Source organism: Schistocerca nitens, chromosome 8 (genome assembly GCF_023898315.1).
Source record: "Schistocerca nitens isolate TAMUIC-IGC-003100 chromosome 8, iqSchNite1.1, whole genome shotgun sequence".
Classification (NCBI taxonomy): domain Eukaryota; kingdom Metazoa; phylum Arthropoda; class Insecta; order Orthoptera; family Acrididae; genus Schistocerca; species Schistocerca nitens.
This window is the reverse complement of record NC_064621.1, coordinates 612,506,223-612,578,311: the sequence shown is the minus strand read 5'-3', so window position 1 is coordinate 612,578,311 and position 72,089 is coordinate 612,506,223.

Genomic DNA, 72,089 nt, shown 5'->3' with positions numbered 1-72,089 from the left:
TTATGAAATGTGGAAGTGTGACTTGGAAAACAAAACTCTTCATTTTTGAGTTTCAACTACCAAAATGGCCTATCCGTATCCAGTAAGAAAATAAATTGTAACAACCAATCGTCATCCTCTGTCCCAACAGTAATAGAATAAATTCCCGGACCATGGTATGATTCTGATACAGTATGATAGGGACAATGTATAAATAACCTTTCTTCTTCAATACGATAACATTTTTGTAATCTAACATAGCATAAATATCAGATGCACCTTTCATGTGTCTAGTGTTACAACAGCTGTACTGCGTACTGTAATCGAAGGAACTGAATTGGTCGATGCCAGTATCCAGTGGAGGAAGGAAGGCTGAGAAAAAAATTTTTTTCGATAAACTTTATCATTTTGTTGCTGCTTGCTGTAGATTGTACATAGTAATAAGAGCTAATAAAACATATTTGAGGACATAAACTGAAGTCTAAGACTGGGCTACATTTAATTTCGTTAGTTAGCGTCTTCTGTCTATATGGGTCGTTGTTGGAGCATGTCGAGCGAACATCTATATTAAGGCTCTGTAACAAAAACCCCACTTTTGCTCAGAGCTATTTTAATCACTTGAACCCGTGGTTGCCTGTCTGTCAGTGCAAAGGAGAGTGACTTGAACGAAAGGAAGGGCATCTATTATAGTGAAACAGGGGAGAGGGTTCCACGGATATGATAGATGAGATTCCATGGCTGTCACGTATACCATAGCCTTCTTTGAACGCACGTAAAATGGGTGACTTTCGTAAATTTTTCTCAGATAAAAGGAAAAGTAATGCTAATTCTTGTATTATAGTTTTGTTCTTTACAGTTGTATCTTTAAGAAAATATTTTTGTGTCCACGCCGGACGCTCCTTGTAACCGCTGCACCAGGTGCTAGGGCCCGTTGGAGTCTGAACAGCGCTCGTCGGTGGGAATTCCCGAAGCCCTCGTACTGGGCCTATAACACTCTTTCTATCAGCATAGCATACAGAGGATACTGAAATATATTAAGTTCTAAGAAAAAGGTGACGTGATGAAACCGATGTCATTTACTTCGCCCAAAACATCGACACAAAAGCATGCGCTGAAAATAAACCTTTAAAGATATCGCGAAATGGCTACATACGCTGACATAAAAGTCAATATAAAATTCTGGCAGCAAATTCTGATCAAAATCATATGTAGAATTTTCACATTACGTTTCCCGCAAATTTGAAAATACGGTTGAAAGTTTAGGATTTCTAGTCAGTGATCGCTGGACCACGTGGACTTCCTCATAGATCTAAAACGAAGTTGTCTTTCATCTTCTTCGTGGCCACGATGGTACTGCGAGCCCCTTTGACAGCTTCTGTCATCCGCTGCTCTGCTGTCTTATTTTCCTGTTCCTCCGCTTTTGTGCAAAAGTTGTAACAGCTTTGTCCGATATGAGTTCGAGCACGTACGTAATTTTCAGGATGGCTGTCATGCAGTCGTTGTAATTAGACACTTCCACACTGGCTTCGATATTAACTGTTTTTCGTTTCACGCTGTGAATGGTTTTTGGAAACACTTGTTCGCAAATCACCCTGTATTTCGATAATGTTCTTTCTGTCGATTTTGGGAAGAACACAATAACAAAGTAGGCATACCAGAAAACATATCCAGAAAAGAAACCTATTTTCTGAAATTTTTGAAGAAGACTACCACCTGAACACCCAGGCGTTTTACTTTGCTGCGCTATCTTTTCAGGATATTTCAAATATCAACTTTCTTCTCAGAATGTCAGATTTCTTGTTAAGTCCCACCTAGAAACGGAGGGGTGGCCATCGTAAAGATCTAAAAATTTAAACGTTCATGTTTGCCAGTGCAGTTCGAGGACGGGACGGTGGCGAAATAAGTGAGAATTGCAAAATATCCATGTAGATGCGGGTGTAGGAAGCGGATAGCTGGGAGCATCTCCGTATTAGGGTCGGGTGGGCCAAAAGTAGAGTTCGTTCCGGCAAACAGGATCTGACAACCCCAGGTCGCCAGAGAACGGTACGTTCCTTCCGGTCGTCCGGATAATGGTGGACTCACCAGACAGACCCTCCCTCCGTCTGGGGCGCGGGGGCCAATCGAGTTCCGTTTAGCCTCGTTTCGAAACGCGCCCTGAATGAAGATCAGGAGTAGTTACGAGTCTCGTCGAGGGTTTGGTAGGTGGGAGGGGGTGGAGGGGAGAAAAACCCCAATTACTCGGCTAATAACCCTTCGGCCCGGCCGGTGCCACAGTCGGAAACGGTTAGGGGAATGGTGAGGCGATTTTCGTTTGGCTCGTTACAGGAACAACAGCGGCCGCCTTCATTTATATTCGTCCGCAAGACGCGGGGTGGATGTCTGGGGCGGCCGGCCGTCGGGCCGCGTCCTTCCATTCATTAGTCAGCCACACCGCACAGTGGGGGTGGGCTGCCTCCGCCGCCGCCTCCGCCGCCCACAAATTGCCTTGTTAAGCGGGGCGGCCAGCCCCTGGCAGCTAGGCCGCACTGCAGCGCTCTGCTACCTGCAGGACGCAGGCTGTGCCAACACGTCTGCGGGGTGCTTTTTAGCCCCACACTAGTCACTGGTTACTGTGCGAAAGCTGATTTAGGTCGACTACCAAGAATACGAGTGATTCGAAAGCGGAACAATGGCATCTGCTGCTACCTGCCAACTTCTGGTGGCCATCTCCTGTATTTGTTTTCAGACTAGCGCACATTCTGGCATTTGGTGGCTATGAATTACAACAATGCCTCTTGCTCCTCGTATGCTACACCGTCATTTGTTTTATACAGTTAGGAGAACTTCGGATTTTGATCATGGTAAGTACTGGTACGTCTTCAAAATTATTTCTTATATGCCGCAAGTACACTCATGTAGAAGCATGAGACCATTATGCAAACATTTAACTGTTTACTTCATTGTTCAGAAGTGATTTATTGACACTCATCAAAGTATCAAAATTAAGAACAAACACTTTGCGATGCCCTGGTAAATCCGCAAGGCAGGACAAGTAGTAGGAATTGTGGAAGGGGGCCAGAATGAGCGGCTGTCAGTTACACTCCAAACATAACACATTAGTTAGTTGTCCAAACATTACAGCGCAACTTCTAAGCTTGACTATCGACAGAAAAGTCTTTAATTCTAAAACTGCTGAAGGCCCATGAATTAAATATAACTGCTATAATTTATTTATTTATTTATTTTTGAGACAGAAGGCTCTAGGCTTTAACCTCAAATAGTATTTAAGGCCAAACGATGTAAGACTTGACTAGTCAGATAGATTAAGTTTTTAAAAGCAGCTGAAGGCCCATAAATTTAAAATAACATAACTACAATAACCTTCCAATAGGCAGAAGGCCCAAGCCTTATGACCAATGAGTAAGCTTACCTGAAACGGCTGAAGGTCTTTATTTAAAAAAAAAAAAAAACTGCAACCTATTTTCCAAGGCAGAAGGCCCAAGGCTTTTAACCTTAAGTAGTATGTAAGCCCAAGTGATGTACGACTTGATAAGTAAGAATCCAAAATTTTAAAGCGGCTGAAGATCCATCATTTTAATAACAACACAACTACAATAAATTTTCAACAGGCATAAGACCCACAGTTTGATCTTGAAATAATGTAATACTTGATTAATAAGAACCTTAAAACTTAAAGCGGCTAAAGGCCCATGCCTTTTAAAGACAATACAACGACAGTAAATATTCAACAGTCTGAAAGCCCACAGCTTTATGGTCAAATGTCTAATACTTGATAAGTAGGATCCTTAAAACTGAAAGCGGCTGCAGACTGATGCTTTCAAAAACAATACAATAAATTTTCAGCAGGTAGAAGGCCCATGCTTTGTCTTCAGACAACGTAATAATTGCCCAATTTAGAAAAACTTACTTTTAAAACGCCTGAAGGCCTTTGTTTCTAAAAACAGAACTACAAGCATACAAATTCCAACCATCGGCTATGAGCGATTGAAAATACACAATTAAACGCTAATAAGAAGGCGGTATAGGCAACGGCACTAAGAATTTTGCAGGGGGCTCGGTCTGCCCTTGAAATCTTAACGTTTGCTTAGGTGAGACAAAAAGTCGGCCCAACTATACTCGATGCTCTGGCAACACAACCAAAAGACAGTCAGGGACCCACCGACAAGACGACTTGCTAACCATGGAGCATATATGAGAATTCCAAAGCCAAAACGTTACAGACATAGCCGACCCCAACCAAAATTACATTAAGCTGTGAAAAACTACACACCATGTTGGACAGCGACAACAGGTGAGGAAAGGACACTGCCTGAATTTACGTCAGCGACCAGGGAAGGTAACTGGAACACTAACGGCCACAAGGCAGAAAATTCCATTGGTTCACTTGAATTTCAAACCGACAAATATAGTCACTTCCACAACGTGGCGGATAAATCTTCATCAACTCGAACACCCGCTGTTGCTCCCAGGAATACCGCCAACAGCCAACCACCAAACAAGGGGACAACGTGAACGGACGTGGCTTCGGTAATTAAAGCACCGCTAAACTTTCATGTCCTGGGTCGGTGAGCCACGAACCTCGTAGCACTCGGAACAGCCCTCACACGCTCCGACAGTGTGTAGAGACCACCAGCGGGCCCGGCTGAATGCGCCGCGCGGAGACATGCTTGCTGATCCGCCCCAACCAACCGACTAACTGCACACCGCCAAGCCGGAACTATAAGCACCAGACCAAAGATGGTATATGGTGCAAATATTGACACACACCACTGCTGCCACACGTAGAAAGAGAAAGAACCACGGCATAACCGCAATAACCGCGGGAAATCAAACACAGAGTAACAGCCAAGTTTTAAAGCAACGCATAATCTGGGGTCGGCGCGGCTCACACTTCATACAGTGTATGGATTCACATCACATGACTCCATGTTCTGTATCAACTCTACGTTCTTCATTTTTATATTTCTGATGAGCCTGAGAATTGTCAATAAATCACTTCTGAACAACACAGTGAATAGTTGCAAGTCTGCGTGATGGTCCCATGCCTCGTAGCAGTTGCAGCACAAACGACGTAATTTTAAAGACAATCATGATATTCAGCAGTGGATAAAGATTAAAGTTATTATTATGATACAGCTTTCGCACTAATCAACATAATCAAGTTCTCTAATCGAAAGTGTCGGACACCCCTATGTAATTTGGAATCGACAATTTGGGAGTGATTCGCTCAGGAGATGTCGGTGCCTTCAAATGTGGACTACTAATAGGATGTCACCGGAGTAATAATGTCATCAGGGATATTTCATCGCTTCTAAAGCTGTCCATCTCGACTGTTGGTGACGTGACTGTGGTGATGGTGAAGTCGAAATGCGAAAGAGCAATCACACGAAAACAGACAGGTGCCGCCAACATTTCAGAGCTTTGTTGTAAAAAAAATTCCACGAAAACGGTGGAAGGAAACGCTCCTGAATTCCAAAGTGCTACCAGAAGCCCAGTTAGCGCAGATAGCGAGCGAATGGGGTTAAAAAGAATGTGATACAGTGGTGCAGCAGCTCTTTCCCAGCAGAATTCAAGCCGACATAGAGGCTAACGATGGACACAGCGCATTAAATGTCCACTAACAGGTGTCCAGATGCCTTAGACCAGCTAATGCACGTCACAGCCTCTGGCAAGTAAGAGTCGAGTCATATCCTCAACCATGCCATCATGAAATCTTTTGCTGCTTACCTGACCAGTGACATGCTATATACGTTATTTGAAGAATTACTAACCGATCACAAATCAGTAACCTTCGACAGTGACAAAGGTTATGAAACGGTGGCAGCATAAAACAGAATGAGGTTGAATGAGTTTAGAGTTGCCGTCGGTTCAGGCCATGTGTACACATCAAAGTGTTCGCTATCAGTAAGAGCAAATAAGACGTTATGCAGCAACTGTTATAAATTATACAGTCAATAAGCTAAATGGGTAAATGAAGCACGGCATGTCTGCAATGATTACATAAAGAAGGCGTGCATTGACTACCATAGTGAAGCACACGTAATGCACCAGGTGGATACGTCAGCACATGGTGTTGTAGACAGCATATGTAATATAAATTGTTTAACAGAGCGTGAAGAAAGGCGAACAAACTCTTGTTTAACAGTGGTTTCACTGCGACATCCAATACAAATGTGCTCGTCTAAAATTATTTTTTCCTATAACTATATGTACTTACTTTGATTTCAAGTGTACTTGCTTGTATCTACAGGGTGTTTCAAAAATGACCGGTATATTTGAAACGGCAATAAAAACTAAACGAGCAGCGATAGAAATACACCGTTGGTTGCAATATGCTTGGGACAACAGTACATTTTCAGGCGGACAAACTTTCGAAATTACAGTAGTTACAATTTTCAACAACAGATGGCGCTGCAAGTGATGTGAAAGATATAGAAGACAACGCAGTCTGTGGGTGCGCCATTCTGTACGTCGTCTTTCTGCTGTAAGCGTGTGCTGTTCACAACGTGCAAGTGTGCTGTAGACAACATGGTTGATTCCTTAGAACAGAGGATTTTTCTGGTGTTGGAATTCCACCGCCTAGAACACAGTGTTGTTGCAACAAGACGAAGTTTTCAACGGAGGTTTAATGTAACCAAAGGACCGAAAAGCGATACAATAAAGGATCTGTTTGCAAAATTTCAACGGACTGGGAACGTGACGGATGAACGTGCTGGAAAGGTAGGGCGACCGCGTACGGCAACCACAGAGGGCAACGTGCAGCTAGTGCAGCAGGTGATCCAACAGCGGCCTCGGGTTTCCGTTCGCCGTGTTGCAGCTGCGGTCCAAATGACGCCAACGTCCACGTATCGTCTCATGCGCCAGAGTTTACACCTCTATCCATACAAAATTCAAACGCGGCAACCCCTCAGCGCCGCTACCATTGCTGCACGAGAGACATTCGCTAACGATATAGTGCACAGGATTGATGACGGCGATATGCATGTGGGCAGCATTTGGTTTACTGACGAAGCTTATTTTTACCTGGACGGCTTCGTCAATAAACAGAACTGGCGCATATGGGGAACCGAAAAGCCCCATGTGGCAGTCCCATCGTCCCTGCATCCTCAAAAAGTACTGGTCTGGGCCGCCATTTCTTCCAAAGGAATCATTGGCCCATTTTTCAGATCCGAAACGATTACTGCATCACGCTATCTGGACATTCTTCGTGAATTTGTGGCGGTACAAACTGCCTTAGACGACACTGCGAACACCTCGTGGTTTATGCAAGATGGTGCCCGGCCACATCGCACGGCCGACGTCTTTAATTTCCTGAATGAATATTTCGATGATCGTGTGATTGCTTTGGGCTATCCGAAACATACAGGAGGCGGCGTGGATTGGCCTCCCTATTCGCCAGACATGAACCCCTGTGACTTCTTTCTGTGGGGACACTTGAAAGACCAGGTGTACCGCCAGAATCCAGAAACAATTGAACAGCTGAAGCAGTACATCTCATCTGCATGTGAAGCCATTCCGCCAGACACGTTGTCAAAAGTTTCGGGTAATTTCATTCAGAGACTACGCCATATTATTGCTACGCATGGTGGATATGTGGAAAATATCGTACTATAGAGTTTCCCAGACCGCAGCGCCATCTGTTGTTGACAATTGTAACTACTGTAATTTCGAAAGTTTGTCTGCCTGAAAATGTACTTTTGTCCCAAGCATATTGCAACAAACGGTGTATTTCTATCGCTGATCGTTTAGTTTTTATTGCCGTTTCAAATATACCGGTCATTTTTGAAACACCCTGTATATTAAGAAGGTAAAAATTCTGTCAAAGAATTTACTGCTAATAAACAATAGGCTGAGGGGCCCATACGTTTACATTTTTCCGTGAGCGTTTACGAGCTTGACGGGACTTGTCTTCTGCAACTTTCTTGGAAGGACTCTCTAGAAGTGGAGAGTGTGTGGACGAAAGGCGGGAAGACAAACCAAAGGAAACGCCTGCCCCAAGAATTCTTGCCACTTGTCAGCCTTTCGGGTGTTTCGAGTGATGTGTCTGGAGTTTTCTGACCCGCATGCGCACTGCTCGCTCAAACGTCACTAAATCAGAACTGGTGTGTCAGTAACCTTACTGGCTCACCTCCTGTGCCATTATCGGCCATTGCATTATTCGGGTATTCCGAACTGACACTCGGCACAGTGGCTGATCTCAGTGACAGTAAACACATTTCATACTTACAGTCGCCTCCATCAGTCAACGCACGGAGTGTCAGGTTGGATTCCGCGAGTATTAATAGTCTTCATTTATGATGGGGCATCATTTTTGGATAGAACATTTGACCGTTTCTGTTTCCAATTCATCCTTACGGAAACTAAGTTACGATCAGACTACCATAGAGAAGAAATTTCAAGTGGACTTTCTAAGGAAATCATGGATTCGATGTATTTGGAATAAGTGTTGTGTCCCAAGTGCATGACTGTCAAGTACGAATAATGCGTACCACTCCATGGTGGGGAGATTGACATCGGACGCTACAATTCAAGGACCACTGTAGTTTGTTTATTTGACAGTGGCATTAAACTTGCAGTATAAGTTAAATAAGTTTCCGTTGCAAGGTTTTGAGTTAACTTATATTCCATGGTGCACGTACAGCGGGAAGAATCTACTGAAAACCGAATAATTCAGTAGATTCAACGAAAGTGAAATATTGAGCTGAACTGGCAGAATTTTGTGAAGCGCAGAGCACTATTTTCCGAGAAACAAAAAATTATGTGTGAAATCGTATGGGACTTAACTGCCAAGGTCATCAGTCACTAAGCTTACACACTACTTAACCTAAATTATCCTAAGGACAAACACACACACCCATGCCCGAGGGAGGACTCGAACCTAAGCCGGGACAAGCCCCACAGTCCATGACTGTAACGCCTTACCGCTCGGCTAATCCCGCGTTCCAGGAAACAATTCCCTCGTGTCTTAACCCTTCCAATCCGTCGAGAAGTTCCTGAAAATATTTTAACAGGTTTTCTATGTTATAATCCTGACTGTGCAAAATATATATTCAGCAACTTTTCCTCATAAAATTCGTATAAACATTTATTTTATTTATTATTGACTTTTCTGATGTTAATGTTATGTAATGACTCGTTCCAAGGCCATGGAGATTTGCTCCTCAGTTTCGTCCTATGGAGGTAGACGTATAAATTGAAAAAAACGAAAACAACAGAATGATAATTTATTTGCGTAGGAAACACGCTAGTCTTTATGCACTGCCCATTACTAGGTCCGTGTGAATAGTCGTAAGAAAATACGCTATTGCTGCTGAAACTATACACGTAACATCGACTTATTTATCAGACTGGTTCATATAAGTCCCTTTCAAGTATACACCACATGTGCCACTCCATTCACATATTGAGCGAGTGAAGAGTGGCTGTGGGTTCGCCCCTGCATGCCCCTCTTACCGATCTCAAACCGTTCCCGCTGGAAATATACGGTAGTGGCAACAGAAGAATGTTACAGTCTTCTTCAAATACAGACTGTCAGTTTTCTTACCAGTGGACGGCCAGTTTCGTTCTAAAAGTAACGACGCAGTTCTTCTGGGTTCTCCGTGTGGTTGCAGCTCTAACCAGAAGCACTCAAGATCAATCCCAAAGTGCTTTATTACAGGAGTAAGTTACGCTGATGTGCGATGTTTTCTTTGTGTGAGACTTTTCACACATCTGCACCTCAACACACAGGTTGTACCAAATAAAATTTACACTAATTTTATTCTGCAAACGTTTGAAATTTAACGACAAGACTTTGAGGCAAGTATTCATTTTTAAATGCAGCGATATATGTACTTGGGTTTGAGGAGGATATAGTAATACAATACTTTGCAAGAACCTGCATTAGTAACGGCTTGAGCTCCGAAATAAAAACCTGCGCGGGCAACCGACTCATCGTCCCGATAAGCAACTTGACATGTTACACAACATTACATTAATATTTGTCTTATACACACATTGGAGTAACCATCTCAGTGAAAGAATACCTAAGTGGATTCCTGATTATCTCTGTTAAACAAGGCTCACCTAATCATAGGAGCTGTAGGAAGCAGGGTTCATAAATGGAAGTCACTTTCACAAATTACTACAAGTTATTCAGATTTAACAAATACATGGGCTCTTACTCCAATTCTACTCTTGAGAAACAAATACACAGAAAACTGCCGTGAAACAACTGATACGATTTAGTGGGACTTTTAGTGGCCTCGTTAGGAAAGGTGAAAGAAGAACAACTAAGAGTTTTTAACTCGTATTATTAAAGAAATAGTACAAATAACAATATTAATTCCATTCTGAAGCCGGCCGGAGTGGCCGAGCGCTTCTAGGCGCTACAGTCTGGAGCTGCGCGACCGCTCCGGTCGCAGGTTCGAATCCTGCCTCGGGCATGGATGTGTGTGATGTCCTTAGGTTAGTTAGGTTTAAGTAGTTCCAAGTTCTAGGGGAATGATGACCTCAGAAGTTAAGTCCCATAGTGTTCAGAGCCATTTTGATCCACTCTGAAGGCGCAAAAAAGAAGAACAGGTGACCGTGAACTGATTAGAGTACAGACTATCAGATGTGAAACTAACATTTCATGCTATAGCAAAAAGCGACACTTACATCCTCAAACTGAACGTCAGTACGGGATCCAGCAGGGAAGCTAATGGTGGTTGGCACACGACGATTCCTAGCAAACAAATGAATGACAAGGATACCAAGTTCTCTGTACTCAGCCCAGACTCTCTATGGAGGGGCAGCAGAAAGCTTGCAGCCAATGACACGATCGTCAATGCGTCTCAAATCATGAAAATAGAGGCAAGGCTGCATAACAGCCCCTGATATGGATTACAAATAAGCGTAGACAATTTATATAGTTGGTAATGGGTTTCAAGGCCGTTTCACTGTTGGATGACGAAGCTGGCAGTGTTCAGAAAGGGAATCAATACTCAGAACTGTTCGAACACAAAACACTGCTGAGATGGAGCCACATTTCCAACGTGTAATAGAACTGGAAAGACGGGCTATTTCTCGACATCTATGCTGAGTAGGTACTTGCTACATTTCGACTGGGCACCTGGGGGCTGAGGCACCACCGCAGCCGATGAAAGTCCTGTCAGCCACCCAGGACACCACCACTTTTCTGTCAGACATCACAGTGAGCACGCCTAGTCCCGGCGTCCAATTCCCTCCGTGAGAACGTTTCAGCCTTCATCGAACAGTCTGAACAGCCCACTTTATTGTAAGAAATAAATATAGGTAAAATGATACAAAATCGTAAAGCGATTTGTACCAGTGATGTCAGATATTAATAATGTTGGTATTTAAACTTGCTGCGAAATTACTCAAAAAATTAGCAAAACTTCAAAGCCAAGGCAGCTGGATTCGGCAGTTGCGATGTAAACACTACCCTGTAGACCTTTCTACTGTTTACAGTTTCCACGAAGGCTGCTCATTTTGTAAGTAGGCTGTTTAGGTTTTTTATTGGTAACGCCACCTCTGTATGAAAATCACTGGCTGTGCTGTGTGCAGTCTGTGGCTGCTTTGCATTGTTGTAATACTCGCCATTGTAGTGTTACGCAGGTGGCTGTGAACAGCGCGTAGCGTTGCGCAGTTGGAGGTGAGCCGCCAGCAGTGGTGGATGTGGGGATAGAGATGGCGGAGTTTTGAAATTTGTCATGAACTGCTATATTTATATATGATGATATCAAGGTAAATACTTTGTTTGTTCTCTATTAATATCTTTCATTTGCTAACTATCCCTATCAGTAGTTAGTGCCTTCAGTAGTTTGAATCTTTTATTTAGCTGGCAGTAGTGGCGCTCGCTGTATTGCAGTAGCTTGAGTAGCGAAGATTTTTGTGAGGTAAGTGATTTGTGAAAGGTATAGTTTAATGTTAGGGCCATTCTTTTGTAGGGAATTTTGAAAGTCAGATTGCGTTGCGCTAAAAAATATTGTGTGTCAGTTTAAGCACAGTCCTGTATAAATTTTTCAAAGGGTCGTTTCATATGTCGACCCTTAGCCGAGGATACCTCACTGGAATCTTCTGATTTTTTTTCTTGTAGTTTGTGTAAATAGTGTAGTTTTTGTTTATTGCCAGCGCGTAATTATAGAGAGAATTTCCATTGTAGTTGTAGTTTTTCATTGTTGTACAGTAAAACACTTGTGGCATGCATGTAGATTTGCACCAAGTATTTCGCAGCTGCAATTAACTAGATATTATTTTCAGTGCTATGTTAATGTGTTCCCCTATTTTTGCTCTTCAAATTGTGTTTTTCTGTGTTGTCGTGTGAAATATTGTGACAATAATGGCGTGTGAAAAACGTAACACTAGGCTCCAAAGTAAATTGAGAAATGACAGCGAAGACGAAAGCAGTGTGTTAGCGCCACCGTGTAATGAATTAACTAATATTCAAAGTAGTAATTTGGTAACTGTGCATAGGGAAATGGAGCGGGCGGCAAACAATGGCGTGGACAGTGAAACAATTAGTGAAGAGGAAAGCATTATCGATCCATCGGTCGGCAACAGCTCGCCTCAGGAATCCGAAATGACAGGACACAATTTTGCAAATACTGTAGATTCAGGTTTTGGGTCCTCACAGTTTTCTCAAATAAGTCAAGACACATTTTCTGCTTGTCAAAATGTGAATGTTGCCGGTGCAACTTCACTGCCGAAAAGCACTGAGGAACGTGTTTCAGACACCAGTGCATTGTTATTACAGTTAATGCAACAAATGGGACAAAGACTACAAAAGTTAGACATAACGCTTGAACAAAATCAGAAACAAATGGAACAAAATCAGAGTCAAACACAGCAAAAGCTACAAAAGTTAGACACAACGGAACAAAATCTTCAAAAGTTAGACACAGTGGAACAAAATCTTCAAAAGTTTGACACAATGGAACAACACCAGAGACAAACACAGCAACAGTTAGACGCAATGGAACAAAATCTTCACACCACACTTGAACAAACACGTGAAGATTTAACTACTGAGTTACATAAAATCGAATCGAAATGTCAAAAAGTCTGTAACGACGTAAAAACACAAATTTGTGAGCATTTTCTACCTATTTTTTCGCGGCATGAAAATGCATTACAGAATCACGTAGCAGCCATAAAAGAACTGCAAACTATTGTTCATGAAAATCATGAGACCTTGCAAGCTAAATTTGACTCAGTTGCATCTACCGATTCGGTTACACAACATGCAAAATCTCAGGAAAACTTAAAGGCCACAGTAGATACTCTGAAACTTGGTTCAGAAAAACACACTGAGGAAATAAGTACACTATCGGAGAAAGTAGCCGAACTTTCGGATCAGTTCACTAATTTATCTACGAAGATAGATGATAATCTGAATGACACAAAACCGGTAGTCTTTAATGACACAGAAGAGAGCGAACAAATTAGGAAACTGAAACAAAATCTGAATCAACACCAAAGAGAAATCCGGGAAGTACAAGATCAGCTGACACAGATAATACAAGAATTACGTATTTCAGAGGACACTCGCGCCCCAATACGGGATGAGGGACTTAGAAATACGGAAAAGCCGCAAAATAATAACACAGCGCATTTCGGAAATTATGAAAGAAATTGGCAAGGCGCATTGGATTTTGAGATGGAACCGCCGACACGACGTAACAATGACCGATATGCTACTCGCCGACACGATGATTTTGACTATAAGCTGTTCATTACTACACGTAAATTCAAAACATTTAAGAATTCTGGCAACGACATTCATCCACAAGCATGGCTCCATCAATTCTCTCATTGTTTTCCTCCCAACTGGTCATTAGAACACAGATTAGAATTTATGTGTGGCTACTTAGAGAATGAACCAGCTGTAAGAATGCGATCGGTCATTCACGATTGCCACAGTGAAGGAGAATTTTACCATGCCTTCCTCTCAGCATATTGGTCTCAAGCCACACAAGACCGAGTAAAACATGGCATCATAATGATGAAACATTTCGAACAATCTGAATTCTCCAGTCTTGTGAAATATTTTGAAGACATGTTGCACAAGAATCAGTACCTGTCAAACCCATACAGCCCCCATGCTCCCCACAAAAAAATTTCACAAATTTTTTTGGGCACTGGCCAATACATATTTGTTAAAATTTTTCATAATCGTAATTACAATAACAAAGAATTTTGAAGACATGTTGCACAAGAATCAGTACCTGTCAAACCCATACAGCCCCTCAGAACTCATCCGCATTTGCTTAATCAAATTACCTGAACATTTACGACATATTATTTTAGCAGGACGTTGCAAAGAAGACATTGAGGCTTTCCAGGGACTGTTACAAGAACTGGAAATTGACACTGACAATCGGGGAACGCGGGAACAGGAGCACAACAATTACAGGTCACATCTGTCACAATTCCGCGATGACAGAAATAATACACGACAAGGCTATTCTTATAACGTAAATCGCGACCAAAACAGACACCACCCATATGACAACCGTTGGCAGAGTAGTAATAATTACAGGGAAAGATCACCTCTCCGCGGTAATGACTATCACAGAGACAATCAGAGAAACAGACAATTTGGGAACCAAAATAATTATTATCAAGGGAGACAGAATAACTTTAGACGCAACGGTCCAGCGCGCAGTTACGATTCAGGGAGAAATTCTCCACCACGTGACGGACAAGGAAGAAACTACGGAATCTACCGACATGACGACAGACGATATATTCGTAACGACAGACCTGAATTGCATCAGAACTGGCGGGATTCAAACAGGGCAGGGCCTTCTCGTCAGAGTGAATTTGTAGAAGTTAGGTCTCCTAATCCCAATAACGGCGCGCGCCAACAAAGAGACAGACAATGACTCGCACAGCAGGCAGCCGCGTGCGCCCGCTGGCTCCGAGAAAAATAACATAAGACGCTAGCCTTGAGAAAAATTTTAGCATTCTTTACCGACGTATACCGCATGATAATTACGTTCAAGTTGAAACTCTGAGTACTGTGAAGAGCAAAGGTTTACACCACATTTCGCATGTAATACCGTTTATTGAAAGATAATCTGCTTTATAACTTAGTCTTTGCCATAAAATTTTTCACTTCACGTTACTAGTATGCTTTGTCAGACTTAGAATCTGTTAATATGCAACAATGTTTGAAGTTAAATATCCAGTCAAGAACCAAGAGAACTTATTTAAACAGAAATTACGAATGCATTGTTATTGTGAACAGACGACACAGTGTTATTGTGTGTGTACATTCTTGCCTGTTAGTTGCACGATTACGTACCGACTATAAGGCTCACATTCTTAGAACATTTACCAGTACTGCTAATGAAATTTTAATGCAACATTTTGGTTTACTTGAAAATACATTCTGGATTTAAAGTACTTTCTATGAGATACCAGATGACACAGTGGTTAGTTTATGTGACAGCTACACGATTTTTATCACGACGCTACTAATGAGTGACAGTTTACAATGTTGCTTTTGCGGTATATCTGTTTTATATCTGCACAGTTTTCTGAATTCTTCTGGAAAGAAAAACATGTTTTAGTAGTAACTTTTGTGGTATAGCAACAATGAGACAGCCTTTTTCGTGGCACAACAATACGTTACAGTACAGTACTTTCTTCATCACAACAATAAGCGTAATAACTAAGATATCTATACGCAAAGCATTTCACTTTTGTGTATCATGAGGTAAGTACATTGGCTTCTGCAGAACTTAGCTTTCGGAGGACGATAACTACGACACTTCCACAGAGATTATCTTACAGCAAGACGCACATTTAGCGCTACAGGACACGTATTTGAGTGATTAATTTCGCACTTAAAACATGCATTTTTTTAAAGATATTTGAAGTACAATGATACAAGGGTTTTCCGTGATATATTTCATTCCATTGCTGTAATCTGTAACACCTGAGGGTATAATTACATTAATCCTCAGGGGGGAACACGCTTACTTTGTGTACCATGTGTGTGGCAACCACAAGGAACCCTAGCTAATATGGTATTTGCTTATACAACTTTACACATCGGTACCATATTTCTCTAACACACAAATTACACAGCTATCTGATCATGTAACTGAGAGATAAACATTTCTTTTTTAATACATTAGTGACAGATGTTTACGTAATTACACAGTTGAATAACTTCACACGTATGAAATTGCATTTTGTCAGTACTTTGTGAACTGTTCATATTTTTTTGGAACCATTGTGATACTATGAGAACTTTGAATGATGTATTTGGTATGGGATCATGATTTTTGAAGTGCATTTGAGGCGGATGACACTTTTGGCATGAGCAGAGAATTTTTTTAGGTTTTGAAATTATTGGAGGAAGCTACAACGATTTTGAGAGTTGACTGAGGTATTATGATGTTATTTTTACGACGACGATGTGTATTATGCTGTTGAGGTATGTTTATGATGAACAATTTGATGCTATATGGGGAATTTGATTATGCTATGTATTTATTACGATGAAATAGTGAAGTGTCGTCGCAAGATTGACGTGTCGACGAATATGTATATGTGTAATAAGGTAAGGAGTAATGAAAAGTGATTAGGGACTCTGACTTGTGGAAAAGGTTGTTGGAAACCAAGAATCGTACTTCAAGGTTATGAAATGTGTGTAAATGTGTGACTGTATCACAATGCTGACGAATATTTTTTTTTTGGACACTTATATTTATAGGATTTTGTTTCTACAGATTTGCAACGCTAATTCTTGACCTGTGAAATATTTTTATATAAGACTGCCACTGTAGCGGAAACTGCTGTCATAAATATTTCCGTAAGAAAGTTCAGTGACCACCTGCACGTAATGCGTCATGGGCACCCAGCTGAGCGGCCAGGTGTGCCGGACGCCTGGAGAAAAAGCCATTATTGCGAGCCCTTTTCAGCGGCACAGGTAGAAAAAAAAAGGGAGGCCATTATCCTCGCTATTGACATTCCTTTGTAGAAAGCATCGTAAATACGACACGCTAATAATAACTTGGAAATATTCTTACATCTGCACACCTGATTAGGACAAGTGTCTATCTACGAGAATTGAGAGAATTTCTACTAACTTATGAAATGCCTCATGACTACTGAATGATTATTTTATGCTTTACTTTATACATAGTTGCTTATTTCATTTGATATCTGGTTTCCAGCTGTCTTGCAGCATTGGTTTCATAAAATAAAATTAAATGCATTTGCTAATGTGAACACTTTCTGTCAACAGATCTGTTAAATAATAATTTTGTGATCCACATTCTTCAAAAATGGAGCACTTGGAAAGGAAAGAACAATAAGAAGGGACTAGTAACAGTAAATGCATACATAATATTCTTTTCAAGTACATGGTAATATTTTTTTACAATAAGTTGTTGTGGTGCACCATTTTAATGACATAGATATTAAGATGTGAATATACATTTCCCTTATCTACGTTGTTGTCTTTAGTGTAATATTTTTTCTGCTTGATCTTTGCCATGCTTACGTATTAATTATAGCATTTGCTGCTGCTGTTTGCCATGCATAGTGCTACTAAATTTCAGTTTGTATTATTCTGTTAAGCTAGTTTTACTACTGATTTATTTTTCTTGTTTGCTGCTCATTGCCTTATATTAGTTGTAATTTATGCTGCTTGCTTTGCCTTTTGTATTTTTTATCATTGCTGTTGGTGTTAATTGTTTTCTGCTGCTGCATTGCCTCGTTCCTTAGTTTAGCATCTGAGCTCAGTAGATTTAAGTTAGCTTAAGAGGGGGTAGACTATATAAGAACCTAACTATGGACAATAGGGAAAGAATGCTTTGAAAGTTATACGAAAACGACATGGGCCTAAATGAGTATTGTACAATGAGCCATATTTATTTTGAAAGAAATATGGTTAGAATACAGAAAAGAGGTACAGATAGGACTTTTTGGGAATGATGATGAACGAAGGGAGATCTCCAAGAACAAAAAAGGTTTTGTTTGCAAAATACTGCAGTAAAACACACCCTGTCCTTTCCTTGTGTTATCCCACTATGTGTTTGTGTACCCTTGTGTATTTGTTTTCTTCCTGTCTCTGTATAGTTTCATAGAACTTTTTTCTCTCCTAATACTAAGCTACATTCACTATGATGAGGAATACTGTTATCCTCAAATATAATTTGCATTGATAATATGTTATTTACTTTGTAAAGATGCTTAGACATTATTTATTCTGTTTTGTTTTAATGCTCATGTGTGAAGTCGATGTTTCAATAATTATTCTGATCTTTTATGTATGAACTTATGTCATAATTCCCGTTACACTGATGTATATGTTTATTTCTATTCTTTTGTAAAGCCCCTATTACCGCAAATGTTATTTGTATTGTTATGTCCTTTACTGATGTATTTTGTATCTTTGTTATTGTATTCTTATGTTGTAAATTTATGATTGTATAGACACCAGTTCTTCAAATTAAGTATCATTTCACTGCACACGTTTTTGTTGGTCATAATATATGCATAGTATGTGAGCAGTTGGGACTGTTAGTGTTTGCATGTGTGTTAATAATTCAGCAAGGGACTGGATAACAGCATTGCTGGTTCTAAGGACAATTCCAAAAACTTTGTGAGTGCACAAGTGGTGGTTATGGACTTGCTCTATTATCCACAAGACTCTTCAGTGGTGATTGTGCACCTGCACAGTCACAACAGATGGCTGCTGGCCATCTCTACAAGGACTACAGTGGGTCTGCATCTTTGATGACTCACCAGTACCATTATTTCTGCAAGGACTGCAGTGGGTCTGCGCCTCTGGTGGCCCACCAATACCGTAATCTCTACCAGGACTACAGTGGGTCTGCTCTGTGATGACCTACCAAACGATATTCTTCAAAACTTCGTTTGACTCCACTGTGGGTTTGCTCTGTTGTGGCCCATTACCTGTCAGCATGTCAAGAGTCAGCACTGTCTTTTCGTTGGAAGGACAAAACTACTTCTTCAAGATTGCATGGAAATCCACTACTTCCGTGTGCATTTTCTTTTACTGCTCAGACTTTGAGAAAAACACTGCAATTTCATGAATGATCAGGACTGTCTTTATGGACTGCGAGAAAATTTTTGCTTTTGACCAACATTGTATCAATAAGTGTGTGCATTTGATATCTTTGTTATTGTAATTATGAAAAATTTCTTCAAATCTGTATTGGCCACTGTCCAACACAATTTGAAAAATTTTTTGTGGGGAGCATGGGGGCTATGTAAGTAGGCTGTTTAGGTTTTTTATTGGTAACGCCACCTCTGTATGAAAATCACTGGCTGTGCTGTGTGCAGTCTGTGGCTGCTTTGCATTGTTGTAATACTCGCCATTGTAGTGTTACGCAGCTGGCTGTGAACAGCGCGTAGCGTTGCGCAGTTGGAGGTGAGCCGCCAGCAGTGGTGGATGTGGGGAGAGAGATGGCGGAGTTTTGAAATTTGTCATGAACTGCTATATTTATATATGATGATATCAAGGTAAATACATTGTTTGTTCTCTATTAATATCTTTCATTTGCTAACTATCCCTATCAGTAGTTAGTGCCTTCAGTAGTTTGAATCTTTTATTTAGCTGGCAGTAGTGGCGCTCGCTGTATTGCAGTAGCTTGAGTAGCGAAGATTTTTGTGAGGTAAGTGATTTGTGAAAGGTATAGTTTAATGTTAGTCAGGGCCATTCTTTTGTAGGGAATTTTGAAAGTCAGATTGCGTTGCGCTAAAAAATATTGTGTGTCAGTTTAAGCACAGTCCTGTATAAATTATTCAAAGCGGACGTTTCAATTTAAAAGCGAATACATACGTTTATGAAAATTGCACAGTCCAGTCACGTTAATGTGACTACCCGTAAAAGCCTCAATAACCACCTTTTGCAGCGCGGATATGTAGAGAGGGAGTTAATGTTCTGGAAGGTACCGTCAGGAATGTGCAGTCAAGTCGACTCCCTCGGTTGAGAAAGTATTAAGCGAACAGCCCGATGCAGGTCGTCGCACAGACTCTAGATTGGGCGTTACTCCGGCGAGTTTGGTGGGCATACCAGTACGGTAAATTAGTCATGGTCCTCTCCGAACCACGGCTGTACACTGCGAGCTCTGTGACATGTTGCAATCAGCTGCTGGTAGATTCCATCGCGCCAGAGAATAAACAGATTGCATGTAGGGGTGAACATGGTGCACAAGGATAGATGCATTCTTCTGCTGATCCATTGTGCCATTCAAAATGGCATCACACACGGAATGCGACGAAAAGTTTTTCAAAACCATAACCTCTCTTACTCCAAGCTGGTCCGTTATGACGATTGTGGCACGGCCATACACGCCAATGGGTCTTTGACCTGTTGTTGTTGTTGTTGTCTTCAGTCCTAAGACTGGTTTTATGCAGCTCTCCATGCTACTCTATCCTGTGCAAGCTTCTTCATCTCCCAGTACCTACTGCAACCTACATCCTTTTGAATCTGCTTAGTGTATTCATCTCTTGGTCTCCCTCTACGATTTTTACCCTCTACGCTGCCCTCCAATACTAAATTGGTGATCCCTTGATGCCTCAGAACGAGTCCTACCAACCGATCCCTTCTTCTAGTCAACTTGTGCTACAAACTTCTCTTCTCCCCAATCCTATTCAATACCTCCTCATTAGTTGTCTGATCTACCCATCTAATCTTCAGTATTCTTCTGTAGCACCACATTTCGAAAGCTTCTATTCTCTTCTTGTCCAAACTATTTATCGTCCATGTTTCACTTCCATACATGCCTACACTCCATACAAATACTTGCAGAAATGACTTCCTGACACTTACATCTATATTAGATGATAACAAATTTCTCTTCTTCAGAAACGCTTTCCTTGCCATTGCCAGTCTACATTTTATATCTTCTCTACTTCGACCTTCATCAGTTATTTTTCTCCCCAAATAGCAAAACTCCTTTACTACTTTAAGTGTCTCATTTCCTAATCTAATTCCCTGAGCATCACCCGACTTAATTAGACTACATTCCATTATCCTCGTTTTGCTTTTGTTGATGTTCATCTTATATCTTTGTTCATCTTATATCTTTGACCTATGGAACATAAAACGTGATTCATCTGAAAAGGCCACCTGTCGAGACTCAGTGGTCGTCCAGTTCCGGTACTGCGGTGCAAATTCCAGTCTCTATCGTTGATGAACAGCAGTCAGCATGGTTTCATCAACATGGCGCCCGTGCTGACACCCATGCAACAACTTTCGCTGAATGGTCGTTGAGGAGACACTGTCGGCAGCTCCTTGGTTCATCTGGACTATCTGACTAGCACGTCTATTCCCCCATAGGCATCTCTGCAACCGTCGTTGACTCCATTCATCTATGGCCTGTGGTGCAACACAGTTGCTTTAGGGTTGGATTTGGATGACGCCATTTCACCACGGACGGGATACTTTAACAGCAGAGGCAAGCGAATAGCTTGCAAACTTAGCCGTATCCGAAATTCTTCCATCCTTGGCCTGAAAGCCAATGACCAGGTCCTTTGTAAAATCAGAAAAATCGTTCTGTTTTCGCATTACGACGATGACTCACTCACCACCGCGTCGCAGCTGCTCTGATTGTACGTGATCGTTTCACTTTTTAGTTGTTGTTGTTGTTGTGGTCTTCAGTCCTGAGACTGGTTTGATGCACCTCTCCATACTACTCTATCCTGTGCAAGCTTCTTCATCTCCCAGTACCTACTGCAACCTACATCCTTCTGAATCTGCTTAGTGTATACATTTCTTGGTCTCCCTCTACGATTTTTACCCTCCACGCTGCCCTCCAATGCTAAATTTGTGATCCCTTGATGCCTCAAAACATGTCCTACCAACCGATCCCTTCTTCTAGTCAAGTTGTGCCACAAACTTCCCTTCTCCCCAATCCTATTCAATACCTCCTCATTAGTTACGTGATCTACCCACCTTATCTTCAGCATTCTTCTGTAGCACCACATTTCCAAAGCTTCTATTCTCTTCTTGTCCAAACTAGTTATCGTCCATGTTTCACTTCCATACATGGCTACACTCCATACACATACTTTCAGAAACGACTTCCTGACACTTAAATCTGTACTCTATGTTAAAAAATTTCTCTTCTTCAGAAACGCTTTCCTTGCCATTGCCAGTCTACATTTTATATACTCTCTACTTCGACCATCATCAGTTATTTTGCTCCCCAAATAGCAAAACTCCTTTACTACTTTAAGTGTCTCATTTCCTAATCTAATTCCCTCAGCATCACCCGACTTTATTCGACTACATTCCATTATCCTCGTTTTGCTTTTGTTGATGTTCATCTTATACCCTCCTTTCAAGACACTGTCCATTCCGTTCAACTGCTCTTCTAAGTCCTTTGCTGTCTCTGACAGAATTACAATGTCATCGGCGAACCTCAAAGTTTTTACTTCTTCTCCATGAATTTTAATACCTACTCCGAATTTTTAGTATTACCTGTAAAACAGGGCTTAAAATCTCGTACAGTGTGAGCAATCGCGCCTGCTCATGGTCATTTAAGGAAGGTGAATGGGGGTCATAGATGAGGTCTGGAAAAATGATATGCGGTTATAAGTTAAACAGCCTACAGGGCGTTAGTAGGACGAATTCTAGCCCATTGTCCAATGATTGGAATTACTATCAAGTAGGCAGCACAGGCCCTGTGGGCACTAGGATATCTATAGTTTGTTTTAGCAATCGGCAGGGAGGCTACACATTTTTAAATTCGAGAGAGCTGTTTGTATCCCGTCAGCTGTAAAGAAATTAACATCTGTGGAACGAAGAGAGCGTTAAGGTTGTGAGCCGTGGAAAAAAAAATGCTGTTTTCAAGAGAGCGCCGCAGCGCGTTGTGTGAAGCAGTCGCCCTCCGTTTCTGGCGGTGGTGCCGCTGTGGCAATCGCAATTTTGGTGTCTCCCTCTGGTGGGAAAGCGGAAAGGTTGCCTGTTCACGTGCATTTAAAGGGCTTTATGAGCTCGGCAGTTGGTCAGCCGGGGTGAGGCTAGGTCAGTCTCACGTCACCAGTTGCTGGTCTGTCTCTCGTTCGCATCTGTGCGGCAGTTAGTGTCTGTCTGTCGTCGGACTATGTCTGTCCTTTGAATCAACTTTAAAGTCAGAAAATGAGAGTCTTGCCACTCCGCCAGTAACAGAACTCAGCTAGTGGTTGCCCGGTCGGGGCTGAGTTCCTGCATTGCGCGTGAGGCTGCCAGTCTGCACGAGTTGCTCGGGCAACGGTCATTGGCGGTTGGATTGGTCGGTTGGTTGGTCGCGCACAGACACGAGATGACTTGTCCGCCTTGAGCGTCGGCGCATGTGTGGTCCCCACGTGATTCCAGTGGGCCGCGCCGTATATAAAGGGCTAGTGGCTTCGCGGTTGACACGAGAGCAACAGGAGTCCACCCACGACATCGGTCTGGCCGGGGCGAGCTGCGACGCCGTGAGGCGGGAGATCGGCGCGCCTTAATGCGTCCGTTGAAGCGGCTGCCAGCGGACGGTTCGGGAGAGCGTTGGGGGTGCTGCGCCAGGTCTTCGCCAGAAATCGCAGTTTATTAGAAGTTAAGTGATTGGGGATATGTTTCTACATTTACTTGTTAAATTCGACTTGTTTTCTTGGTGAGGTCACCAACCGCTTTGTTTTGGGGTCGTCCCACCATTCTTCTCCGTTTGCCCACATCCGGGAAGGTGGTTATTTGTGAATTGAGTGGTCCGTTTTTCTCTTCTGGAGTTGGGGGGGGTTAGAGCAATCTGCGGTTCGGGTTGTTCAGTAATACCCCTGTCAATCTGCCATATGTTAATAGCTGCCTCTGTCATGTTTGTCGGATTCGGTGTTAACGAATTTATAGAATTAAGGTGTAAAGGCCGAATTCCTGAAATATCTTTTTATCTTGCCTATCATCTTGCGAGCCGGTATATGTGTAACGTAGAGCATGTTGTACATTTTATGTAAGTCTGAATTTCATAGGTTTTATGGGTTTAATTTAAAGTTGCCACCTTTTCACCGTAAGAGTCCTTTTAAAAACAATTTGCACTTTCGGTGGCAAATAATTTCATAGTGTGAGTGTTTGCACCATTTCCATCCCTCTTACGGGGTGCATAGTTAATGTGTTTGTGTGAGTTGTTAAAATATTTAGTTTACAGTAATCTGGTGTGTTGCAGATTTGCACCAGTGTACTCTTTCAGAGGTTGTTGTGAGCGGTCGTGACTACGGCAGTGTTGAAAGGGCGACCAGCTTCTCAGCCGGAAGGCTCATACTGTCAATACAGGGTGAGTCACCTAACGTTACCGCTGGATATATTTCGTAAACCACATCAAATACTGGCGAACCGATTCCACAGACCGAACGTGAGGAGAGGGGCTAGTGTAATTGTTTAATACAAACCATACAAAAATGCACGGAAGTATGTTTTTTAACACAAACCTACGTTTTTTTAAATGGAACCACGTTAGTTTTGTTAGCACATCTGACCATATAAACAAATACGTAATCAGTGCCGTTTGTTGCATTGCAAAATGTTAATTACATCCGAAGATATTGTAACCTAAAGTTGACGCTTGAAACCTCCGACGTTCAGTTGCGTGTTGTAACAAACACGGGCCACGGTCGGCGAGCAGCATCTGCAAGGACATGTTTACGATGACGACCGTATTTACGAGTCTGGCTGTAGTGCACTGTTGTGGTTTGGTCTAGCTGTCGCAGTGTCCGCATGTAGCTCTTGCTGGTATTGTTATTCTGCATTCGTCTCCGCACGCAGACCAACTATAGTACACCGTGTTACCAGACGTCTGTGATAGTGTACTGTTGTAGGAACTGTGACCATGGTGTATTCGAATTCTGAAAAGGCGGAGATGATACTCATCTATGGCGAGTGTCGACGAAATGCAACTGAAGCCTGCAGGGTATATGCAGAACGGTACCCGGACAGAGAGCATCCAACGTGCCGCACATTGCAAAACATCTACCGCCAACTGTATGCAACAGGTATGGTCGTAGCACGCAAACGGGTTCGTAACAGGCCCGTCACAGGAGAAGCGGGTGCAGTTGGTGTGTTAGCTGCTGTTGCCATGAACCCACACATGAGTACACGGGACATTGCGAGAGCCGGTGGACTGAGTCAAAGTAGTGTCATGCGCATACTGCATCGTCACCGTTTTCACCCGTTTCATGTGTCGCTACATCAGCAATTACATGGTGATGACTTTAATCATCGAGTGCAATTCTGTCAATGGGCATTAACAGAGAATGCGTTGCAATTATACCTGTTTACCGATGAAGCGGGTTTCACAAACCACGGGGCAGTGAATCTACGGAACATGCATTACTGGTCCGTGGACAATCCTCGCTGGCTCAGACAGGTAGAGCGACAGCGACCGTGGACTGTAAATGTATTGTGCGGAATCATTGGCGACCATCTCATTGGTCCTCACTTCATTGCAGGGGCCCAAACAGCTGCAACATACAGTGCGTTTCTACAGAATGATCTGCCAACGTAGCTCGAAAATGTCCCATTGGAAACGCGTCGACGTATGTGGTATCAGCATGATGGTGCACCTGCACATTCCGCAATTAACACTAGGCTGACCCTTGACAGGATGTTCGACGGGCGTTTCATAGGACGTGGAGGACGCATAAATTGGCCAGCCCGTTCTCCTGATCTTACACCTCTGGACTTCTTTCTGTGGGGTACGTTAAAGGAGAATGTGTACCGTGATGTGCCTAGAACCCCAGAGGATATGAAACAACGTATCGTGGCAGCCTGCGGCGACATTACACCAGATGTACTGCGGCGTGTACGACATTCATTACGCCAGAGATTGCAATCGTGTGCAGCAAATGATGGTCACCACATTGAACACCTATTGGCCTGACATGTCGGGACACTATTCCACTCCGTAATTGAAAACGGGAACCACGTGTGTACGTGTACCTCACCCCTCATGGTAATGTACATGTGCGTCAGTGAAAAAGACCAATAAAAAGGTGTTCTTGATGAATCGTTAGTATACAGTAAATTCTTTAAGAAACGATTTTCAAAGTAAATTCAAGGTTCAGGTTGCTCTGTGAGTAGTTTTTTATCTCGCTGGCGTATCGATCTCAAGTATTGGCAATAAGTCCTGCGGAGCTAACTCAGACTCCATCTGGAGTCGCGCTTCTAGGATCGTAACAGGTCTCTGCAGTCCATAAGAGACGTGAGTTCTCTGAAGTCTAATACTGGAATTCTTGGAAAGAAGACGACCGACTTTTCACCAAACCTTGTTGGGCAATTAAATGAACCTGTATTCGAAAAATACTCTGCGTTAATTGTCGAGCAACCATTGCATACACCTGTATACGTGAGTTCCTGAGAATAATGTTGGAGAGAGATGGGCCGCGCCAGCCGGTGAAGCCGTGCGGTTCTAGGCGCTTTAGTCTGGAACCGCGTGACTGCTATGGTCGCTGGTTCGGATCCTGCCTCGGGCATGGATGTGTGGGATTTCCTTAGGTTAGTTAGGTTTAAGTAGTTCTAAGTTCTAGGGGACTGATGACCTCAGATGTTAAGTCCCATAGTGCTCAGAACCATTTGAACCATTTGAGATGCGCCGCGTGGCACAGGGGCATACACGCAGTCGCTTTCCACTCTCTCAATGTGTGAATTAAATACAGCAAAAAACCTGTGATGCCCGTATGAACTTGTCTTCACCAGGGACTGTACAGCGGCTTGTGAGGAATACATTTGGATATAGATGTTGCAGAGGACTTGTTATCTTCATGACTGAACCACCCTGTAAGATTACGTGATGTATAGACCTATATCTCTGACGTCGATCTGTTGTAGAATTTTAGAACATGTTTTTTGCTCGCGTATCATGTCGTTTCTGGAAACCCAGAATCTACTCCGTAGGAATCAACATGGATTCCGGAAACAGCGATCGTTTGAAACCCAACTCGCTTTATTTGTTCATGAGACCCAGAAAATGTTGGATACAGGCTCACAAGTAGATGCCATTTTCCTTGCCTTCCGGAAGGCGTTCGATACAGTTCCGCACTGTGGCCTGAGAAACAAAGTAAGAGCCCACGGATTATCAGACCAGCTGTGTGGCTGGATTGAAGAGTTTTTAGCAAACAGAACACAGCATGTTGTTCTGAATGGAGAGACGTCTACAAACATTAAAGTAACCTCTGGCGTGCCGGAGGGGAGTGTTATGGGACAATTGCTTTTCACAATATATATAAATGACCTAGTAGATAGTGTCGGAAGTTCCATGCGGCTTTTCGCGGATGATGCTGTAGTATACAGAGAAGTTGCCGCATTAGAAAATTGCAGCGAAATGTAGGAAGATCTGCAGCAGATAGAAACTTAGTGCAGGGAGTGGCAACTGACCCTTAACATAGACAAATGTAATCTATTGCGAATACATAGAAAGAAGGATCCTTTATTGTATGATTATATGATAGCGGAACAAACACTGGTAGCGGTTACTTCTGTAAAATATCTGGGAGTATGCGTGCGGAACGATTTGAAGTGGAATGATCATATAAAATTAATTGTTGGTAAGGCGGGTACCAGGTTGAGATTCATTGGGAGAGTCCTTAGAAAATGTAGTCCAACAACAAAGGAGGTGGCTAACAAAACACTCGTTCGACCTATACTTGAGTATTGCTCATCAGTGTGGGATCGGCACCAGCTCGGGTTGACGGAAGAAATAGAGAAGATCCAAAGAAGAGCGGTGCGTTTCGTCACAGGGTTATTTGGTAAGCGTGATAGTATTACGGAGATGTTTAGCAAACTCACGTGGCAGAATCTGCAAGAGAGGCGCTCTGCATCGCGGTGTAGCTTGCTGTCCAGATTTCGAGAGGGTGCGTTTCTGGATGAGGTATCGAATATATTGCTTCCCCCTACTTATACCTCCCGAGGAGATCACGAATGTAAAATTAGAGAGATTCGAGCGCGCACGGAGGCTTTCCGGCAGTCGTTGTTCCCGCGCACCATACGCGACTGGAACAGGAAAGGGAGATAATGACAGTGGCACGGAAAGTGCCCTCCACCACACACCGTTGGGTGGCTTGCGGATTATATATGTAGATGTAGATGTAGATGTCTCGTATCAGTAAGGACATTGAGATTCGCGTATGTTGAAGCGTAGGAGCGATGAAATACATTGTCGGGCAGCTTTCCAATCAGCGAAGACCACGAGGGACTGGCTGCAGCAGCGGCAGGCCGTCCCGCGAGGAGTCACCACGACGAGAGGGACGGTAGGGGAGTGAGGAAGGTGGAGAGGGTGGGCGGGGGGGGGGGGGGGCGGTGGTAGGCTGGTAGGCGCCGTGCGCACCTAACACGCACAATGCGGACAGCCGCAATTCAGCGAGGCGCAGGGCCCACAAAAGATGCGCGCGGCTTCTGACAGCGCTCACGAACAATGCGTAATCCCGCGGCCCGCGGGTCGATGGCCACGCCTGGATTACTGGCGCGCCACGGCGAGGCTGGCGCAGATTAAAACGCGCGCCAAGCGCACAGCGCGCAGCGCCAGATGAGGCGCCGAGCCGCGACAGCACGCCCACGCCGCGCACTTGTCGTCAGACGCCCCTGCCGGGGCGGCAGCCCGCGACGCTTGCCACAGCCCGTCGTGTCCCGTCCCGCACTGTGGCGGGCTGGCTACTACTGCCTGAGGGGCGGCCGTATTGCGGGGTACAAGTCATACTGTCCCGTCGTAGACAGCACCAATGAATACATTATGAATGAAAGAACAAGACGGCACTGGAGTAGTTATTACAGTCTTTACTATATTAGAAATCGGCTTTCGGCTGTTATGCCGTAGGAGCTGTGAAATTATTGTGGAAGGAATGATCTTAAAATAATGCCGCTACAGAGCCACACATGACAGTTGTTAATGTTCGACTGAGCCGAGAGGGATCATTTCACTGAAACTGTGCGTAAGATATTTAGGTTAGGCAAGATATGTGACGCATTAAATATTGGACTGCATGACAAATTAAACAGTTACTGTAAGAAAAAAAATAACTCAACAATAGAGACATTTGGTGAGATGTTCCAGGGGGGGGGGGGGGAGACTGAACAAGATAATCTTGTCCTTGAACGTTTCAATATGATAGACAAGCAGATTATAACAAGGGTGAGCAAACAGGTAAACAAAGCAACAATAATTATACAAAGTAAAATTATGTAATTGAGCAGGAACTGACGTAAAGAAGGAAATAGACCATGAGAGTGGAAGGGGTGATTTGCTAAGTGTTTTGAATGGAATTATTAGTAGTATGCACAGTTGGGACTGACGAGTAACTTCATGTTCCACTTTCCATCTACAGCCCGTTTTAAGCAGGTGGTCTAAAGAAGTAATCTCCTTTTCTAAGTCTCTAGTTTCTACAGTGTTCCTTGAAGTGTGCTGATACTGCCACGCCCGACTACCCTACACAGAATCTGTTATAATTAGAAGCGATTCTATACACACCACTGTTTCTCAAAGCTGAACTACTGCCATTACAACAGGACCAAAAGTGTCTAATAGTGCTGTGCATACAAAATTATGTTATACAATTACCGAATTTAAGCTTTATGGCCGTATTCAGAGATTTGTTTACTATTTATGGAATCGTGCGCCATTTATCGACGTTCTGAGGTGGTGAGTTGAGATCAAGGAAAGAAGGGAGGAGACCAGTTACTTCATTTTGTATGCATTATGGAGTCCACTAAAACAGAAGCATAGTGATTGACTTATGTTATTTGATTGTGTTTAGTTCAGTGCGTAAGAGGACATCACTCATGAGGATCAGTATCCGGCATGTCCGTGGGACACTGTGTTCAGAATTGGCAGGTACTACAATGGCTATGGTTCTTAGATTCCTGTAATCTTTGAAAGTGTGACTGTGGTCACTGATATCTGCGGTTATATCTAAACGATTCATGGAGTCACCCTAAACTCCAATGGGAATTTAATTCTTTTGTGAACAGAATAGAGTTGTCTGGTAGCACCTGTCCATAACACATCATCAACATACTTATACCAGATACCAAATTTGGAAGAGAGAATGTTGTTATACAAGGAGTGTTTTCATAACTGTCAACGAAGTTATCTTCTACGAGTGCACTGATGGGTACCCTGTGGCTATAACATGTAACTGTCCTAGGAACGGAAACGATTTTTTGTTGGTCAAGTATGCATTTTTGATCTTATTCCAACAGTGGAAACTGGGTTGATTTCTGATTTATCAAGTTATTCTGTGATATTTTCAGACAATCTTTAACAGATACACTATGTGATCAAAAGTACCCGGACACTCCCAAAAACATACGATTTTCATGTTAGGTGCATTGTGCTGCCACCTACTGCCAGGTACTCCATATCAGCGACCTCAGTGTCATTCGACATTATGAGAGAGCAGAGTGGGGCTCTACGCGGAACTCACGGACTTCGAACTTGGTGAGGTGGTTGGACGTCATTTGTGTCATTCATCTGTACGTGAGATTTCCGTACTCCTAAACATCCCTAAGTCCACTGTTTCCGATGTGATAGTGAAGTGGAAACGTGAAGGGACGCGTACAGCACAAAAGCGTACAGGCTGACCCCGTCTGTTGACTGACACAGATCGCCGACAGTTGAAGAGGGTCGTAATGTGTAATAGGCAGACGTCTATCCAGACCATCACACAGGAATTCCAGACTGCATCAGGATCCACTGCAAGTACTATCGCAGTTAGGCAGGAGATGAGAAAACTTGGAGTTCATGGTCGAGCGGCTGCACATAAGCTGCACATCACGCCGGCAAATGCCAAACGATGTCTCGCTTGGTGTAAGGAGCGTAAACATTGGACGATTGAACAGGGGAAAACGTTGTATGGAATGACTAATTACGGTTTACAATGTGACGATCCAATGGCAGGGGTTGGGTATGGCGAATGCCCGGTGAGCGTCATCTGCCAGCGTATGTAGTACCAACACTAAAATTGAGAGGCGGTGGTGTTACAGTGTGGTCGTGTTTTCCATGGAGGGGGCTTGCACCCCTTGTTGTTTTGCGTGGCATTATCACAGCACAGGCCTACATTGATGTTTCAAGCACCTTCATGCATCCCACTGATAATAACATCCCTGTAATGGATTGGCCTGCACAGAGTCATGACCTGAATCCTATAGGATACCTATGGGATGTTTTGGAACGCCGACTTCGTGCCAGGCCTCACCGATCGATATCGATACCTCTCCTCAGTGCAACACTTGCTGAAGAATGGGCTGCCATTCCGCAAGAAACCTTCCAGCACTTCAATGAACGTTTGCCTGCGAGAGTGGAAGCTGTCATCAATGCCAAGGGTGGGCCAACACCATACTGAATTCCATCGTTACCGATGGAGGGCGACACGAACTTGTAAGTCATGTTCAGCCAGGTGTCCAGATACTTTTGGTCACATACTGTATATTACTTATAAGCAGTTAACATGAAAAGAAACTAGCTTGGCGCTGTATCTTTGAACTGGTTCAGAAACAAACTGAAGTATCCCATGACTGAGGTTGAACATTGTTTTTATTTTCACCGTGTCATTTAAATCGCTGGCTAATTTGTGAATTGGAGCTACGATTGAAGGCACAACAGGGTGCATTGGGACACTGTCTTTACGGAGTGTAAAGAGGTCAATGTGAATAATTTCCCTGGAAACATTGCAAAAATGAGGCGTTTCTGAACATAAGTTTCATTAGTAAGCACACAGTGGTTACGGTTACTACAAGCCACAGCACAAGTTTAGAAACGGGGCCAAATTTCTAGGAGTTTACTGTCGAGTTGAGATTTTCACAAATGTTTTATTCGTATCTTACAGAAACTAGCAGTACGGCAATAAACAGCCTTATAAACACGCCGCTAAGGGCAATCAAGTAATTTATAGCAATACAACAATTTAAAAAAAATTAAAGAAGATTAGTAAACAGGCTACTAAAGTACATAGAGAACTTTGTTAATAAAGTGCGGTGAGGTATTGAAGCTACGAACACCACCATTAAAAAAATTAAACATGTCTCAGCAAACACACGAGCAATGGCAATAAAAGGAATTTACGAACTTAGAGGAATTAAAAAAAAATTTATACAAAAGTGTCCTGGAATATCATTAGAACATAGCAGATATGACGGACCCATGTAAGGCAGCCACAAATCACCCACTCAGGGATGCTAAGGCTAGAGAGAATACTGACCAATTTAAATACGCCCTTAAACACTGCACCGACTTTCACCCAGCGAAAAGTTGTTATAAGATGGCTTAACTTGCTGACAGAATTAGAGCTAACCTCGTGCAAGGAAACATTACACCACACAGTCCTGAATGAGCGACCACATGATCAACCAACAAGAAGCATGAATTTACTCATAACACACGACAGAATAGCGAAACAATTAAACTGCCGAACCTACACCTCCCATCGGACAGTAACGAGACGAGGAGGAAAGATCACTGTTTTCAATTACGCCGGTGCCAGGGACAGGAAACCCGGTCGCCGGAGGCCACAAGGCAGCAGAGACACTGGTTACACAAAATTATTACTTAATGATGAAACCTTCCACGAACTGAACTTGCAATTATGCTCGAACAGGCAGTACACGACCTCCGATGGCAAGGATCCCCACATCCGACCGCGCACGCGTAGCCAGCGTACCCAACCCGCCAACACGCTCTGTCACCAGAGTTCACGTCTTCTCTGCAACGTTGACGGGCAGTGACCGCTCCTTTATGTTAGGTGTCTCCTTTTAAACTCCAGTGTTGAAACGGAGGATTTAAAGAAGCTTGTTAACGTCTCACCAAGGCGAAATGAACAGCAACTACTCGTGGGGCGATTATGTATACAACCAACACGCGGGGAGCTCTTCCGTCAACTCGACCCGCTCGTTACTCACAATCGACATACATCACGTGGCGACTCGGTACAACCGACCACGCCTGCTTCGCGCTGGAGAGCCACACTGCCCTCCCGTGTCCACCACACTCTCTCTGCGTGCAACGCCCCTACTTCGGCGCCACCACACGAGGTTACAACCGGTCAAAGATCTCACTTCCTCCATAGCACTTTCCCGGAAGCAAAAACGCAGATATCGATAGCAGAGGGAAAGACAACTAAGTAGCCACTTAATGACAGACAACATATCAAACAAACATGTCAGGGGAAACAAAGGAAAACCAATGCAATCTAAACACAAGGTGTAGCACGAGTCGATATACGGCTCACCAGCTTATGTTGCAATTAGACGTCGTCATTTAACTTAAAGTTCGGTCACTCTTTGCACTGAAACTTTGTATTGATAGTGTTCGCTCGTGTTAAAATCTCAATGGCGTATCAACAAGAATTCTGTTCGCTTCTGACTCATTTGGTTTTCTACTCCGAATGCTTAAATACATTCGAGCGTTCTTCCATTTTTCTACTGTGGCGTGCTCGTCACCAGCGTTTTCACTATCTGCAGCCGTCCGCGAGAACCGCGACCGGTCCTCCCTTGTCACCCCAGCTGGTGAACCGCATAAAAGGAACCTGCTATACCGCTGCGAGTCTACAGGCAGTCGCTCAGGCGGCTCCATGTCACTTTCCTAAAGCGTCAGATATCCGCGTCCCCGACAGACGGTAATATTCCACTTGTAGCATCTTACGCACGGAACTGCCACATCTCGCTTTCGTCAGTAACTCTGTGTGCAGCTGGCAGAACAGAAGCGCAGAAATACCTATTGCGGCGGCGCGGTTCTTTCCGTCCCTTTACGACGGACCTGCACCTACCTGTGAACATTGTCTCAGCAGATCATCAGTAGGAAAGCCGAGTGAAACCTACTGTACTTCGACGTGAACCAGGCTGCAATTAAAGACACTAATCTACGTTTCGGGAGAAATTTTTCATATGAAATGAAAGGTTGGAAATGTTGTCCTCAGTTAATATATTCTGAAACTTAGGTGAACAAGTATCACTGCCAAGCCCGTACTAGTCTTAACACAGTCACTCACAATCCCTTTCACTCACGATAGCAAGTTTATGGTGTTGCATTTCCCGAAAACGTAATAGCTACAAAAATACTGATTGTTTTAGATCGATAATGCTCGCCAAATATTAAGTCTGTCGGTACCAAATGCAGTCACAGTTTTTAGCCACCGACCTGCTCAATACGCCACGCAGAATATATGTCTTATCTCGTCACAAAATTCATTTAAAAATTCCGAAATTTCTACACACACATAGGAATAATTATGCCGTCACTTTCCAACACTTTTGATGTATGAAACACTGCTATATCCGGCAACTTATCATTTCCATCGGAACTTCTACTGCACACGTCCGATCTCTTTCATGGCTAGGCTTCGACTCTTCTCTAGCAGCAGAGAAAGGCGCGCGACGAATATTGCTTTACCATTGGTCAGTTTACTCAACAGCCAATAGCAAAACAACATTCTCCCTCGTCATTCCGTGCTTTCCATCAATAACCAGACGAAAAATAGTAAACCTAACGACTGCACTTTTTACCGACGTAATTATCTAATATGCTGAAGTTTTGTTTATGCATTAAGTTATTTAATATTGTTATTTATACCTGAATTAACTTTCCCTTTACCATAAACTCACTTTACAAATCTATTCTACAAAAATCCCCTTTGTCCATATCCATACTTCTTCGAAATGTTCCGACACTAAATCCTACTACATAAATCGTTAAAAAATTATCTTCTTATTAACCTTAAACCACACTCACGCTTCATTCATACTGCTAAAACACATTTATAACATTTCACATACACAAAAAGACATAATAACACTTTATGAAAATACTAGAACAGTTTATGAAGAACATTCTATTACTTTAGAGGACTCTAGTGGGCACAACCGAAACTAAAATCACAGTCCCCCTATCCAATATTGTCCTCTATCGGCTGATACATAAACTACGTGCGCGTCCAGTCTCGCGTCACCATCTGTCACTATCAAGCTCTGAGACACATCTCCCACTTGACCGCCTCCAAGGCAGGATCGGTATACGGCGATACGCCTCACTATCTTACCTCCACAAATGAAGTCGAGCCCCAAACGTATACGTGAGCATGCCGAAAAGTAACGCCTCAGAGTTTTTTGTGAAGAAACTCTTAAAGCTTTTAAAATATAACAAACATTTTTAACATGCTAAATCTTTATTCTTCGTGTCTACCTATTTATTTCTCAACGATGAAGACATGTTCTCTCAAAGAGATTCCTGTTTGCCGATGCCGTCACTTTAGAATGTTTGACTTTGTTGACTGAACCACAACTTCACCCCTACCTGCAACCTTACATCACTTCAAAGTGGAGTCCTCGATGACGTTTTTTTAAGTTTTGGAAACAGATGAAAGTCGGATGGGGCCACATAGAGACTGGGTGGAAGGTTCTCGGGTCAGTGAACCCAAGGCGTCAAGTTGTTGCAGATATCGAAGCGCTCGTGTGTGGTCTGCAAATGTCAGGCTGAAAGAGAGGGTGCTCCAAATGTGGTCGAACTTCTTGAATTCGAAATCAATTACGGTACGTTGTTTCTCAAACACCGAGATAATGAAGTTACACACGGCCTATTTACATGGTACAATTCCGAGTCCTCCAGCGGGAAAGAGCAGCAAATACGTATGTGTGAAGAATAAGGGTTCCACATTGTTAATAACGTTTGCTTTATTTAAAAATCTTTAAGAGTTTTCAAATAGAAATTTTGAAGCATTACTTTTCAACACGCCTTGACACGATAAGGATCAAATTTATAATTAGTTTCTGAAACGCCCTGCTTAACCCGCGAGACAGAAGAGGTAGTTTCAATTGTGGAAAGGTGCCAAAATAAGGGGCTGTCAGTTACACTCGAACATGCAACTTTGATCAAATAATAAACATTAGCCCAAAAACAAAATTTTTTTTTAAGCATACACCTTTAATCTTTGGGACTTAATTACCGGCTGAAAGCTACTTTAATTTAAAAACCGCTGAAGGCCAATAACTTAAAACGGAAGCGTAACCAGAAATTTAACAGGTAAGCCTTATCTCACAACATTTCTTTATTTAGGCTGAAGCCCCAAATAATCTGAGATTTTCAGAGCAAACAATGTGAATTCAAAATCGGCTGAAAGCCCTACACTTAAGGCTAAACACATTACTTTTTTTTAAGAAAACAAGGGCTTACGTAAAACAGTTCTCAATTAGGCAAAACTGAACCAAAGCAGAAATTTAAAAGACAAACACTTATCTTAAAACAGTTCTTTAATGAGGCTGAAGGCCCAAAGAATCAGACACTTCAAGAGCCAACAAGTTAAATTCAAATCGGCTGAAGGTCTAACACTTGAACTCCATAACATTAACGTTTTTAATACCAAAGGCCTTACGTGAAACAGTCCTTTAATTTAGGGTGAAGGTCTTTACAGCCAAAAATCCCAAACACAAAATCGGCTGGTTGCCGAAAACTTAAAATTCAACAACATTAAAATTTTTTGAACTAGGCTGAACTAGGCTGAAGGCCTTAAGAGCAAAACAATTCAAACTCAAAATCGGCTGTAGGCCCAAAATCTAAAATTCAGCAACACTGAAACCTTTAGAATGCGAAAGGACTCACGTGAAACAGTTCTTTAAAGTAGGCTGAAGGCCTAAAGAATCTTACGCCTTAAGGGCAAAACAACCTTAATTAAAAAAAAAAAAACGGCTAGAAGTCATACAAGTACAAACAACAAAAATAAGAAAAGGCAGTATACCCTAGGGCGCTCAGATGTTCGAGGGTCGTCCTGGAATTCAAACACTAACGCTCGCTTAGGTGAGACAGGCAGTCGGGCCAACCATTCACGATCCGACGACAACGCAACCGACCGACAGTAAACGGACCCACCGACAACATAACTTCCACTTCACCCGACCAGGGCGCAACAGGGAGTTCAACCGAACAACGTAGATGATATTGGCGCCAACAACCAATCGTACATGGAGCTCTCAAACTAACTACACACCGTGCTGGACAGCAACAAAACTGCCTGAAACTTACGTCAGCGGCCAGAGCAGGTAACCGGAACGTTAACGGCCATAGGGCAGAAGATTCTGCTGGTGCACTTTATTTCAAATAACCAAATACAGTGAAACTCCACCGGAGGGAGGCTAGAATGTTCCAACTTGAAAAACACGTTGTTTCTAGCGGGAATATCCCAACAGCAAACAACGAACTCCAACAAGCTAATGTGAACAGTCTTGACTTGCTTATAGATTAAATCAAAACTCAACTTTCGTGTCCAGGGTGGGTGAGCCATATCCTCTCTACTTCAACCATCATCAGTTATTTTACTCCTTAAATAGCAAAACTCCTTTACTACTTTAAGTGCCTCATTTCCTAATCTAATTCCCTCAGCATCACCCGATTTAATTTGACTACATTCCATTATCCTCGTTTTCCTTTTGTTGATGTTCATCTTATATCCTCCTTTCAAGACACTGTCCATTCCGTTCAACTGCTCTTCCAAGTCCTTTGCTGTCTCTGACAGAATTACAATGTCATCGGCGAACCTCAAAGTTTTTACTTCTTCTCCATGAATTTTAATACCTATTCCGAATTTTTCTTTTGTTTCCTTTACTGGCTGCTCAATATACAGATTGAATAACATCGGGGAGAGGCTACAACCCTGTCTTACTCCTTTCCCAACCACTGCTTCCCTTTCATGCCCCTCGACTCTTATAACTGCCATCTGGTTTCTGTACAAATTGTAAATAGCCTTTCGCTCCCTGTATTTTACCCCTGTCAACTTCAGAATTTGAAAGAGAGTATTCCAGTTAATGTTGTCAAAAGCTTTCTCTAAGTCTACAAATGCTAGAAACGTAGGTTTGCCTTTTCTTAATCTTTCTTCTAAGATAAGTCGTAAAGTTAGTATTGCCTCACGTGTTCCAACATTTCTACGGAATACAAACTGATCTTCCCCGAGGTCCGCTTCTACCAGTTTTTCCATTCGTCTGTAAAGAATTCGCGTTAGTATTTTGCAGCTGTGACTTATTAAACTGATAGTTCGGTAATTTTCACATCTGTCAAGACCTGCTTTCTTTGGGATTGGAATTATTATATTCTTCTTGAAGTCTGTGGGTATTTCGCCTGTGTCATACATCTTGCTCACCAGATGGTAGAGTTTTGTCATGACTGGCACTCCCAAGGCCATCAGTAGTTCTAATGGAATGTTGTCTACTCCGGGGGCCTTGTTTCGACTCAGGTCTTTCAGTGCTCTGTCAAACTCTTCACGCAGTATCTTATCTCCCATTTCATCTTCATCTAAATCCTCTTGCATTTCCATAATATTGTCCTCAAGTACATCGCCCTTGTATAAACCCTCTATATACTCCTTCCACCTTTCTGCGTTCCCTTCTTTGCTTAGAACTGGGTTGCCATCTGAGCTCTTGATATTCATACAAGTGGTTCTCTTCTCTCCAAAGGTCTCTTTAATTTTCCTGTAGGCAATATCTATCTTACCGCTAGTGAGACAAGCCTCTACATCCTTACATTTGTCCTCTAGCCATCCCTGCTTAGCCATTTTGCACTTCCTGTCGATCTCATTTTTGAGACGTTTGTATTCCTTTTTGCCTGCTTCATTTACTGTATTTTTATATTTTCTCCTTTCATCAATTAAATTCAATATTTCTTCTGTTACCCAAGGATTTCTATTAGCCCTCGTCTTTTTACCTACTTGATCCTCTGCTGCCTTCACTACTTCATCCCTCAGAGCTACCCACTCTTCTTCTACTGCATTTCTTTCCCCCATTCCTGTCAATTGTTCCCTTATGCTCTCCCTGAAACTCTCTACAACCTTTGGTTCTTTCAGCTTATCCAGGTCCCATCTCCTTAAATTCCCACCTTTTTGCAGTTTCTTCAGTTTCAATCTGCAGTTCATAACCAATGGATTGTGGTCAGAATCCACATCTGCCCCTGGAAATGTCTTACAATTTAAAACCTGGTTCCTAAATCTCTGTCTTACCATTATATAATCTATCTGATACCTTTTAGTATCTTCAGGATTCTTCCATGTATACAACCTTATGATTCTTGAACCAACAGACATAGGTTCAGATTTATGTTTAACCTCGGTTTCTCCTGGCAGTTCGATTTCCGACAGTTTTTTAGTGCAGGTTAGTAAAAATTTTAACAGCTTTTCACTTAACTTAGTTCCTTCTGCACGACGTATGGCGTTGCCTGCCGGCGCGGCGTACCAGGATTACTGATGCGACGCAGCGCGCTGAACTGCAGACGGCACTCCAACGGCTGTTGTGGGTTTGCGTGGCCCGCAACTGCAGGCGTGGCTCCGGCTGCCTCGGCGGGCGACTGCGGTGAGGCGAAACTGGCTTCTCGTGATGCCGGCAGCGCCGCTAGACTCAGTGCCAGCTCCGTCAATCCAGATGTGTTGTTAATCCGATTGCGTCGTCCACATGCACACGTCACTATCACTTTTTTATTACTCAGTTGCGTGTCGCATTTCACTCCCTAATCCGCATATTTTAAAATCACTTTCACTTTTACTCAGTTTTTTTCCCGGCCGATGCACCATTTGTGGGGCGGCTGGAATTTGTTGTTATATAAATAAATGATTGTTTTTCCCGGCCAATGCACCATTTGCGGCGCAGCTGGTAGGAATAATGTTGTTATATAAAATGTTTGAATGTAGAAACACTGCATTTCCGGCCGATTAACCATATGTGCGGCGGCGGGTGGAATTATGGTTGTTAAATGTTCCTATTATTTATGCTGTCTTTTGCCGTTCTCAACACTGGCTCTCTAACTACAATATTGGCAACCAGAAAGTGTTTAGCAAAACGTGAAGCCTGTAATTAGAATTCCTAGTGCCCACTACATCTGAGAAACACACTTATAGTTACAGCTTATAGCTCTGAGAAATTAGGAGATTGTCTGGGACTCATAAGCAAAAAACGATTTTCTAAAAATTCTCTGTATTCTGAAAGTCACAGATGAAAAGAAAAAAAAGTCCACACAATCTGACTAACAGAGCAGTTCAGAGTCTAATGCGCTGATGCAACTATAACTGTCCAAATTAAATGTTTAAATGAATGCTCGCCATAACTTGATGATAATGTTCATCAAACGCCACGCTAAATAATGGTAGAATGTTTGTCCCGTGGCGGCACGTGAAAATACGACACACGCAAACTGAAAATCGATAATTAAAGTCTCCCAGAAATAACACTTCACTCGAAAATGATTTCATGGTTACGCGTATCCCGAGGAACTTACTATGGCATCCGAGGCCGTTTATAGCAATGATACCGACGCGACGCGACTCCCGACACAGATCGTGTGCTATTCAGTGTCTGGAGAGAACTGGGGCCTTTCTTCCTTGCGCAGCGTTCTTATATATAAAGCCGCAGTGCGGACGGCTAAGGGAACGCCTGATCAAATCGGCTCTCCCGACTACGCACTGGGCTAGTAATGCACCACTTTAAGTTACCGAATAAGTCATAGCTTCTTTTGCTGATGGCCGATGAAGCTCTCAATTTAAATGTGCATTCAGCATACAGGTAAGTAATCATAATAAAAGTTTCACGTGGCTAAGTTAAATATTTTGGGCGAGAGAGTTAATTTAATTACTCTGCACGCAGTAGACGAGCTCTGAACTGGCCCTTTGGAGATACGCTATCGCTATAGTTTCATAGTTACTCAAATGAAACTTCTCACATCTTTATGGTTATAGCAGATCTCCATTCTACTTAAATGTAGACATCCTAGCCTTATTTATTAGCATACTTAATCTATCTTGCTTCCTTAATTTTTAAGACAAAAACGAGAAAATCATGAATTTCCACTAAAATTATAATTTGTGAAATCCAAAGTACTGTTTCTATTAAATTATTATGAAAAAGGAATCTAAATATAAATTTTTAATTCTCTAGCTCTTTTCTGTTGCGCCAATGATTTTTACAGAAAAACGTCCAAATTTCGAAAATGGTTAAAGTTATCGAACTGATATACAACACATATTAATTTAGTATTACTGCTGACATGCTAGAATCGTTTTAGGTTATTTGCTTAATTTTAATAGTATTGCGCAACATTTATGACGTCAGAGCTAGTTACAGCGGACTGGCTGGCACACAATGGAAAGACTGATGTGAATTTACTACGGCGCGAGTAGGCTGCTTCCCTACACAGTCAATCTGTTCGTGCCTTATAGGATTCGGTAGTAGTGGCCTATCCTACTTCGTAAATGGGCCTCAGTCATTTATCAGAGCTCCTCGCACTTTTCCCACCGAACTTCCTTAACTGTAAATATTTCAGCTTGTATTCTCAGACAACTGGTCTCCGTGTTTGGCGAGCCACTTGACAACTGGAGATATTGTCAGTTTCCACCCTGATCCACCCGCCGTACACTTCATCGGTATCATTAGCCACGAACGGGTTCCAGAATCAAAAACATCCAAGATATTTGCATAGTGACTGCTCAAGTCACGGTGAATTTCACATCGTACTGGCCATTTTTCAGTGTACATTTAGTAGAGTCGAGGACAATCGTTGCTAGAAATTTCAGAGTATTCTGATTTGATACAAATGCGGTATAAAGATTTCAGAAGGGGACAGGGTGGTCCCTCTTGCCCCTTGTGAATATTTGTGGGCTTCAGCAACAAGAATTTAAAAAAAATTAGTCACCAAATGAGAGTAAAATTACTGCAATTATCAATAACGTCAATATCCACTCAGTTTCCCAAAGCTTGAGGAAGGTTCAAATGGCTCTGAGCACTATAGGACGTAACATTTGAGGTCATCAGTCCCCTAGAACATACCACTACTTAAACTTTACTAACCTAAGGACATCTTAGACATCCATGCACGAGGCAGGATTCGAACTTGCGACCGTAACGATCGCGTGGCTCCTGGCTGAAGGGCCTAGAACCGCTCGGCCACACCGGTCGGCGCTTGAGGAAGCAGCATTGTGTCTCATCTGCTTCTGCTTCGTGCCCTTAGCGAAGTTCAGCAAGAAAGTAGTGAAGTTTATGAAAGGGAATATGTAAGGTTACGCTGAAGGAAAAGTTCGTGGTTCATTTCTGAACAGTGCATTCCCCTTGAAACAACAGAAACAGTTCTGAATCATGATGTTACGTCATTGCCATTATTAGATGATGTCCGAGCCAGTGGTGGCTAGTGGTATTGCTGCATTATTCCACAACTCCTAATAATTTACAATTTATATGTCTCCTTCTCTTGTCTTGTTTTAGGCTTGTAATATAGACCATGAAATATGTTGCAGTCCACTACCTATAATCGATCGAAGTTCTATTGCCTCGTAAAGGATCCTAAAACACTGCCTGCCTCGAAGCAAAGTGCGGGTGTTTGCACTCGCTGGCAGGCAGCCCGGCTCATTCTACGTCGAGAAGAGACGAGACGAGGTCTGTCTGTAGGAGGAGGTGGCATGCTCACCAGTGACGTCACAGAGTGTTCCAGTCGGCGTGCAGTCTCCCTGACTATGAACTGCCCCAAACGCCCCTGTAGGAAACACCGCTCTACGTTAATTTGTTATCCCAGCCGCTAGCGCACGCCACTCCGCCATCCACGATATCACCGTTACTGATATTTCAACAACAATCAAAATGATTTTTTTTTCATTCACAAATTCGTTTCTAGGGTAGAAATTCTGAGGAAACGTTTTCTCAACAGCATAACTACATTTTATATTTTTGTCAATAGTAACTACAGTAAAATGGTAAAATTGTGACAACTGACAAAGTGGATAGAATACTGCGATTGTTGGAGTTACTGCAAGCGTCATGTTAATCTTTATCACGTGTAGACTATTATCTGTGTGTTGCCGTATCTGATACATTCAGGACGTCAGAACTAGCTCGTCGCGTAGTTTCTAGATTGCTGAGCGATCTAAACTGTTGAAGATAATTCTCAGAGTTACAATAACATCCGTCGAAGCATAAAGGTACTTTTGAACTACAAACAGAATAAAAACATTCGTACGCAATTCTGGAGCCAGGTAGTACTGTCGGTCTTGCCGATCCTTTCCGTTGAAAGAGATGTCATGATGGATATCGCAGACTTCAGTCAGCGGGTGACTAGCAAGTTAGCATTGGTAACAAAAAGGAATTCAAATTTTCAACACAAATGAGGTAAGAATAATGTACTTATAATGCATGATTCGTGTCTTACTTCCAGTGTTTTAAGTGACGAATGTATTACAGTTCTACTAGGAATTTAGCTCATTACGTAACGAATGGTTCGAATGGCTCTAAGCACTATGGGACTTAACATCTGTCATCACTCCCCTACACTTAGAACTACTTAAACCTAACTAACCTAAGTTCATCGCACACATCCATGCCCGAGGCAGGATTCGAACCTGCGACCGTAGCAGCAGCGCGGTTCCGGATTAAGCACCCTCAATCGCTCGGCTACAGCGGCCGGCTCATTATGTAACGCTAAGAGCTTTTCTAGGTACTCTATAAATCGTTGCATGCTCTTTGCCACAAATAATTTTCTGTCGTAGATATATTTAACTTTCGGCAGGATCGCAAATTGGTTTTCAGAACTTAAATTTATAGTCCGTATACACAATAAATTCTAGGGGTGTTTACGTCGCAACGAATGCCGGGAAGCCTGGGGCTTGGCTAAAGAATTTTCCTTCTTGTAAGCGTCTCATATGATAATGGAACACTGAAACTTCACTGCAAAGCCCAATATATGTTTATCGCGTGCTATAAATACGATATTGTAGTGCTTGTGTTATTCCGATTTACGATGTAAAGTTACTTCGGACATGCAAAAGTATCTGAAAGAACAGGCACTCCGGCGACTACAGCAGTCATGTAATACATGAAGTGTGTTCGCAGTTTCGAATGCGCACAAGCATTAGCTGTGTAACTGAGTGTCGACAGTGTAATTTTATTACCGACACAAACTGCAGCCCGGATTTCCTCCTTACCGCGAGACGTCGCCTTGTCATTTGGCTACTCGAGAACCAGACCCAGACTTCCATACGTCGTCAACCATGCCCGAAGGAACTTTCACCGTAATTCGGCCGGCCGGGGAGGCCGAGCGGTTTTAGGCGCTACAGTCTGGAACCACGCGATCGCTACGGTCGCAGGTTCGAATCCTGCCTCGGGCATGGGTGTGAGTGATGTCCTTAGGTTAGTTAGGTTTTAGGTAGTTCTAAGTTCTAGGGGACTGATGTTCTCAGAAGTTAAGTCCCATAGCGCTCAGAGCCATTTGAACCGTAATTCGAAACAACATGGGCACTGTAATATCGTATTTATGCACCTACACCGGTCAAGCGACATTCAAGTAAAATGTCTCCCTTGTATCGGAATATGCATTATTGAAACTTCCTGGCAGACTAAAACTGTGTGCCGGATCGAGACTCGAACTCGGGACCTTTGCCTTTTGCGAGCAACTGCTCTACCAACTAAGCCACCCAAGAACGACTCACGACCCGTCCTCACATCTTCAATTCTGCCAGTACCTCGTTTCCTACCTTCCAAACTTCACAGAAACTCTCCTGTAAACCTTGCAGAACTAGCACTTCTGGAAGAAAGGAAAATGCGGAAACATGGCTTAGCCACAGCCTGGGGGATGTTTCCAGGATGAGATTTCCACTCTGCAACGGAGTGTACGCTGATTTGAAACATCCTGGCAAATTTTGGAAGGTAGGAGACGAGGTACTGGCAGAATTGAAGCTGTGAGGAGAGGTCGTGAGTCGTTCTTGGGTAGCTCAGTTGGTAGAGCACTTGCCCGCGAAAGGCAAAGGTCCTGAGTTCGAGTCTCAGTCCGGCACACAGTTTTAAACTGCCAGGAAGTTTCATATCAGCGCACACTCCGCTGCAGAGTGAAAATCACATTCCGGATATGCATTATTGCTGTACGAGTACAGCTGATGACGTATGGAAGTCTGGCCGTGAGGCGTACTCAGGTAGCAAAATCGTAAGGGGACCGAACGTGACAAGCGCGAAATCTGGGCTAGATTCCGGGTGCGGCACAAATTTTCACTGTCGCCATTCCATTATACAGCTGATGCTAATCTATATTTGCAACTGCGAATACATTTCGTACATGAAATTACTGATCTTTTCCCAATAAAACAAAGCCACGTTGCAATTAGTTGCTCTGAAGTGTTTTGTGTAGTTTGCCTTATCAGTTGTGCTGAATATTTTTCTCGTTAATATGTTCGTCAACTTACAAATGCTATTTGTTATTTAAGAAAGAAAATAAACATGAAATGTTAAAATTTTATAAGTAGACACGCTGGCCTCATCAGGGAAAAGCTGTTGTCAAAGAGCGTAGTAAACTGTAAATGCATTGTCACTGGGTGTGAGACGGCGCCGAAAATGTAGCAATTTGGAGTCGCAAGCAGACGATTGGTGTCGTTGGTTGTGTGAATTCGCCGGTATGGCTATGCAAAAGTGCGGAGACAAAAAGTCTGTACCCAAAGTGCGGAGCAGTGAAAACTGAATTGGTTGTTTTGCCGGATATTTAATATGGGCAAGCTATGGCATTTATTGGGCACAGTACAAATGCAGAAAGAGTAGTTCACGTAACATCAACAGAACTGGGGGTCCTTGTTATTGGCTATTGTATAGCAAGAAGATCAGTCTGTCCTTATTTAGGCTGGTCCCAGCGGAGGTTCAAGTCCTCCCTCAGGCATGGGTGTGTGTGTTTGTCCTTAGGATAATTTAGGTTAAGTAGTGTGTAAGCTTAGGGACTGATGACCTTAGCAGCTAAGTCCCCTAAGATTTCACACACATTTGAACATTGTTTTGGTCCCCATATTTATCGCTAAATGAAGCCACCCTGTAACAACAACAACTGTACATATAAAAATTTTTCTTCTGATTTTCGATAAACTACTGTAATCAATATTCTGAATCCATTTCTTTTCTTGTTATGTCAATATGTTAAAGAAACTGTAAACACATTTCGATGTAAATTTTAATATTTATGTTAAATTTCAAGTAATGTTATAATAGAAGTGAAGTTTAAATAATGTTGGGAATATTGTAAGATGTAAAAGTTATAATTGTACGCCTGGTCCATACTTAGGCAATGTATTAGGATATGTGAAATGTAAAACCTGGGGTGAATACCCTATCTGTAGGGGAGAGGTAAAAGGTGGATGGCAGGCGAGCGCGGGAAAATGCACACGGGCGCGGCACGGCATAACGGGCTCAGCAAGTCAGTCGGAGTTGGGCAACGGTCTGAGGAACACGTTCAGGATCGAGGAGGCTATCCTGGAAAAAGAGGTTTCATTGAGCCTCGGATGTGCCGTTTCCGACGACTATACAGCATGGCTATATCCAATAGGCACTGAATTGGAAAGGATCACCACGCTAAGAAGAAGCAAAGTGCCGATAAAGCAAGAGCCATAGCTGTGATCGTATGTGTGCTGTGCGCCTCGCCATCTCGCTGCCCGCCAATTGCCGCATCGACTCGCACAGGTTACATCTTTACAAGTGTATCCGTATGGACCAGTGTTAAATTTGTTCCTAACTGTTCAATAATAACTTGACTTTTACCAGAATTGCCCTATTAATTAATGATCCTAATCACTTACCTGGACAGGGTCCTTTCCGCATGTTGTGCAATCCGAGTGTCCCGAAATGAAGATTTAAAATTCATGTCAATAAGAATTACGTGCAGAACGATCTACGCTAGAAAGATATTTAAAGAACTTTGTTGTTAATGAATATTTTGGTAAATAATAGACCTGACAAATTTTGAAGATAATGTTGAAAGTGGTTTAGTAATGAAGCTTAATTAAACAGAAACAAAAATAATGGTAGTTAAATGAGGAATTAATAAGACAAAAAGAATAGTAACCCATATTTTTTAAATCTTGAGTGCTTCATGTGTCCAATAATTAATAGTTTCAACACAGTGACCATAACAGTTTCAGGGTCCCCCCCCCCCTTTTTCATTCTTTTCATTTCTATTCATTTAAATGCTAAACTGCACTGAACTCATTTGACCTGCAAAGTGAAAGCCAATACAAAACCTAAATTTATCAGTGTTTTTTTTCTTATTAAAATAGACGTTGTATGTGTGTTTCAAAAGTGTTATTTCTAGGGCAACCTATGTCCGATTTCAGCTGGATCAATAGACAAAATGCAGTGTGTAGTAATCATTGTAGTGTAATGTTGTGTATTTGTAACTTGTCCAAATTAGTACAGAAAGGGAAAGTACTAGTTCAGTAGATTTTTCGGGTTCTGAAATTTTCCATATAATGCAGTATTACTACGTGTTGTTATGTTTGTACGTACATCCTCTTGTACAAGGAAAAAACTCACGTAATGCCTAATTAGGCTGGCGACCGTATTATTAATAATTGGTAGCATCTGCTGCGTAGGTTTCTTGTCCGTATTAACGTGTAGTTGCACTTGATACTCGCTTGACGTATCATTGTTGTTACTGACTGGGTATAAGTCCGGTTTTGCTTCCATTCAGGTACACGCGGTCATCTTATTTAACAAAATCCTTTCTGATAAGGTGAAGCCCGTCAACTTATCATAGTACAGGCTTTAAAGAGTTAACGTACGCAAGAGCGGGGACGTTACAAGTGGCTTCCCGGTGACAGGACATCCAGTTGTTGTCGGTCTCAAATTAAAGTGAATACCGAACAGTGGATGTTCAGTGGCTCGAATTGCAATAATAGTCAGTAAAGTAAATTGCAGTGAACGTCAAGTATAGTAGTGTGGTGTGATTGGCATTCAGTATGGACAGGGAAGTAGACAAGGTAGATGTGCCGAGCGTAATGGAAAATGCGACTGGCAGTAGCAGGAGTTTACGCGGCCAGATAACAGACGGCGTTAGCGGAAGACAATTGGCGTACATACAATACCACGAACACGTTAACGAACAGATTGAAATGTCGAGATCATCTCGCACACAGCAAGGGATAAAACAGGAAGTAGAGGGTGATTTTGTAGATGATAGTGGGTATGTAAATGAATCCACTGACATGTTTGGTTCACCAGAGATAAAGAAAGAACCGAAAGAAACTTCTGAAGTAGGATCGGAACACACCGATTCCGTAGAACAAAACAGTGTGAAAATTTTAAGCATGAACGATTTATTTGAACAATTAACTAAACAAATTTCCGGGCAGAATAATCAGCTTAAAACACACGTTGCCGAGCAGCTCAAAACGCAGAATGATCAGCTTCAAAAACAAGTCGGTAGTCAAGTTAATCAGCTTAAAACACACGTTGACGAGCAGCTCAAAACACAAAGTAATCAGCTCAAAACACACGTTGACGAGCAGCTTAAAACACAAGTTGGTCAAATTAAAGCACAGGTCGAAGAACAAGAAAGTAAAATTAGTAAACAAATAGAACAGGTAGAACAAAAAGTGGGTAATTTAAGTTCTGTGGTAAATACTATGAGATTTGAAATTGATACCATTAACAAAAATATGGATACTATGCAGGGAGAAATTGGTAACATTAACAGTAGGTTCGATGTTGAAATTCTCAACATCCAAGAGAAAGTAGAACCTCTGGTTGAAACAAAAGTAGACGAAAAAGTTTTCGGTCTTAATACTGAAATCGTAAACGAATGTCAACACGGAATCTCACAGTTGAAAAAGGCAGTTTCAGACACTGAAAGAGATTTAGGTGAGAAAGTTACCGGATGTGTATAAAAATGTGAACAAAATACTTCGAAAATTCAAGGCAAAATTTTCGACCTTGAGAATAAAATTAAAGATAGGCCTGGTGTTGTCTGTAATGGCTCACCAATTACGAAGCTGTTAGAAGGTGAGGAACGCTTCGATCCCGCCAAGAAACATAACAGATGGCATCCGTTAGATTTCATAAAAAATTGCGAGAGGATATTTCCTGAACACTTGTCTATTCAGGAAAAGATAAACGTAGTAATTAGCGCCTTAGCGGGTGATGCTAAGCGCTGGGGAATTAATTTGAATACCAAACGAATGACGTTCAAAGAATTCAAGCAAAGGTTTACGGTAGAATATTGGTCCGAACAAAAACAGGATCATTTATGGCGCGAGTTTATCATGGCCAAGCTTCATGATAACAGGGGCAGGAACTCTTTGAGAGATTTCTGCGAATATTGGTACCGAAAATTGACACATTTAAGAGGAAGAAGATCTGATTCCGAAATAATATAGGAGCTATACAAAAAGCTTCCGGAAGATTCAAAGAGATACGTGGGAAGCAATCATCGCAGCTTCCAAGCATTTCTCGAAAGGGTCGAAGACGAAGACCATTGGCGCGAAAGTCGTGCCCATTATCAAAATTTTGGTAACCGAAATAACCGTAATAATGACGAAAGAAATGACGGCGAAGGGTTTCGCGTCAATATGATACAAAGACGTAGAGGCAGAGGTAGAGGGAGAGGAAGTTACCCTGGTCGCGGTAGAGGATACACCGCGCAGAATAATAACGACGCGGGAAACTAATTTCCGCGAACGTTGCGGGCCAAACGGAAGCGGACAGTACATACCGGCCCCGATTCAAGAAAAATTACCGAACTGACAGTAAAGTAATGAGACAGGTTAGAGACAGGCGTGGAACGACGTAATGTGTCGTTGCAAAGCAAGCGTCAGGTGCGAGCCAGAATGAGTCATCTCGGCCGCGCAGAGCGCTACTTGTTAACAGGCAAGTGGAGCATCAGAGGGCAACAGCCCGGCCTAGCAGAACAGCTGTTCAGAGAGAAGCCGCTAGCAATACGGCAGCATTAGGTACGAACATAGCCGTAAGAGCTGATGAAAATATTACGAGTGATAATTCCATGGAGAAGGAAGTAATATATGAAACTGTGGATACACAGAGAGGTGCGGATAGCAGTGTTTGCAATGAAGTAAAAGGCGAGAATGAATTAGCAGAAGTAACTGATTGGTGTGTGCAGATTGACGATCTGTACAAGGGCCTAAAGCAATGTGAGTGGGAGGATTTTAAGAAGGAGTATGAGGCAAAGAAATTAGTTAGTGGAAAAGGAGATAGTAGGGACATCGATAAGGTGACGTGGCCCGAGTTTAAAGAGGAGAGAGTAAATAGCGCCGCGCAAAGTACGCGTGCTGCCGATGGGATGAAGGTGAAAAATAGGAAGGAATTGGAGGACGAAATCCTTAGCATTGAAGAGGAAGTAACTTCTGTTAACAATCCGCCTACAGTACTAGCTGCTACCGAAAGGCACCATGAGGAAGGGGCAGATGATTACCTAAAAGTAATTGAAGTCCACGAGGATTACACGACATACGAATTAACAGTGGATGTGAGTAAAGCTGATGATGAGGCCGTTTTGCCAAAAGTGGATATTAAATTAAAATCAAAGCCTGACGAAAGTGCAGAGGGAGAACTTAATGCCTGTCTCAGAAAAGCTTTTATGTTAGAACCTGAAAGCGATTCAGAATGGTCGGATTCTGACAATAGTTCAGATGATGAAAGGTACGCAAATACAGATGAAAATGAATATACTAACTTTCCCTGTTGTTCAAAAGTAGCGTACTTAAGTGAATTTGATGGTGAGGAAGAGAGCAATGATGACTCAAGTGACGATGAATTTGCAGGTGTAAACGAAAGTGAATATACTTTTACTGAAAGAGGGTATGAGAAAATTAGTGACATTTTTCCAAAGAAAAATACGGTAAATAGAAGTGGGAAAAAACCGAATGAATTATTCAGTAATGTAATACAGAGGCATAATTTGCAGGAACCTCCAGATGATACTATACTGGGGCACGCCTTAATAAATGTTTTGAAGGAGTGTGAATTACAGGAACAAAAAGAACCACCTGATAAAATGATAGCAGAACAGGGAATGTTGTACCTTGCTAAAGACTTTGAAATTTCAAAACCTAAAAAGCCACCTGATGAAACGAAACGTTGGCAAGATCTGAATGACTTAGTGAAGGATGTAGAAAATAGGAGGCCTGAGAAGCCACCAGACTTAAGTGACTGTTTTATGAACCCTAAAAGACTGCCTTGTTAATAAAGAGACTGGGGACAGGATACTGTATTTGTATATATTATTAGTATTATGCATGACTTTATTATTACTGTATCTCAGTGTTACCTGAAAGCGAATTATTGTTTTGTTGATTTAGAGTCTGGGGCAGATTTGTATTGATCTTTGAAAGCGTCATAAACACAGTACATCATGAATCTACTGGGTTCCCACCGGAAGAAATTTTGTTAGGCAGTAAGAGTAAAAGTTTAATTGAAGAAAAACTAGAGTTTCCACCTTGTACAAGTTTGGGGTTGAATCAAAAGAAAGAATTAGTCAGAAAAAGGGCAAAGCAAAAAGCTGAGTCTAGATCTAAAAGACATGATAAAAATCTGAAAATTTCAAAATTTAAAATTGGGGATTATGTTCTTTTAAAAACCCACGAAAAATCTAGTGAACTAAACCATGAAATTTCCAAATTTAAATATATTTATAATGGACCGTATATAATACAGAACATTCCACACGATAATGCTTACCACCTGATCTACCCAAAATCCAAAAGACTTTTAGGTGTAAGAAATGTTGTGGACCTGAAACTGTATGTTCCTAGGAGTGAGTGACCTAAGTACACTCAGAAAGCAATTTGCAGTAAATGTGCTGTATCTTATGCTGAAACTAATTTCGTCCAAATGTAACAAATCTTTGTAAAAATATGTATACCATTGACAGTGTGCTAATGTAGTTATGTGAGTTTCAGATTACCAAATGCACTATAAAAGTAAGAATGTATGGAGAAAGGGCCTGAAAAGAAAAGGGTAAATGCCGAATACCAAAGTGGACGGTATATGAGTCATAATATAAAGGACTGCCATAGACTAATGAGGGCAGATAAATAGTCAATGGAGAATTATAAGTGTGATACAGGAGATGTGACAATATGAGATGAAAAGGACTGCCCAAATCTGAATAATAGGCAGCAAATGTGTGTAGTAAATTTTCTAAATATTATTGTGTGTGTTTCGTTTAGTAAGTAAGAAAATGGACTGCCATTCAATGCAAGCAGCAACAAATTGTCTTATTGTGTATACAGGTATTTGCATTCGTTTTTGTAGTTAAATGTTTGTATTCCAGATTTTGAAACTATTTCTTTGAGAAATTTAGTAAAAATGAGTAATTTGCTATTTTAATAATGTTGTGATGGGAGGTTAGACTGTGCAAAAGGCACTTAAGTAGATAACAAGTAAATGTTCTTGGTATGATAAAAAGTATAGACCTATATAATGTGGGTGAAAGGAAGTATGTGGTATCAAAATTTTTGGACATTCACGTAAAGAGTCAGAACCACTGTATAAATGTAAAATTTAGTGTTCCCATTAAATTTACACTTTGTGAAAATTACTGGAAACAGGGGCATGTGTAACAACAACAACTGTACATATAAAAATTTTTCTTCTGATTTTCGATAAACTACTGTAATCAATATTCTGAATCCATTTCTTTTCTTGTTATGTCAATATGTTAAAGAAACTGTAAACACATTTCGATGTAAATTTTAATATTTATGTTAAATTTCAAGTAATGTTATAATAGAAGTGAAGTTTAAATAATGTTGGGAATATTGTAAGATGTAAAAGTTATAATTGTACGCCTGGTCCATACTTAGGCAATGTATTAGGATATGTGAAATGTAAAACCTGGGGTGAATACCCTATCTGTAGGGGAGAGGTAAAAGGTGGATGGCAGGCGAGCGCGGGAAAATGCACACGGGCGCGGCACGGCATAACGGGCTCAGCAAGTCAGTCGGAGTTGGGCAACGGTCTGAGGAACACGTTCAGGATCGAGGAGGCTATCCTGGAAAAAGAGGTTTCATTGAGCCTCGGATGTGCCGTTTCCGACGACTATACAGCATGGCTATATCCAATAGGCACTGAATTGGAAAGGATCACCACGCTAAGACGAAGCAAAGTGCCGATAAAGCAAGAGGCATAGCTGTGATCGTATGTGTGCTGTGCGCCTCGCCATCTCGCTGCCCGCCAATTGCCGCATCGACTCGCACAGGTTACATCTTTACAAGTGTATCCGTATGGACCAGTGTTAAATTTGTTCCTAACTGTTCAATAATAACTTGACTTTTACCAGAATTGCCCTATTAATTAATGATCCTAATCACTAACCTGGACAGGGTCCTTTCCGCATGTTGTGCAATCCGAGTGTCCCGAAATGAAGATTTAAAATTCATGTCAATAAGAATTACGTGCAGAACGATCTACGCTAGAAAGATATTTAAAGAACTTTGTTGTTAATGAATATTTTGGTAAATAATAGACCTGACAAATTTTGAAGATAATGTTGAAAGTGGTTTAGTAATGAAGCTTAATTAAACAGAAACAAAAATAATGGTAGTTAAATGAGGAATTAATAAGACAAAAAGAATAGTAACCCATATTTTTTAAATCTTGAGTGCTTCATGTGTCCAATAATTAATAGTTTCAACACAGTGACCATAACAGTTTCAGGGTCCCCCCCCCTTTTTCATTCTTTTCATTTCTATTCATTTAAATGCTAAACTGCACTGAACTCATTTGACCTGCAAAGTGAAAGCCAATACAAAACCTAAATTTATCAGTGTTTTTTTTCTTATTAAAATAGACGTTGTATGTGTGTTTCAAAAGTGTTATTTCTAGGGCAACCTATGTCCGATTTCAGCTGGATCAATAGACAAAATGCAGTGTGTAGTAATCATTGTAGTGTAATGTTGTGTATTTGTAACTTGTCCAAATTAGTACAGAAAGGGAAAGTACTAGTTCAGTAGATTTTTCGGGTTCTGAAATTTTCCATATAATGCAGTATTACTACGTGTTGTTATGTTTGTACGTACATCCTCTTGTACAAGGAAAAAACTCACGTAATGCCTAATTAGGCTGGCGACCGTATTATTAATAATTGGTAGCATCTGCTGCGTAGGTTTCTTGTCCGTATTAACGTGTAGTTGCACTTTATACTCGCTTGACGTATCATTGTTGTTACTGACTGGGTATAAGTCCGGTTTTGCTTCCATTCAGGTACACGCGGTCATCTTATTTAACAAAATCCTTTCTGATAAGGTGAAGCCCGTCAACTTATCATAGTACAGGCTTTAAAGAGTTAACGTACGCAAGAGCGGGGACGTTACAACCCGACAAACCAACGGCATCACGAAGTGAAGTAAGATCTAAATTTTTATAACCAAAAGTGCAATAGACTGACCAGCGTAGTTGGAATTTCATTGCTTTAATAACATTGTTTGCGTGCATATTGTAATGTAAATAATTTTCATGTCATAATCCAAGTAGTATCCATGCTATCCCTTTGCAGGAACCGAGATAATCAGAAAATGAACTGAAAATTAAGTGAACATTAATTTATTAGATTATCAGAACATAATTTTTCCAACTTTCGGACAACTACGTAATAATGAAATCTTGGGTTGCAGTATGAATAATTTCAGAAACAGAATGACGCAAAAGCCAGTACTAAATCATTTGCTAAAAACAGAATATGTATGTATATATGTATTGAACTGGGGACCTAGAAACGACGGTCAGGCTTCGTCCCCGCCGTAGCCCACAGTGGTTCACAAACCCCACAACAGGATACAGCAGTCCACTCTCCCCACCGCCACCCCACACCGAACCCAGGGCTATTGTGCGTTTTGGCCCCCAGTGGACCCCCCGGGAACGTCTCATTGCAGACGAGTGTAACCCCAATGTTTGCGTGGCAGAGTACTTGTGGCGCACGCGTTCGTGGATTCAGTGTTTGCGCATAAATCGCCGACATAGTGTAACTGAGGCGGAATAAGGGCAACCAGGGCGCATTCACCAAGGCAGATGGAAAACCGCCTTAAAAACCATCCACAGGCTGGCCAGCACATCGGAACTCGACACTAATCGACCGGGTGGATTCCTGCCGAGGACCGGCATGCCTTCCCGCTCGGGAAGCAGTGCGTTAGACCGCACGGCTATCCGAGCGGGAAAAATAGTGTAACTTTCATCATAAAAACATCGAAGCAAAAATTAACGTAAACTAGACACTGAATTTCATTGTCAAGGCACAGTTGTAATTTATAGATTGTGGCATTATTTATAACTTTTATTACAAAGAAATATCAGATTAGCTGCGTGGTAAATGGCAGTCCGTACCAATGAGTACATTGAAACAATCTTTCTGCTTGCTACAGTTACGACTGTATGTATTACGGTGAATAACGTAACAAAATGCTTCTGTCTACAGCCAGTAAACAATTTTACTTTAATTGATCTTTGAAAATTAATATAATATATTGTATGTGTTTGATATTGGATTGCCGGCCGGAGTGGCCGAGCGGTTCTAGGCGCTACAGTATGGAACAGCGAGACCGGTACAGTCGCAAGTTCGAATCCTGCCTCGGGCATGGATGTGTGTGATGCCCTTAGGTTAGTCAGGTTTAATTAGTTCTAAGTTGTAGGGGACTGATGACCTCAGAAGTGAAGTCCCATAGTGCTCAGAGCCATTTTTGCTATTGGATTTTTATCTGACTACTATGACATATGTGGTGTGAAGTACTTAAACGGGTGCGTTGGGTACTATCCCTACGTTGTGATGCCAATAACTTTTCTTACGTAAGATTGCTTACGAGTATAACGTTAAGCTTCAATTTAATTTTTCTCGTTCCGGTGAGGAACTGGCGACCGTAGGCTATTTTCATTAATGACATACTTTGAAAACATTTCTTCCAAATTTTCCACTTACTACTGTTAGTTAAAAAACCAGTTTAGGTAATTAAAAATATTTAAAGATATTCGAACTTTGTTTCTAATCATCATTGCTATAATACTGATCAATGGCAATTCGGTTATAACTTCGTCTACTTCTCTCGGTTTTATATTTTTCAACGAAGTAGATACCTTTTCCCTACAGATCAGCGACATTAGGTGCACGGTCATATACAAAAGCCTAATTAGCGTGAGAGGTAGGAGGGTTATAGGGCTCTTCTGTCCACAGCCTAGACGTCACGAACTATTTTCTCTCTTCGTAACATGTAAGATTTCACGGCCGGCGTCTTCATTAATTAAAACTTCCGGGCTGAATTTCCGTGGTCCGTATACAAAACTTCTTCTCCTTCCTTACGTTTCGTTGCCTACTGCGGGCAACATCTTCTGAGCTGAGTTGGCGACTGGCTGCTAGGTGCTGGTGGTCCCACTTATATAGAGCGCTTAGATGGCGCCACCACCCCTTGGATCCTACCACCTACAAAAAACTGAAAAAGAACTCTACAACGAAAGTGTTAAGTGCTACCTAGCGATTAATAAAAAGCTCTTCCATTCCTACAGAAGATAAAAGATACCTTTGCAAAACTGAAGCTTACCCTCCTAGACTGTATGGGTTACCTAAGATACACAAGCACATTGTCCCATTGAGACCGATAGTAAGTGCCATTGGGGATCCTACTCAAGAGTTGGCTAGATAACTTGCTTCTTTGTTGCAACCGTATATAGGTAAAACTGACACTAATATTAAAAATTCCATGCATTTTATCGAAAAACTGAGGGAGATTACAGTTAGTCCAAGTGACATCCTTGTCAGTTTCGATGTAGTATCCCTGTTCACCATGGTCCCTGTTGACGAAGCTCTTTCTTACATAGCTGATATGTTTCCCACTGATATAATAGCTTTGTTTCGACATTGTCTATCCTCGACTTATTTTCAATATAACAACGAGTTTTATGAACAAATTGATGGTGTGGCCATGGGTAGCCCTCTAAGCCCCGCTATTTCTAATCTATGTATGGAATTTTTCGAACAACAGGTGGTTCAGTCGTTCAAAAAAGCCCTTTGAAATGGTATCGTTCCTTGGACGACACCTTTGTGATATGGAATCATGCTGAAGAGGAACTGAGTGATTTTGTGGTGTAAACAGTTTTAATCCAAAGATACAATTCACCATGGAGAGAGAGAGTAATGGACAACTAAATTTTTTTGATGTATTGGTTATTAAACGGGCAGATGGGACTTCAGGGCACAAGGTATATAGGAAAGACACGCACACCAATCGTTACCTACATAAGATGGTTCAAATGCCTCTGAGCACTATGCGACTTAACTTCTGTGGTCATCAGTCGTCTAGAACTTAGAACTAATTAAACCTAACTAACCTAAGGACATCACACACATCCATGCCCGAGGCAGGAATCGAACCTGCGACCGGAGCGGTCGCTCGGCTCCAGACTGTAGCGCCCATAACCGCACGGCCACTCCGGCCGGCACCTACATAAGAATTCGAATCATCATCCTAGGCAGAAGGGAGGAGTCATAAAAACTTTAGTGAACAGAGCTAATAACATCTGTGAGCCAATTTACTTGCAAGATGAATTAAGCCATTTGCGAACAGCTTTCAAGAGAAATGGGTCCACTGACAACGAAATAGATCGAGGACTCCACCCTAGAAGAAAAGTGTCCGAAAATACACGAGCACAACAACCGTCGGCTGGAAAAGTGTTTCTTCCATTTATTCATAATTTCACGGACCGTATTGGTAAAGTTTTGGCCAAGTTTCAAGTGGAGACAATCTTTCGACCTACTAAGAAAGTTAGTGAAAGTTTAAGATCGGTGAAAGACGCACGACACCCCTTAGCTACCCCAGGTGTGTATAAAATTCCGTGTAGTTGTGGCATGGTTCATATTGGAACAACTAAAAGCAGTGTTAATACCCGCCTAACGGAACACAAAAGGAACTGTAGATTGGGAGAGATTGACAAATCAGCTGTAGCGGAACACGTTTTCAAAGACGGTGATCACGAAATAAAATGTAGTGAGACAAACGTGATAGCTAGGACCTCACATTATTATACTCGCATGTATAGAGAAGCTATAGAGATCTACAAGCACGGAAACAATTTTAATAGAAAAGAAGAAAGATTAAAACTAGACAATATATGGCGGTCGACTTTGTGCCAACGAAGTGACAATCGATTACCTGTAATCGAGAGAGATGGTACTAGCCAAAGATAGTTGTAAAGTCGAAAGCACGTGACGAGTGGTGGAGCCATCTAAGCGCTCTATATAAGTGGGACTACCAGCGCCTAGCAGCCAGTCGCCGACTCACCTGAGAAGACGTTGCCCGCAGTAGGCAACGAAACGTCAGGAAGACGAAGAAGTTTTGTGTATGGACCACGGCAATTCAGCCCGGAAGTTTTAATGTACGATATTTTCTCTCTTGTTTCTGGCAGGAATATCCCAACCTGGCAGCTGAAGTTCCGCCGATGGTAGCGGCTGAAGGCGGCCCACTGACCATGTTGCGGGATGACGTTGCGAACGGCGGCGGCCCTCTGGAGTGTCCGCCGCCAACCCATACCACTCGCCTCACAACACGCAACTACGACTATCAATAGCCTGACTGCGTCTTCTCAGCTGATTTCATTACCGATGACCATAGCGTCGCCCTTTAGAAGTCTTCCACCAACACAGAACACTACCATTAGTCGGTTTTTTGGCCGCCTGTTATTTTAGTATGCAAAGTAGTATGGTTGGGAAAATGATTTGCGTTTCGCAGGTCTAATATTGGTCTCTACAGTTCCGCTCTCTGCCCGTCTTAAATTTAACATTGTAAGCAGCCCATAGTTATACAGAAACGTGCTGTTTCAAAGTGCCTCACTATATCTCCACCAATGATAGGCCCACTGGCCACTGGCCTGTCCTTGCCTCACTTTACGACACGACAGCTACTAAAGCGTCCATCTTTGACACCTTGACGCCACTGGTACGAGTAGGGGCCTCACAACCCGAACCACACGCGCTAATGAAGGACTGGGTCAAAAAAATGGTTCAAATGGCTCTGAGCACTATGGGACTTAACATCTATGGTCATCAGTCCCCTAGAACTTAGAACTACTTAAACCTAACTAACCTAAGGACAGCACACAACACCCAGCCATCACGAGGCAGAGAAAATCCCTGACCCCGCCGGGAATCGCACCCGGGAACCCGGGCGAAGGACTGGGTCCCTCACTTCGATTGCACATAATTCATTAAGGTCAATCCAGCACAGTTATGTCAAATAACATAAATGAAGTTACATTTGAATCTGTCCGACATTAAACCGAAATAAAAAAAATTTCAATATCAGCTGATTTAGTGCGTGAAGCGCGAGTTAAGCCAATAATCAGGTAAACTAAATTTGGATCTGGCATTAAACACGAATAAAGAAAAAAACAATTTTTTATATGTTTATATTACAGCATTAAGGAATTCCAAATCTTTCCCTTTTCTAGGCGGAGGCTGAGACAGAAACACAGAATGCCACCAAAACACAGTTTTGCTGTGAAATCTTACAGGACACCCGGAAGCAGTAACAGACAAGGGGTCGGCATCCACAAATAACACAGGCTAAGAGTCAGGCCGGGAGCACATCCTACGAGGACTTGTTCACACTATGCTCACCACAGACTGTAGACATTTCGGCCGAACATCCGCTTGCGGTGGCTGCCAGAAGGACGAAGCAATCAACAGGCCCACGGCGTGCCTCTCACACAGGCACCTCAATTTGTACAAACATCTACGCCAGCACCAACTCCGGACTCCCCTGTCACTGCGAGGCTTGGCACAGTTTATACGAAATGTCTTCCACGCAACCAGTAACCGCCGCAGCAGTTTCACGAATCGCAAACAGCCGCAACGTAACAGACATCACACACGTGCTTACGCCCGAGCCACAACTTCGCCAGTCTCACCGGCCGCCCCAAACCGACTGCCTCTCGCCGCCCCGCGTGCCCCAGCCAAAAACGCAAAGATGCTCATGCCCGGGGACGCGCCAAAGATAAGCCGATCGCTGACGGTCGACCAGCGATATGGCTCAGCCACGTTCCACAACATTACAAAGTTTCCATGAATTTTTTTTTTGCTAGAAACGTTTCATAACGGTTACAACACGACAGTGAACTAGTCACCGCCAGGGTACCTCAGGCCAATACCGAGTAACAAACTTCCTGTTGTTGATGATGACCTCATTCGGCAAGGATAGAAATTCACAAGATTATTCAGATATGCCAATCCACTTGAAGTCTTTCCTAGTTACATCTCATAAAGCTACCAGTCTGCGACGACGGTAGATGTGTAAGTAGGCTGTTTAGGTTTTTTTATTGATAACGCCACCTCAGTATGAAAATCACCGGCTGTGTCGTGTGCAGTCTGTGGCTGCTTTGCATTGTTGTAATACTCGCCATTGTAGTGTTAGGCAGCTGGCTGTGAACAGCGCGTAGCGCTGGGCAGTTGGAGGTGAGCCGCCAGCAGTGGTGGATGTGGGCAGAGAGATGGTGGAGTTTTGTAATTTGTCATGATATCAAGGTAAATACATTGTTTGTTCTCTATTAATATCTTTCATTTGCTAACTATCCCTATCAGTAGTTAGTGCCTTCCATAGTTTGAATCTTTTATTTAGCTGGCAGTAGTGGCGCTCGCTGTATTGCAGTAGCTTGAGCAGCGAAGATTTTTGGTGAGGTAAGTGATTTGTGAGACGTATAGGTTAATGTTAGTCAGGGCCATTCTCTTGTAGAGAATTTTGAAAGTCAGATTGCGTTGCGCTAACAAAATATTGTGTGTTGAAAGTCAGATCGCGTTGCGCTAAAAAAATATTGTGTGTCAGGTTAAGGACAGTCGTGTAAAATTGTTAAAAGGGGACGTTTCATATGTCGACCCATAGCCTAGGATACCTCACTGGAATCTTCTGATTTTTTCTTGTAGTTTGTGTAATTAGTGTAGCTTTTGTTTATTGCTAGCGCGTAATTTTTGAGAAAATCTCCTTTGCAGTTGTAGTTTTTCATTGTTGTACAATAAAACAGTTGTGGTATGCATGTAGATTTGCACCAAGTATTTCGCAGCTGCAATTAACTAGATATTATTTTCAGTGTTATGTTAATGTGTTCTCTTATTTTTGCTCTTGAAATTGTGTTTTTCTGTGTTGTCGTGTGAAATACTGTGACAATAATGGCGTGTGAAAAACGTAACACTAGGCTCCAAAGCAAACTGAGAAATAATAGTGACGACGAGCGTAGTTTGCCAGCACCACTGTGTAATGAATTAACAGACGTTCAAAGTAGTAATTTGGTAATTGTGCATAGGGAAATGGAGCGGGTTGCAAACAATGGTGTAGACAGCGAAACAATTAGAGAACAGGGAAGCATTATCGATCGATCGGTCGGCAATAGCGCGGCTCAGGAATCCGAAATGACACGAGACGATCTCACAAATACTGTAGATTCAGGATTTGGGTCCTCACCGTTTTCTCAAATAAGTCAAGACACATTTTCTGCTTGTCAAAATGTGAATGTTGCCGGTGCAAATGCACTGCCGAAAAGCGTAGAGGAACAGATTCCAGACACTAATGCATTGTTATTACAGCTAATGCAACAAATGGAACAACATCAGAGACAAACACAACAAAAGCTTGAAAAATTAGACACAATCGAACAAAATCAGAAACAAATGGAACAAAATCAGAGTCAAACACAGCAACAGCTTCAAAAGTTAGACTCCACGGTTGAACAAACACGTGAAGATTTAACTACTGAGTTACATCACATTGAATCGAAATGTCAAAAAGTCTGTAATGACGTAAAAACACAAATTTGTGAGCATTTTCAACCTATTTTTTCGCGGCATGAAAATGCATTACAGAATCACGAAGCAGCTATAAAAGAACTGCAAACCATTGTTCATGAAAATCATGAGACCTTGTCGGCTAAAATTGACTCAGTTGCATTTACCGACTCGGTTACGCAACTTGCAAAAACTCAAGAAAATTTAAAGGACACAGTAGATACTCTGAAACTTGGTTCAGAAAAATACACTGAGGAAATAAGTACACTATCAGAGAAAGGAGCTGAACTTTCGGATCAGTTCACTAATTTATCTACGAAGGTAGATGAAAATCTGAATGACACAAAACCGGTAGTCTTTAATGACACAGAAGAGAGCGAACAAATTAGGAAACTGAAACAAAATCTGAATCAACACCAAAGAGAAATCCGGGAAGTACAAGATCAGCTGACAGAGGTAATACAAGAATTACATATTTCAGAGGACACTCGCGCCCCAATACAGGAAGAGAGACATAGAAATACGGAACAGCCACAAAATAATAACACAGCGCATTTCGGAAATTATGAAAGAAATTGGCAAGGTGCACCGAATTTTGAAATGGAACCGCCGAAACGACGTAACAATGACCGATATGCGACTCGCCGACATGATGACTTTGATTATAAGCTGTTCATTACTACACGTAAATTCAAAACGTTTAAAAATTCTGCCAACGACATTCATCCACAAGCGTGGCTCCATCAATTCTCTCATTGTTTTCCTCCCAACTGGTCATTAGAACACAGATTAGAATTTATGTGTGGCTATTTAGAGAATGAACCAGCTGTAAGAATGCGTTCGGTCATTCACGATTGTCATAGTGAAGGAGAATTTTACCATGCCTTCCTCTCAGCATATTGGTCTCAAGCCACACAAGACCGAGTAAAACATAGCATCATAATGATGAAACATTTCGAACAATATGAATTCTCCAGTCTTGTGAAATATTTTGAAGACATGTTGCACAAGAATCAGTACCTGTCAAACCCATACAGCCCCTCAGAACTCATCCGCATTTGCTTAATCAAACTGCCTGAACATTTGCGACATATTATTTTGGCAGGACGTTGCAAAGACGACATTGAAGCTTTTCAAGGACTCTTACAAGAACTGGAAATTGACACAGACAGTCGCCGGATGCGAAAACAGGAAAACAATCACTACAGGTCACATACGTCACAGTTTCGCGATGAAAGAAACAATAAATGGACACGACAAGGCTATTCTCACAACGCAAATCGTGACCAAAACAGACACCACCCGTATAACAACCGTTGGCAGAGTAGTAATAGTTACAGAGAAAGATCGCATTTCTGTAGTAATGACTATCACAGAGACAATCAGAGAAACAGACAATATGGGAACCAAAACAATTATTATCAAGGGAGACAGAATACTTTCAGACGCTACAGTCCAGCGCGCAGTTACGATTCAGGGAGAAATTCTCCACCACGTGACGGACAAGGAAGAAACTACGGAACCTACCGACATGACGACAGACGATATATTCGTAACGACAGACCTGAATTGCAGCAGAACTGGCGGGATTTAAACACGGCAGGGCCCTCTCGTCACGGTGAATTTGTAAAAGTTCGGTCTCCTAATCCGAATAACGACGCGCGCCAGCAAAGAAACAGACAATGACTCGCACAGCAGGCAGCCGCGTGCGCCCGCTGGCTCCGAGAAAAATAACACAGACGCTAACCTTGAGAAAAGATTTAGCATTCTTTACCGACGTATACCGCATGATAATTGCATTGTTCAAACTCTGAGTACTATGAAGAGCAAAGGTTTACACCACATTTCACACGTGAAACCATTTATTGAGAGATAATGTGCCTTTTTAACTTGAGATTTTAATGCAACATTTTGGTTTATTTGAAAATACATTCTGAAATTAAAGTGCTTTCTGAGAGATACCAGATGACACAGAGGTTAGTTTATGTGACAGCTACACGATTTTATCACGACGCTACTAATGAGTGACAGTTTACAATATTGTTTTTGCGGTGTATCTGTTTTATATCTGCACAGTTTTCTGAATTCTTCTGGAAAGAAAAATATGTTTTAGTAGTAACTTATGTGGTATAGCAACAATGAGGCAGCCTTTTCCGTAGCACAACAATACGTCACAGCACAGTACTTTCCTCATCACAACAATAAGCGTAATAACTAAGATATCTATACGCAAAGCATTTCACTTTTGTTTATCATCAGGTAAGTACATTGACTTCTGCAGAACTTAACTTTCGGAGGACGATAATTACGACACTTCCACAGAATTATTTTACAGCAAGACGCACATTTAGCGCTACAGGACACGCATTTGAGAGATTAATTTTGTACTTAAGCCATTTATTTTCCAAGATTTTTGAATTACAAAGAAAGTTTTCCGAGATACATTTCATTCCATTGATGTAATTTGTAACACCTGAGGGTATAATTACATTTATCCTCAGGGGGGTACACGCTTACTTTGTGTACCATGTGTTTGGCAAGCACAAGGAGCCCTAGCTAATATGGTATTTGCTTACACAACTTTACACTTCGGTACCATATTTCTGTAACACACAAATTACACAGCTATCTGATTATTTACCTGAGAGAGACAAACATTTTTTTTACTGCATTAGTGACAGATGTTTACGTAATTACACAGTTGAATAACTTCACACTTATGAAATTGCATTTTGTCTGTACTTTGTAAACTGTTCATATTTTTTCGGAACCATTGTGATACAATGAGAGCTTTGAATGATATATTTGGTATGAGATCATGATTTTTAAGGTACGTTTGAGGTAGATGACACTATTGAAATGAGCAGAGAATATGTTTTAGGGTTTTGAAATTATTGCAGAAAGGTACGACGATTTTGAGATTTGACTGAGGTGTTATGATGTTATTTTTACGACGACGATGTGTATTATGCCGCTGAGGTATGTTTATGATTAGTAAGCTAATGTTATATGAAGAATTTGATTATGCTATGTATCTAATGATGAAGTATTGAAGAAGCGTCGACGAATTTGTATATGTGTAATAAGGTAAGGAGTAATGAGTAGCGGTTAGGAACTCTGCCTTGTGAAGACGTATGTTGGAAACCGAGAATCGTACTTTTAGAATTATGAAATGTGTGTAAATGCGTGAATGTATCACAATGCCGACGAAAATTTTTTGGACACTGTTATATTCATGGGATTTTGTTTTTACAGGTTTGCAACGCTAATTCTTGACCTGTGAAATATTTTTATTTAAGACTGCCATTGTAGCGGAAACTGCTGTCGTAAATATTTCCGTACGAAAGTTAAGTGACCACCTGCACGTAATACGTCGTGGGCACACAGCTGTGTCAGACACCTGGGCGACAGCCGCCCGAACAAAAAAAAACCATTAGCCTTCCAGCGGCACAGGTAGAAGAAAAAAGAGGCCATTATAATCGCTATTGACGTTCCTTTGTAGAAAGCATCGCAACATTTCACGGCTATTGTCGTGCTAATTGAGAGAAATGCCATATGGCTAGTGAATGTCGTTTCACGCCTTGCTTTGCCCATTTTGTTTAATATCTAGTTTCTAGCTGCACTGCAGCACTGGTTAAAATAAAATTTTATAGATGTACTAATATAAATATTTTCTGTCTGCAGATCTATTAAATAATAATTTTGTAATCCACATTCTTCGAAAAAGGAGCTCTTGGAATGGAAAGAACAATAAGAAGGGACTAATACCAGGAACTGCATACATAATTTTCTTTTCAACTACTGAGTAATTTTTTGTAGAATTAGTTTTTGTGGTGCACCACTTTAATTACTTAGACATTAAGATGTGATTATACATTTCCCTTATCTGCATTGTTATCTTTAGTCTACTATTTTTTCTGCTTGAGCTATGTCATGTTTAGGTATAAGTTGCTGCTGTTTGCCAGGCATAGTGTTATTGAATTTGACTTTGTATTATTCTGTTAAGCCAGTTTTACTAATGATTTCTTGTTATTATTTGTTGCACATTGCCTTAGATTAGTTGTAATATTACAATTGCTTTGCTAATTTCTTAATGCTGCTTGCTTCGCAAATCTGCGTTTTTTTGTCATTGCTGTTTGTGTTAATTTGTTATGTGCTGCTGCATTGCCTCGTCCCTTAGTTTAGCATCTGAGCTCAGTAGATTTAAGTTAGCTTAAGAGGGGGTAGACTATATAAGCAACTAACTATGATGAATTGGAAGAAATGCATTGAGAAGCCACAAGAAACAGATAGGGCCAAAATGAGTATTGTACAATGAGAAATAATTATTTTGAAAGAAAGATGGTTAGAATACAGAAAAGAGGTACAGATAGGACCATTTGGGAATAATGATGAACGAAGGGAGATCTCTAAGAACAAAAAAGGTTTTGTTCACAAAATACTGCAGTACCAAAAGTTACACTGAAAACGAACCCTGTCCTTTCCATTGTGTTATCCCACTATGTGTTTGTGTACCCTTGTGTATTTGTTTTCTTCCTGTCTTTGTGTAGTTTCATAGAATTTCTTCTTCTTCTAATACTAAGCTACATTCACTATGATGAGGAATACTGTGATCCTCAAATATAATTTGCATTGATAATATGTTATTTACTTTGTAAAGATGTTTAGACATTTATCTGTTCTGTGTTAATGCTTAGGTGTGAAGTTGATGTTTCAAAAGTTATTCTGATCTTTATGTATGTACTTATGTCATTATTTTTGTAACACTGATGTATATGTTTATTTCTATTCTTTTGTAAAGCCCCTATTACTACGAATGTTATCTTTACTATTATGTTTTTAATGATGTATTTTGTACCTTTGTAATTGTATTCTTATGTTATAAAATTGTAATTGACACCAGGTCATCAAATTAAGTAACTTGTAAGTTACATTTCACTGCACACATTTCTGTTGGTCATAGTATATGGACAATATGTGAGAAGTAGGGACTGTTAGTGTTTGCACGTGTGTTAATAATTCAGCAAGGGACTGGATAACAGCATTGCTGGTTCTAAGGACATTTCAAACAATTTTTTTTGTGAGTGCACAAGTGGTGGTTATGGACTTGCTATATTAGCCGCAAGACTCTTCAATGGTGATTGTGCACCTGCACTCACAACAGATGGCTGCTGGCCATCTCTACAAGGACTACAGTGGGTCTGCGTCTTTGCTGACTCACCAGTACCATTATCTCTACAAGGACTACAGTGGGTCTGCGTCTTTGCTAACTCACCAGGACCATTATTTCTACAAGGACTGCAGTGGGTCTGCACCTCTGGTGGCCCACCAATACCACAATCTCTACCAGGACTGCAGTGGGTCTGCTCTGTGATGACCTACCAAACGATATTCTTCAAAACTTCGACTGACTCTGAAGAGTCAGCACTGTCTTTCCATTGGAAGGACAACGATACTTCTTCAAGACTGCATGGAAATCCACTACTTCCGTGTGCATTTTCTTTTACTGCTCAGACTTTGAGAAAAACACTGCAATGTGATGAATGATCAGGACTGTCTTTATGGACTGTGAGAAAATTTTAGCTTTTGACCAACATTGTATCAATAAGTGTGTGCATTTGATTTATTTGTTATTGTAATTACGATTATGAAAAATTTTAACAAATATGTATTGCCCACTGCCCAACCCAATTTGTAAAATTTTTTGTGGGGAGCATGGGGGCTATGTAAGTAGGCTGTTTAGGTTTTTTTATTGATAACGCCACCTCAGTATGAAAATCACCGGCTGTGCCGTGTGCAGTCTGTGGCTGCTTTGCATTGTTGTAATACTCGCCATTGTAGTGTTAGGCAGCTGGCTGTGAACAGCGCGTAGCGCTGGGCAGTTGGAGGTGAGCCGCCAGCAGTGGTGGATGTGGGCAGAGAGATGGTGGAGTTTTGTAATTTGTCATGATATCAAGGTAAATACATTGTTTGTTCTCTATTAATATCTTTCATTTGCTAACTATCCCTATCAGTAGTTAGTGCCTTCCATAGTTTGAATCTTTTATTTAGCTGGCAGTAGTGGCGCTCGCTGTATTGCAGTAGCTTGAGCAGCGAAGATTTTTGGTGAGGTAAGTGATTTGTGAGACGTATAGGTTAATGTTAGTCAGGGCCATTCTCTTGTAGAGAATTTTGAAAGTCAGATTGCGTTGCGCTAACAAAATATTGTGTGTTGAAAGTCAGATCGCGTTGCGCTAAAAAAATATTGTGTGTCAGGTTAAGCACAGTCGTGTAAAATTGTTAAAAGGGGACGTTTCAGATGCTACGTTGCACCTGCTGCTCCAAATAGTCGAAGAAACGAAACTCCCTGGAAGAATTAACCTGTGTACCGGACCGAGACTGCGAATCTTCGACTTTCGCCGGCAAGTGCTCTACCACTTAAGCTACCCGAGAACGACTCACCACCAACCCTCAGAGCTTTACTTCTGGCATTACCTCACTGCCTACCTCCCAAGCTTCGCAGATGCTCTCCTGCGAAGTTTGCAAGGCTAGCACTACTGGCAGAATGGATACTTCGAAGTAACCTGTGGAATGTTCTCAGAGTGACTCTTTCACACTGCAGCGGAATATGAGCTGATATGAAACTTCATATCAGATTAGAGCATTGGCCCTTGAAAGGCAAAGGTCGTGAGTTAAGATCTCTGTCAGGCACACGATTTTCAGCTGACATGAAGTTTCATATCAGCACACACTCTGTTACAGAGTGAAACTTTCATTCTAATCCCAGATATTTTTTACGGAATTTGGATTGGATGACTATGTACAAGTGAGGTGCGAAGGACATATACCTGCTGCAATGTGAACACTGCTATTGTCAGAATACTAGTTCTATATACTGAGGCGAAACAAGGGCTGTATCACAGTAAGAGGTACGGAGGCAAGAGGGTGTGCCGGGATTCATCCCAGTTTTCTACAACCAGCTCCACGTTATAAAACGCTTGTGCTTAGCATAGAAAAGACTGCACCATAATTTAAGACTCAAATTAAAAATCAAAATAACTTCTCTAAACTTCGTCAGCGTACGCTTAAGTATATTAATGTTAACAGTGTAAAGTCTCAGAATCATCAAATGAATATGTTAGGTAAAATGTACGACCATAAGAAAACATAAGTGGCCATGAAAAACAAAACTAGAAACCTAAAACTGTTCAACATGCAAATCTATGTCAAATTAAATGTTGCCCTTGAAACTTCCTGGGAGAATTAACCTGTGTACCGAACCGAGATTCGACTGCGAACCTTTGCCTTTCGCTGGCAGGTGTTCTACCACCTAAGTAACTAGATCACAGCAATATTTTGGTTGAAATCGGCGTTTTTACGAAATGAAATTAAATGATTGTGTGGCACTGAAGGCCGGGAAGCACGAGCAGAGGAATTTCGGCCGCCGGGTTGCAAGTTTTATTTCAGGTGACGCCACATTGGACGAATTGCGCGTCGGTGATAATTAAATGATGATGAGGACAGCACAACACCCTGTTCACGAGCGGAGAAGACCCCAAACCTGGTCGGGACTCGAACCCTGGCCTGTTGCATATTAGGCAAACATGTTACCACTCAGCGAAGCGGACTAACAGTTTTACGAAAAATTGAAGCCTGTAAACACTACACTCAGAAAGCCGAAAATTCCTATCTTGCCTCAGTTCCATTTACAAAAATTACATATTTGACACCAAGAAGCTACCTCTATTAGTTTTGAAGTTATTTACTGAAAACCAAATTTGTAACCATAACGTCCTAATTCATGTTACATTAAGTGTCATTTGTATTTGTAATAGAAAGTTGTAGTTACAGCACTCGATTACATTCATGCAGTAACACAGCTGTACCAAGTTTCAAAAGTGTGTTGTAAATAACAATGGTTGCAAGGAATCTTGAAAAGGCAGTTCAGAGATCATTTTCAACTGTCGGTTCCATTCTAAAAATTCTACCCCTCTGCCAATGAAAGACCTCAAAACAGCCTGTGCCCAAAAAATTCCTAGTGCAAATATAATACCAAAAAGGACTATGATCGCAAGCATGGTTTGCTAACAGCTGTGATACACGCAATAAAATCAATTTTTCATGACTTAGCACAGCCGGAATTGTTATACTAATGTCTAGACGCAAAAACGCATAATCCTAATGAAACCATTAACAGTTTAATTTGGACCATGATTCCTACAAGCGTGTTTCTAACAATAAAAACACTGAACTTTGGTATTTATGATGCAATAGCAACCTACAACCAAGGGAACAGTGTGAAGTCTGAAGTATTGAAGGCATTAGGATTTCCAGCTGGGGTGAACACTATATAAGCACTTAGGAATATTGAGATAGAGAGGATAAGAGCAGCAGAAAGAAGAGAAAGGGATATGAAATATGATAGCACCACAGACCAGAAGCCGGCCGGAGTGGCCGAGCGGTTCTAGACGCTTCAGTCCGGAACCGCGCGACTTCTACGATCGCAGGCTCGAATCCTGCCTCGGGCATGGATGTGTGTGATGTCCTTAGGTTAGTTAGGTTTAAGTGGCTCTAAGTTCTAGGGGACTGATCACCTCAGAAGTTAAGTCCCATAGTGCACAGAGCCATTTGAACCATTTTGGAACAGATCAGTAAAGAGGACCAAAAAGGAAGCTTTTGGAGGATAAAAAAGAAGACCCTGATAATCGACCTTATAGCGCAGGAATATATTATGAAACTTTGACAGCCATTTTCCGTAAATTAGAATTTTTCGAGTGTAATAAACATTTTCTCTAAATCCACTTAAACTATGCAGATGAAATTTTTATACAGCACTTCTAGTGGTCAAACTTACATTGTAACAGCCATTTGGCAATATGTTCAGTGGTTTAATTTCAGTTTGATTAAATAAAGCAATTTTTTGTAAAAAAGTTGGGTCATTAGTAAAAAGAATTATTGAAAGTTATTGAAAGGAAACTAGGAAAGATACTCCGATACCCCCGCCCCGCCTCCATCATAACTGCAATACTAAACCACTTTATATGTTGAAAAAATTGCAAATTTTTCTGTTTGGTAGATTATTCACAAATGTTCCTCAAACTCAGTGATTTTGAACATGGGCTGCATAGGCACCTGCGGCTCACTTTTCGTGATTAAATGTCCGGGCGATCGATCTTTTTTCTTGTAACTTTCGGTAGAGGTCGCCTCTGAACTGTTAATTATTTTGTTTCCGGTGGGGATATTATTATTATCAGCATTAGGAATATTATTGTATTTTGTGTGTGTCAACTTTTACAGAATATGTCAGTCAGTTAAACACTCAAAACTCTTTTTTATGTTAACAGGTCCTGATCCCTCTGAGTAAATACCAGGTAGGAACATTTTCTTGTAGTGCAAGTTGTCCTCGTCGCTCCTGGGCGGCTGCTGCGCTTGTGCTGGCAGGGCGCTGACAGCCCCCACCTGGGTGAGGCGCGGTACTCCCCACCGCGTAGGCGCGCAGTTGGTCTGCGGCTATGCTTTACTCTATTTCTGTTGGTTAAATTGTAAGTATTACACTAGAACACTAGAACTTCAGGGGTAATCTAGAGCGTAATCTAATATTTACATGCTGGTATTCAATTAATCAAACGATTTAACCATTTTTCAGCGTATGGCTGCTGTGGTGGTGGTGCCTTTAACTAACAAATGGCTCTGAGCACTATGGGACTCAACTGCTGAGGTCATTAGTCCCCTAGAACTTAGAACTAGTTAAACCTAACTAACCTAAGGACATCACAAACATCCATGCCCGAGGCAGGATTCGAACCTGCGACCGTAGCGGTCTTGCGGTTCCAGACTGCAGCGCCTTTAACCGCACGGCCACTTCGGCCGGCTTTAAACTAACAAAACATAATATACTGATATGTCTGCGTAAGCAGAAAAAACTAACGATCAAAGTCCTAAGACCATTTATTGGACTGTTCAATTAACCAAAACAAATTCTCCAAGTATAACACCAACACAAACAGTGATCCGTCTTCGAATCACAACTACATACAAGAATGAGCTAGAAAACAACTGAAATAATATCCTACTAGTCTCCACCAGAGACTTCTCTGATATACCAGTCCTAATCCAGAGATCAGTGAGATGATCCAAACCAGGCTGCCGGGGCGGCAGCTATCCAAGTCTGCTGGCGGTCGATGAACTACCGATGTGCGGTTTTCTTTTTCCTTTATTGTAATTTTAAACACCTATACAGGCGGGCTGTCAGCAGCATAGTAGGCTGCTCTTCAGCCTTAAGTGGAACAATAACATGACATAGAGGTAATACAGACAATACAAAAAACGGCGGGCAAAAAATGGAGATACAAAAAACAATAAACAAGAAGCCGTTCACGTTGGACGAGAAAAACACTAACACTGGGAGACACGGCGCACAAAACATGGAGAACGGCGACGGCACATGTGAACAGTTGAGTTGTAACGGCACAAAACACAAAACGATGCACACACACTAGACACTGATGGCGATGATCTCCGGCGCGGGGAGAGTCCGGGGACCTGCCAAGAGAGGAGGTGGAGGAGGAGGAAGGGGAAATGGGAGAGGGAAGAGCAGAGATGCCATGGGCAAAGGAGAGAGGGGGAGGGAGGAAGGGGGAGGGGAAGCCCGGGGGA